This window comes from Sander vitreus, chromosome 18 (genome assembly GCF_031162955.1).
Source record: "Sander vitreus isolate 19-12246 chromosome 18, sanVit1, whole genome shotgun sequence".
NCBI lineage: Eukaryota > Metazoa > Chordata > Actinopteri > Perciformes > Percidae > Sander > Sander vitreus.
This window is the reverse complement of record NC_135872.1, coordinates 9,135,936-9,208,024: the sequence shown is the minus strand read 5'-3', so window position 1 is coordinate 9,208,024 and position 72,089 is coordinate 9,135,936. Positions and strand designations below refer to the sequence as shown.

At 38.9% G+C, this 72,089-nt stretch overlaps 1 protein-coding gene across 1 annotated transcript; it reads left to right on the top strand.

Annotated features, from left to right (window-relative positions):
- Positions 1–27,796: 27,796 nt before the first annotated feature.
- Positions 27,797–50,442, top strand: dlgap2b (discs, large (Drosophila) homolog-associated protein 2b). Its single transcript, XM_078274781.1, has 5 exons — positions 27,797–28,882; positions 37,940–38,157; positions 43,499–43,652; positions 44,905–45,124; positions 49,637–50,442. Exons 1-5 carry the CDS (start codon positions 27,797–27,799, stop codon positions 50,440–50,442), a joined length of 2,484 nt encoding a protein of 827 aa, XP_078130907.1.
- Positions 50,443–72,089: the final 21,647 nt, after the last annotated feature.

Below are 72,089 nucleotides of genomic sequence, written 5' to 3'. Positions count from 1 at the left end.
AGGATAACGTTAGCTGCTGTTGAGTATAGTGTTAACTAGCATCACGTGCAGCGGTGTTTGTGTTAGCATATATAATCAGAGAGAAGCGCAGACATATCAGTGGCACCAGATTTCGGTAGCCAGGGTTGGCAGGAAGAAGATTTTTACAAATAAATGTTCCAATTAATGATCCAGGCAGCACATTCTCGTCTCCCTCCTTCATTTAACAGTCGAATGGTGGCTAGAACGGCTCCGGGTCAAACGTCAATATGGAATGGATTAATCTGCGTTAGTTTTTTTAACGCGTTATTTTTTCTCAGATTTATTAATCGAAATGAACGCATTATTTTGACAGCCCTAGTTTATACAGGTTTAGCTGATGGGTCACACAAGGATTCTGCCTTGACGCACTGGAGGTGCAAATTAAGTGGTGAATGAAAATATGGACAGTTTGGAGGTACATTAACTTATCTGGCTACCTCGATTAGACCAGTGAGCAGTCCCTCCAGGATTCCGCGATGTCGCAACAATTCACGCAAATTCAACCAATCACGGTAAATTTGGTGCGACTTGCAATTTTGACCAATCACAACAACTTATTTACAAGCAAGCAAATTTGACCAATAACCGGAGTTTCCCACGACTTCAACCAATCCCAGCAGTCCCACGTGCCAGACTTTGTATCAGTATGTGACTCTGAGAGCCACTGACCAAGCGGGAGTGAGAACGGGTTGACGTAACACACGTACGTCGCCAAATTAATTTCCTTGTTTCTGATATGAAGACGAGACGTGTGTGACTCAAACATCTCACTGTCCTGCCAACCTGTATACATTTTATTTTTTATCAATGTACGCTGTAATGGTTTTTCACTCTAAAGTCGCTGGAAGCTGCTGCTGTTTCAATCCTGTCGGCTCTCTGCAGCGGGCGGGGCTGCTGCTCAGTTCCCCTCCGCGACTGACATACAAACACACACGGTGGATGCAGGAAAACCGGAGACGTACAAGATGAGGACAGCTACGCTCGTTATTATAAGTGCAATGATAAGTTAAAGTCCAATAAATATTTTATCAAACCGTATGAACCATATGTGTCCCAGGCCAGGCCAGGCCAGGATAGGAAATTAACTAACAATGTAAAGATCCACAAGCCACTGACACATATGTTCAAATTTGATTCATTCAATAAATTATTATTTTTGTCTTAAATCCACCAGCCATTTTCATATTATACCACAATTTGCAGCATCCTGAGCCTTTTTGGTAAGGTTACTAGGAAAACTCAGCCTAGAGTAATTTTATTCTCCCCAAAACAAGTTTCCTTTTTATTTTTAAAGAACTATACAAAACAATTGCAACTTTTTTTTGCAACTTTCACTGTCTCTCGCAACTTCATTGCAACAAAAATACAAAAGACATCGCAACTTTTATTGCAATTTTTTACAAACGCTCCCGCAAAATCAGACATTTTGGGCTGCAACAATCTAAAAAAAAGGCCGCGAAATCCTGGAGGACCGAGTGAGAATTGAGGCAGCACTGGCAGAACATCACTCCTCCTGAGTAGTCTCTACAAAAGCCTCTCCCTCCAACCCTGCTCCCACTGTCTTCCTTTGTTTGACACAAACAATAAAGTCAAGTCACATTTGCACAATAGAGGTAGGTAGAGGAGTAAGGTAGCTAATTACAGCAGAGATCCGACAGAAACAACCACTGAAGATAATATATCACCAGGAATAATAAAACTGCTTTGACAGTCGCTTTTGCTTGAATTATGTGGTCACTTAGTCATACTGGTTTTTAGCTTCCCTCCCAAATGGTAGAAATCGTGTCATGAGAGATGCTATTTGCTTTTGATCACTACCACGTGTGTGGTTTTGTATTTTCGCAGTGAGCGTACAGTACAGGCTGTATGTACAGTCTGTACATGTATGTAGGTGGCTGTGTGTGTGTTTTGATTTATTTACAGAAGTTTCACATTACACAGTGCTCAAAGGCACATTTTATACCATAGAGGCAGATACACTTCAGGATTTTTTAGGCAGCCACACATATTGCTGTATTGATACTCCAGGGCCAGGCCCACACAAACAGTTACATGTCATCCCTTTCCACTTCTCCTCCTCTCCCTTTATTCTCCTCACTGTAATGTCTAATATAGCAGAAACAATTGGTGTCACCTTAGCAAACAGCTGCAGTACATCAACAGTGATTTCATAGTGCTGTGTGTAATCCCGGTGTCCATCGCTGCTGTCTGTGAGCTTCCACTGTGTCTATTTTTCCCTTCTCGGAGGGAGAGCAGGGCTGCTCAGCTGACAGCCGAGGTCATCGCCCTTGTTTTTATCTAGGCTGGTGCTGTGACAGGCTTGTACTTTCAAAATCTTGAAGACGAGGCCTGGAAGAGTAACTTACAGCGAGAGCAAAAAGACACACACACCGCTGGGTTGTCCTTTGATGTACCGGCAATCAAATCCCAACCTTTAAATCCAAAGGAGATGCTGTTGGGTGTTTGGAGAAAATATGGAATGCTTAGTTCCTGACAAATCCTAATGCCAGGATGGAGAGCATGCATGAAATGTGGATATCAAAAGTTAAAGGTGTTGTAGGAATAAATGAAGACATGATGTACAGTGAGGTGTGTTTGATCATAAATGTCTTTGTCACCCTTTATGGTGCATTTAGCACGTTCTTATGGCTCATTAATGTGCGGCTCAGTGAACAGCGCAGCAGCAGCAGCATGAGGTATAATTATAAAGGCAGAACAGCATAATCTGTGAAGATGACTGATTTAGACATATGTGTCCTCTTGCTGGATATATTTGGTATTTGCAAGATGTAAAATTTACAGTTCATGTAATTGCTCTAATACGCTTTGAGTTGTATTTATTTCTTTCACTCTCCTCTTAATTTATGGGTTCTTCGTTCTCCTCTGAGAATAAGTGCAAAGTTGTAAGTGAGTCCTACCTTGCAAACCGTCTTGCACTGACATATCTAGTGTTGCCTAGCAACCACTTAGCATTTTTGTGAAAGATACTCTCATTCCCGTATCTTTAAAAAAAGGCATGGTGAAGGCTAAGTTTCTTGAACTCCTACTGTGGGTGTTTGAAAACTGAATACATATATTCTCACCAAACACCAGGAGGAGTATCACAGTCCTATTCTTGATCCAACTTCCCTGCCACATTTCCAAGAAGGCTGCAAACTTTTCTTCTCATTGGCTGCAGAGAAAAAGCAAAAGTACAGCAAGACATTACACACAGAGTTACATACAGTGGTGTGAAAAAGTGTTTGCCCCCTTCCTCATTTCCTGTTCCTTTGCATGTTTGTCACACTTAAGTGTTTCTGAACATCAAACCAATTTAAACAATAGTCAAGGACAACACAAGTAAACACAAAATGCAATTTGTAAATGAAGGTGTTAATTATTAAAGGTGAAAAAAATCCAAACCATCATGGCCCTGTGTGAAAAAAGTGATTGCCCCCCTAAACCTAATAACTGGTTGGGCCACCCTTAGCAGCAACAACTGCAACCAAGCGCTTGCGATAACGTGCAATGAGGCTTTTACAGCGTCCCTGGAGGAATTTTGGCCCACTCATCTTTGCAGAATTGTCCTAATTCAGTTACATTAGAGGGTTTTCGAGCATGAACGGCCTTTTTTAAGGTCATACCACAACATCTCAATAGGATTCAGGTCAGGACTTTGGCTAGGCCACTCCAAAGTCTTCATTTAGTTTTTTCTTCAGCCATTCGGTGGTGGACTTGCTGGTGTGTTTAGGATCATTGTCCTGCTGCAGAACCCAAGTTCGTTTCAGCTTGAGTACACGAACAGATGGTCGGACATTCTCCTTCAGGATCTCTTGGTAGACAGCAGAATTCATAGTTCCTTTTATCACGGCAAGTCTTCCAGGTCCTGAAGCAGCAAAACAGCCCCCAGACCATCACACTACCACCACCATATTTTACAGTTGGTATAATGTTCTTTTTATGAAATGCAGTGTTCCTTCTACGCCAGATATACTTGGACACACACCTTCCAAAGAGTTCCACTTTTGTCTCATCGGTCCACAGAATGTTGTCCCAAAAGTCTTGGGGATCATCAAGATGTGTTCTGGAGAAATTGAGACAAGCTTTGATGTTCTTTTGCTCAGCAGTGGTTTTCTCCTTGGAACTCTGCCATGCAGGCCATTTTTGCCCAGTCTTTTTCCTGATGGTGGAGGCATGAACGCTGACCTTAACTGAGGCAAGTGAGGCCTGCAGTTCTTTGGACGTTGTTGTGGGGTCTTTTGTGACCTCTTGATGAGTCGTCGCTGCGCTCTTGGGGTAATTTTGGGCGGCCGGCCACTCCTGGGAAGGTTCACCACTGTTCCATGTCTTCGCCATTTGTGGATAATGGCTCTCACTGTGGTTCGCTGATTCCCAAAGCTTTGGAAATGGCTTTATAACCCTTTCCAGACTGATAGATCTCAATTACTTTCTTTCTCAATTGTTCCTGAATTTCTTTGGGTCTCGGCATGATGTGTAGCTTTTAAGGATCTTCTGGTGGACCTTACTGTGTCAAGCAGCTCCTATTTAAGTGATGCCTTGATTGTGAACAGGTGTGGCAATAATCAGGCCTGGGTGTGGCTAGAGAAATTGAACTCAGGTGTGGACAACCACAGTTATAGTATGTTTTAACAAGGGGGCAATCACTTTTTCACACAGGGCCATGATGGTTTGGATTTTTTTTCTCCTTTAATAATAAACACCTTCATTTACAAATTGCATTTTGTGTTTACTTGTGTTGTCCTTGACTTTTGTTTAAATTGGTTTGATGTTCCGAAACACTTAAGTGTGACAAACATGCAAAGGAACAGGAAATGAGGAAGGGGGCAAACACTTTTTCACACCACTGTATACACTTTTCATATGAGTTCAACAGGCTGCAATGCCTTGAGGGGGGGATTGAGAATGGAGTGTATAGTTAAATGGAATCAAATGGATGCTGTGTAAACTGAAAGGTCAGTTGCTGTCTTGGCTTGCAATGTTGTTTTTTAAAGTGCCTGTTGCAATCGCTGCAGATTAAAACAGGATTCATGTTTTATGTCTTAAGTATGCAGGAAGCACAGAGCACAAATATACTTTACTCTATGCAGTTATTACATCCAGACATTGTAGTTGTGACAAAATAAATTATGTAATAACTGCCTAAAATGACTTCAGAATTACATTTTAAATAACATTTAATGTAAATGCAAAACAATCTCACCTAGTGTTTACCTTATCCCGACAGACATTTTTGTAGTGCAATCTTCTGACATGTACACTAACTGGTTAGTGTAAACAATAATCCTGTATTTAAAAAAGCGGGTTAAACAATTCACAAATTATTGTTCTTTTAAAAGAAGTAGCATCTCTTTATTGATTTAATCTTAAATGTTATGGAAATAACAAGTAATTCAGAAATCATCACAGCAAACTGTTTTAACCCAAGTATTTAGGATACATAGTTTTATTATATTCAGCTGAATTGTTATTTGACTATTTCATATAATCATGAAAGTCAGAACCTCAAAAGTATTCTTACTATGGATAACATATGGATGCCATATTGATAACTTCATTATTTGTCATGAGGAAAATTTGCAAGAAGTCACCATCACAGCCAAATGACATGTTAATGGATTCAGAACAGCAGCTGATCAGCCTGTAACTGCAATTATCTCCACATCCCGCTTTTACTTTCATTGGCAGCCTGTCTCCATAGTGTGCTAACTGTGAGACAGCCAAATGAGAACAAATTAATAAGACTCAAACTATCCCAAATCTCTTGGAGAGAAATGTCCAGCTTGTTGAGGAAAAGCACAACAATTCAAATACAAAAATAGAGCAACTGTGTTGTGAGGCTTACCTCTGGAGGAGAATAATGAAAAACAATCCTTTAATCTGAGATTTTTGGTAGAATATCCAGCTGTGTTGAAAGATCTATTGACAGACAAGAGGAAATATATAATGTTAGCTAATATTGCTAGTTTAATTGCATTTTTGTTTTGGCTTAGGAATATGAAGCCATTATTGCAAATCATTATATATTGGTCTTGGAACATTGTGTGCAACATCCCACACACCCTCAGTTAGCAGCTTAATTGAAAGGGCATGAAAGAAAAACAAACTTGGACTAAATTAAAGGTGGTTCTATTTTTGCAATATGTGAAATTTTTTTTTATTTTTCCAGCGGCTCATTACATGTTGTTGCCTTTAAAACTCACTATTTCCAGGGGCATTGTTTATCTAATGATGTAATTATGAAGGAATAGTTGACATTGCTTTGGACTTGAACCAAGAGACCAAGGATTGCACGGCAGAGAATTAATCTGTCTTAATTATAAACCCATTAATGTTTTTTGTTTTTTTAAAGATCTTTCTATGTTTAGTTTCCTGTGCTGATGATTTTCATACTGCAGGTACTCTATTGTAGATTCTGTTTTATTTCTTGAGTTCTTTATCACGAATGCGTGATAAAAGCAAATCCACTCATCCCTACAGCAGAAGTATGTCCTTTCATGTGTGTGTGTGTGTGTGTGTGTGTGTGTGTGTGTGTGTGTGTGTGTGTGTGTGTGTGTGTGCATAAAAAAAGGGAAAGGATAAGTAGGGAGGACACGAGAGAAATCACTTAGTGATACTTGTCAGTAAATGAGTCAGTGTACAGTGGGGCAACAAAGTATTTAGTCAGCCACCAATTGTGCAAGTTCTCCCACTTAAAAAGATGAGATGTAAGATGTAATTTTCATCATAGGTACACTTCAACTATGAGAGACAAAATGAGAAAAAAAAATCCACAAAATCACATTGTAGGATTTTTAATGAATTTATTTGCAAATTCCTCAGGAAAATAAGTATTTGGTCACCTACAAACAAGCAAGATTTCTGGCTCTCACAGACCTGTAACTTCTTCTTTAAGAGGCTCCTCTGTCCTCCACTCGTTACCTGTATTGATGGCACCTGTTTGAACTTGTTATCAGTATAAAAGACACCTGTCCACAACCTCAAACAGTTACACTCCAAACTCCACTATGGCCAAGACCAAAGAGCTGTCAAAGGACACCAGACACAAAATTGTAGACCTGCACCAGGCTAGGAAGACTGAATCTGCAATAGGTAAGCAGCTTGGTGGGAAGAAATCAACTGTGGGAGCAATTATAAGAAAATGGAAGACATACAAGACCACTAATCTCCCTCGATCTGGGGCTCCACGCAAGATCTCACCCCGTGGGGTCAAAATGATCACAAGAACAGTGAGCAAAAATCCCAGAACCACACGGGGGGACCTAGTGAATGACCTGCAGAGAGCTGGGACCAAAGTAACAAAGGCTACCATCAGTAACACACTATGCCGCCAGGGACTCAAATCCTGCAGTGCCAGACGTGTCCCACTGCTTAAGCCAGTACATGTCCAGGCCCGTCTGGAGTTTGCTTGAGAGCATTTGGATGATCCAGAAGAGGATTGGGAGAATGTCATATGGTCAGATGAAACCAAAATAGAACTTTTTGGTAAAAACTCAACTCGTCGTGTTTGGAGGGGAAAGAATGCTGAGTTGCATCCAAAGAACACCATACCTACTGTGAAGCATGGGGGTGGAAACATCATGCTTTGGGGCTGTTTTTCTGCAAAGGGACCAGGACGACTGATCCGTGTAAAGGAAAGAATGAATGGGGCCATGTATCTTGAGATTTTGAGTGAAAACCTCCTTCCATCAGCAAAGGCATTGAAGATGAAACGTGGCTGCGTCTTTCAGCATGACAATGATCCCAAACACACCGCCCGGGCAACGAAGGAGTGGCTTCGTAAGAAGCATTTCAAGGTCCTGGAGTGGCCTAGCCAGTCTCCAGATCTCAACCCCATAGAATATCTTTGGAGGGAGTTGAAAGTCCGTGTTGCCCAGCGACAGCCCCAAAACATCACTGCTCTAGAGTAGATCTGCATGGAAGAATGGGCCAAAATACCAGCAACAGTGTGTGAAAACCTTGTGAAGACTTACAGAAAACGTTCCTACCTCTGTCATTGCCAACAAAGTATTGAGATGAACTTTTGTTATTGACCAAATACTTATTTTCCACCATAATTTGCAAATAAATTCATTATAAATCCTACAATGTGATTTTCTGGATTATTTTTTCTCATTTTGTCTCTCATAGTTGAAGTGTACCTATGACGAAAATTACAGGCCTCTCTCATCTTTTTAAGTGGGAGAACTTGCACAATTGGTGGCTGACTAAATACTTTTTTGCCCCACTGTATATGCAGTCTTGAAGGCAGAGAGAGGAGATTTACCCAATTTAATGAGGACTACACTGCCTTATTATTTATGCACAAGGTGTCCAGCATCCTTGAGTAATTCTGATAAATCACTTTCCCTGCGGTATAATCAATATGTGTGGCGCACACAACACTTCAGCCCTAAACAAACCCAGATAATGCCCCAGATATGGAAGCTGTGTTATTCCTCTCAAAGCCTGATATCACAGTATCAATAATGCATAAGAAGTTACAGATTGTTTGCTTATTTTTGTAATTAAGTTAGTTCTAACCTCACACTATGGCGTCAATTAATAATTAAACAGAACATGACAATCTAGCTGACTTAGGTCAGCATGTGAGACATGTCGGACAACGTAACATCAGGTGATTTTAAAACAATTTTCAGTTGTAATTGAACAAGAAAATTCCATGGCATCTGAGAAACTGTTTAAAGCTGCGCTTGACAACATTTTAATGTCAAAAGACATCTTATAAACCTGCAGTGTAAATGAAAAGGGGGACACCAACAGAACAGATGAACTGAAGAATGAGCATATGACAGTGTAAGATCTACTGCTACTACTACTACTACTCTGTTGTGTCGTTAGCAGTTTTTGGTTCTCCTTTTTTTAACATTTATAATTACACAGTTACAGGCATGACCTTTATGTGGACAGGCTACATTCTGCTTCAGATACATTTTTATAATCTATTTCTCCTGTAAAACTAGTTCCAATAAACTGTAAATTATCCTCAGGAGTCTGGACATTGACAAACCCCTTGGTATTTCTTTGATGCTTTGGTCGGCGCAAAATGGCATTCTGGCAATTTGCGGATCTCAAAAACCATGAATCAAACAAAAAAAAAAAAATCAATTTCCCTTGAATTTACCATTGCCTTTCAACTTTAACTTTGCTGGACAACAACATTGATTCCTCTTCTGTACATTGTGAGATAACATCAATCTTACAATTTTATAGCATATCACAAAAGAAGGGGTGCGAGATGGGTCTAATAAAGTCTGTGCAATACTGTATGATATCAATTCTGAAGCATGTGAGATGGTGTAGTGATTGGCTGTTGAATTATAGGGCTACAATGTACAAAGAAAAAAAAAGACAAAAAAGATGCAAGCAGAGACAGATCGTCAACCTGCTCTCGTGTTTTAAAAATGTAGCAAAACAATAAAGGTTTTGGCCAGTGCTGAGGATCTTTAGTTGTAAGGAGTTTATATTACTACTGCCCATGTGTTAGAGTGTGAGTAGGATGACATACTTTATTTGTGCATAAATAAATAACCAAATATGCACAAGTGCTTTAATTTAAAATACCATAGTGATCAAATACCTTGTTATTGGATAGCACAGTGCAGAATATCAGGGGCAGTCTAAAACAAAGAACAAAAAAAAGAAAATTGTGATCAAACAAACTGAGAGCCTAACTCCCCTCTAAAAGCTTTTTTTTATTTGTCACAATATATGTAACACAACTGGGAATAGTTTAATACTCTACAAGCTTTCTTTGTAAGCTTACTGGAAAGAGATTGCATTGAAAAAAAAAAAATCAATATTGGATGTTGTGCTACCTCCACATTATTTTTCTTTTGCACCATTTTGGACGTATCCTATACCAAATGGTTATGGTAAAAACACTAGGGATGGCCCGATTTTTGGCCCTGGCCGATTATAGAGCAGTTTTTTGGCAGTTTGCACTGTATCAGTGTTTTATTTGCATGATAAATGTTAAAGTTAATTAATTAAAAAGTGTGCTACTTTAGCTCCGCTATAGCTCTGTGTCTGTCCCTCTGCTCCGGTTTCACTCACCACTGAGTCTGATTTAATGTCCCACCCACAACACTTTTTGACTATATTTTACTGTGTATTATGTTGAAAGTTTCGAATTTATTAAATAATTGCTTAAAGCAGAGAGCTTCAACAGGGGGTCCTCAAAGTTACTGCAATAAACTATTAATTAAAATAAAAAATTTCAAAATGTTTAATGTGAATTCAACATATTAGCAAATATAAATATCCCAAAGGATTCACTGTGCCACATGTATGTTTTAACATTAAAATATGATTTATAAAATCATGACAATTATTTTAATGGCTTAGTATTCTACGCACTAAAAAAGGTATGTATAAAGGCTTTAGGCCTGCCTACACGTCATTGTAGGCCCAGTTTCTTAAGCAACTTAATTTTATACAATTTATGTAGTTGGGGGTCCCTGCTTCGTCTCTCTTTCAGTTAAGGGGTCCTTGGTTTAAAAAACGTTGAAGACACCTGGTTTAAAGCATTTAAACAAAGTTTTGTGTTGGAGTTTGTAACATTAAAAAATCTTAATTATGACTTAAAGATTTTCATTTTCACTTTAAATGCATATCGGTTCCAAATATCGGTTATCAGTTTCATTAACTACTAATAATCAGAATCGTTATCGGCCTTGAAAAACCAGTATCAGTCGATCCCTAAAAAACACACACAAATTGAATTTAAAAAGAAAAGGGAATTCACATTTTGGTCCACTCTAAGGCTTTCATAAGAATCTGTGACATCATTGGGCAGAAAGACTACCAGTATATACCCTTTTGATTAATTAGAAGTAACTGAACCTAATGAGCATAGGAGCTCAAGGCTTCCTTCCTGGCTGTAGGGTTCTTGGGAAAATTGGGTGCAAACCAGCACCATACAAGGAAGACGGGCAAAATCCTTCACATTTTGGCAGATATCAGCACTCTGGAGTCCTGCAGTATCTAAGCAGTCTTTTACAGGGTAATCGTTTTTTTTCGTTCGTTTTTTTAATAAGTCTCGTGTTACTCTGTGTAACTAATGCCCTATCTGAACAGCACCAATATAAACCTGGGACCTGAGGGATTTGTGACCATACAGTATATAGATTATTTGCAGTTTAAATCAATTGTACATCTAATTTGTGAATCATATTCTTAGTAATAGCGGTCATGATTTGGCATATTTGGCATGCAATTTCTTCATTTTTATGTACGTCATGTAAAACGGAGGCAGTAGTGTATTCTATTGTTGAGTGCATTTTTAAGTACCAGCTTCAATTTGCAGTTTGATTAACCAAAAAGTGACAGATGGTGTAATTGTGACCTCTCCAGGACATCTGTGATTTTTGCTAATTTCATTAGCTGATGTGAATGCCTTTAAGGGCTGCAACTAACAATGATTTTCATTATTGATTAATCTGATGATTATTTTCCTAATTCCCTGATATATCAGATATATCAATATATAATTTTTCCAGAGCCTACAGTGACATATTGAACATATTTATTTTATCTGACCAACAGTCCACAACCCAAAGATACTTACTTAGATGTACTATCATACGAAAACAAAGAAAATCAGCAAATACACACTCTTGAAAAGCTGGAACCAGAGACTTAAATAAGTATGAGTATTTCTGTCAAATGTTAAATTAATTAACCAATGAATCATTTCAGCTCTAGTGCCTTTGTCTAAACACAGAAGTTGAGAGATAATTCATCAGTTACATGAATACTATTTTCAAGTGAATATAGGCTTCAGACAATCATTTGAGATCTTTGAGAGCATGATAAAGTACTCTATAGTTACATTATGGTCCATTTCCCATACTCTTTTGTAGGCAGACAGTAGACATTAATGTGTACCGTGCAATTGTCTAATGCAGTAAACCTCACAAGGGACCTCTCAGAGTTGTTAACAGCTGTCTGCTCCTTCAAGTGGAATGGACAACACTGAAGATTTAAAGAAACCACGTTGACAGTCACACAGGTGTTGCTGTAGTCAAAGGAAAAAAAGTCCAAAGGGGAGTTCCAGTATTTTCTCTCAGCACTGTCAGGTTGAGAATTCAGCGACAAAAGAAATTTCACTTACATAACCAGAGAGATTGGCACTGGGGTTTGCAACTTGTAGTCATAATTAAAGTTCTTCTAAACCCTCATTGACCCTCATTAATTACTAAACAGGGTGTAATTAATCTGCAGTAAAATCTTCTAGAAATATTGTCAAGTGTGAGGAGACTTCAGGCTGAAACTTGAGACTAGACGAGAGATTTTGTGACTCAGACATATTTGAGTTGCAGGTTGAGCATGATTTTCTTTTTTAGGATTGGACTTTTATGTTTAGGTTGGTCTTACACAGACATATGGATTGGTTTGTCAACTGGGTTTCCCGACAGTTCATAACCAAATATTTGTAACAAAATACTGATTGAAAGATTCTTTTTGAAGTAACAAACTAGTCTGAAAAGTGGAATAGGAACCTCAAATAGCATGAGCAAAGACAGTTGCCATGGTCGAACTGTAAAAAAACGAAACTAAATCAAACTTATGTCACAATACTGCTTGATTGACATGTGACACCACATCAAAAATCACTCAGCATCATAGATGGACTTGAACTCAGATACCTCTTTGAAATGTGCTCTGGACTGTAGCCTGTATTTGTATTTAGATCCCAGGTAAATTCAATCAATGCGTGAGCTCTGCCTCATACAGAGAATGCATATTTAGACCTCAGCCTGTCTTAAGATAACTGTCAATCAATAAATGAGATTCTCTACTGGCAGGTTGTGCACAATCATGGTAAGGACTGCTGAAACTGACAGTAGCAAAGACATTTGGCTTGCTGGGCTTACGTTATAATGTAATGTTACCGTAAGGTTAGTCTGGCTTTACCAGACCTTCCTCTACAGCGCTGCGGAGGAGGGTCTGGCTAGTACACACAGCATTCTGGGATGGGAGAAAAATGTGCTCTGGTTTATTGGCATTTCTTTAAACCAATCACAATCGCCTTGGGCGACGCTAAGTGCCGGACAGAGCCACGGGGCCACTGCAAAATAGCCTCAGGAAGGAACTTATTTTGGGGGAACATGTACGTTCAAAGGTGTTTTAGTCGTGCAAAAGAAGACTGAGATTGGACAGATAGTCTAGCTAGCTGTCTGGATTTACCCTGAGGAGCAGTAAACCATAGTCCTCATAAATTTGACCGGAGTTTAAAATTCCAACACAAAGAAAGCGAAAGTAACAGACATCCGGCCGAAAAGAGTGTCATCTGGTGGAATTTCTGGCACCAACGGAGCAATCCCGGAAGTGGAACATTGTGGATACAGACTACCTTAAGGTTAATAAGGAAGTGTACTGTAAAAAAAAACAAGAAGTATTTCGACTGAGCTCATATTTCAACCCCAAAGTAAATGTGAAACAATGAATTTACAAATCAATGAATGTATATGTGAATGATTTAACAGATTAAATTAAAATTAATAGACAACGACAACACAGAACAGTAATTGTCTTGCTGCTTGGCACCGTAAGGGCTCTGATACTGGGAGATGAAAGTTGTAGGATCTTGGTTATGTATGGCCTGAGATTTAGGTTGTGATGAACAATGACTAAAGAGAAACATGGCTGTAATGTTGGTCTGTGACATCATCTATGGGTTACTGAAGGGACTTGTTGGGGTTTACCTCTTGCTGTAATCTTTTCAGCTATTGGAGTGAGTAAACGTGGCCCTGTGGCAACAAGGGGGGAGCTGAAGTGGAACAATCAAACCCTGTCGAAACCTGAGAGACTCGTCAATCAACAGACAAACCCCCAAACATGGCTAACATAAACATACCTACCAAAAAGATTCTGTGTATATTATATAATATATATTATGAAAATAACCCTAACCCCTACACACTACCCTTTAAGACGCACATACAAAATTTACCAAGTAGCTATTAAGTCCTTAAATTCTGGTTTAAAATCAATATTGAGTTATTATTTGTGGATACATTTCTCATTGACTTCTATACAGTTTGGATCTTGCAGCGAATCAAAGAACTGAGTCCAAAGGCTACACGCTGATACATGTTTCTAAGAGCAGATGGTGCCTCCGCTAGGTCTATAGTCTGTGATCCAGGTGAGTTTATACATGGATGTTCAGGTGTTGGCTTCCCCACCTCTTTTGTCAAGGCAATACAAACCAATCAAATGTTAAGTGTGTCTGTTGAAGTGTTTATGTGTTAATGTCTGTGCACGTGTGTGTGTGTGTGTGTGTGTGTGTGTGTGTTTGACTTCATGTACATCAAGGAAAGAACGTCCACATCACAGCAAAGCATGAGTAATAAATCCGAGGACCTGGTGGTCGCAGGTTCCCCTCTGTGGGCTCTCTGACAGACTGTCAGTGCTGTTCTGTGAGTCAAATTCAGATTCAGATTGTGCTCAATGTGTTCGGTTCTGTGAAATCCTCATTCCGATTGCTAGAATAAGAAAAACGGAAATATAGAACAAATACATTTAAGTGGGAAATTATGACTCACCTGTCACCTTATTGACAGCTTTTTACACCTTATTTTGTAAGTGGTTAAACATTTTAATAAAGACAGATACAAATATTCAATGTATTCCCATGCACAAGCTGAATGTTTTTAAATTGGACACACTAGCATTAACTGATTTTGATGAATTATAACAGCATTAAAGAATCTTCATGTAAGCCAGATCTCGCATGAAATTATTTTGGTTACAGGATTTGTTTTCATCACTACTCTCTTTTAAAGCTTTTGAGAGCTGGATCCAGTCTGCCATGTTGTCACCAGACACTTGCGTTGACATGTATAGCAATCAGAATCAAGGAACAGATCCGTTTCAACAGAGTTAATTCATATTTACTGTGACAGACGTGTCAAACATTAATACATGACCTACTCCTTTTTTTACACTCTAACTTAACTTTCTCTTGTGTGTTAGCGAACCAAATCTACAAAAATAGAAAGTTTTCCCAACAATGAAATTAAGGATTTGAAAATAAAACAACTATTCCGACACAACTAAAAACTATATTTATTCCTACACTGACAAAACTGTTGCCTAATGTTATGCATCATGATATCTGATAGTCAGGTTTTACAGATGAAAATTAGCCTGGCTTCTTGACAGATTTGACTGTTGATTAGTTGGCATGCTCCCTGACAAACTCTTAAATGAAACGAAAAGAAATACTATACACAGTTTGTCATGTTAACAAATCAAAGTTCTTTTTTTTGTCATTCTGTTTAGCTTCACAAAGCAGCCTTTCATTCCTGTGTCACGAAATAGATGGTTGCCACAGCAACAAGCCTTTATCCTACTATCTCTTGAGTGTTAGACAAATGGTGTGACCTGGCCTCTCAGCAACACCCTGCTGCGATATCAATGGCCTGACTGTAATTCACACTAACAAGAAGTACTAAAGTATCTTAACTAAATTAAGCCTGATTATTAGTGTGAGGGCACACATTACACACCTTTGTTTTTATTTGTGATAGCTGTGAAGGAACACACTACCACAACAAAGTATGTAAGCTATGTATGTATGTAGGCTTTCCTTTTCGGAACCGATTATGAATTTCAGTAGCCTCTTTTTATATCGTTTACCTTAACAAGCATTGCTGGATGGGGCAATCCTGCCATTTAGGTTTGCTGCCAAGTATCATCCTCTTTATATATCTTATTGTAAGACTCCTCTCATGGTAGTTTCTCTCTTCCTCTTTTTGAGCATCATGCAGGATCTTTTCATCTTTTAATTCAGCACAGCCATCAGGATGATTGCCTGTCCTCTTCATGTGCTTCACATTTGGTTAGCCATCATTAAAGCTCAACTTTTCACACTGGCTGCTTGACAATCTGGTGCAGGCTGCACAGGTATTGGGGAAGGAGTTGTTCCCCACCCCACCCTACATCCTTCCCCTGTCTCTCTCTTCCTCTCTCTCTCTCTTGTCTCTCTCTGCTGCAGTAGGCTCAAGACAGATGTAGCGGTACATGACAAAACAGCCTAATTAAAAGAGTGGTGCACCTTTGAATTCCCACACGTGGAAACCCTCTCCAGAACCGTGACAGAACATGTTTGCAGCAAGGAAAGAAGAAAAACATGTTTTCAATTTGCATCATCCATGTTTATCCTGAAAGTGCTAGGCTTTTACTTCTACCTAGAAAGCTTAGCAAAAGAGCATGTACAAATAGGCCATTAAAATGTGCGGTTTCAATGGCACACATTGGAAATCCTAATGAGCTACACGGCTGAATGCATTTCCAAGGTGAAGATGATTTAGAGATGGATCAAAAAAATGGCAAATTGTTAGACCTGCACATCAAGAGAGGTTGTAGTGTTTTATTGACATGAAGATGAATATATACTGCTTATTTGTGGGCAGCTTGAAAAACAAAAAAAATTATTAAATTAGTTAATTGGATTTAAACAGCTGCTAGATATACCGTACACCTTAGTCTTTGCCACTGAAATAAGGTATGAGTGTGGCTGAAACGATTAGTCAATTCATTAGTCAATCAACAGAAAATTAATTTGCAACTATTTTAAAATTCAATTTAATTATTGAAGTCATTTGTCAGTGAAATATTTGATCGTCCATCTTCTTTGTCCTGTTTGAAGATGTCCCCTCTGGCTTTGTAATATTGAGATATGCATATTTTCTTTTACAGACCAAAATGGTTAATCAACGATGAGTTTAGTAGTATTGTTAATGCAAGTAGTAAATAGTTGCAGCCCCACATGAGTGTGCCATTAATAAAAATGTTTTATTTACAATACTTGGTATAGCTAATTCTTAAAATTGCTTGATGTGACACGTCCCATCTGGAGCCGTTCTGCTGTGGCTATTTTGTCTCACTCTAGGAAGCATTTTGCTTAATTTTAATGTTGACGCCAAAAGTCAGCAGCTCAAAAAGCTTTAAATAGCTGGAACAGTTTTCCTTACGGCAAAATTCAGACGGACAAATATTAAATTATCTGGAGGACAACCCAACAACCTAATAATATATTCAGTGTTTATATTTAAGGATTGGCTGTCTGCAGTTAGAAGAAAACACCAAATTGTAGTTTACACATAGTATCATCGACTATTACGCTCACAGCACTAATAACTGAGATGTTGTAAGGAAGCACTTCATGCAATGCTGCAATGGAACTTACATTTAAACACCCGCCAAGTGTATTATGCCAAGTACTGTAGGCATTAGCTACTAATGCCTGAGTCCAAATATAGTGAAGTAGTTGCATTGAAACAACCACTAAGCAGCTGCTTCGCAAGGTATATATAAACTTAACTACAGAAATACAATTTTACCAAAGACTATCTAACAATGGACAGTGAAATAACTAATACTTGTTTACCTATCACTTTGTGTCTCTGTGCCTTCTGTGTGGGAAGACTGGATGACTTTACTTAAGCATGCTGTAAATTGCCAATCGTTGTCAGTGATGATGTTGCTGCTGGAATAATTGTGAGAGGGTTACAGGGATTGTTTCACTTTTGTACTTAAGTGCAGCTATAAAGGCCAATTTGTGACACACAGTAGTGATTTCTTTGTGCAGAGGTACTCGCCGCAGGCCAGGGCAAGCTGCACCACGCTGATGCCTTTCCACATACTGTATATCACTTAAACAGATGCTTCTTAGTCAAGGTGTATTCATGAGATATATTGCAAGAGCATTACTTTTTTATTGCTGTAATGAAGTCCGACAAAGTATTTGGTCAAAGCAGGCATTCTTAATTAAACATCTGTTAAAACACGATGAGGATGAAGGCCTGGCTTGTGCTCAAATACTGCAGTTGTTGCAGATATGAGGTGCAGATATCAGGATATTTTTTAGGAAGAAACTTATTTTTAATTCCGTTTCCTCATAATAAAGACATCATTAAATAGCATGATACATTTAGGATGAGCTTTATGCATTTCCTTTTTGTACTTTTCTCTCTCTCTGTGCATCAGAAGATGTTACACCATCTTTATGTAATAATGTAATGTAATAACTGGAGATTAATGGCACGATGTATTGCATTATCATGAAAACAATATTACAGTCAGCCTTACCAAATTATATTAGTCAATAGTATTAATTACAGGTTTCTGCACATTTAGAAATACATTAATTTATATAGTATTACATTTATACTAATTATTACCTTACATAATGTTTGTTTGTATCTTGCTGTAAGTTATAACTGTACATTATATAAAATTGTGTTTCAATTAATTTAGAAACAACAATAATGGCAGACTACCAATGTTAAATATTTGTAGCCATTGTTTGCCATCAGTTCACACCGCAAGTCTTAATGCTTATTTCGGATTTCTTGCTCAGATCCGATTTTTTGTTTGGCTATTCACATTACCTTTTAAAATGTGGCCTATATCAGATTCCAGTGTGAACTGTTTGTGGTTTCGAACCGACCCACATGCGCAAAAGAATCAGACGCAGCACGCTGTTGCACTAAAGTTAGGGAGGTTATGGAGGAAGTAAGCATTTTCGCTTTTATTTCAAAATGTTTGTGTAATGGCAGCCGTAACATTAATGAGCAGGTGCTGAGGAAGAGAAGAATGAAGAGAGCCAAATTGGCTATTTTGGCCTTTTGCGGGGTTATGGCTGCAAATTCACTACAGAGGTCTGTGTGGATGCAGAGACGAAGCCAGGAGTGGTGGGACTGCGTTGTGAATAGCTTCACAGAGACGCAGTTTATTCAAAACTTTCGGATGTCATGGGCAACTTTTGATTATCTCTGTCAGCGCCTCTCCTCAAGACTCCTACGGCAGGACACTCAATTTAGGCGACCCATCTCCGTGCAGAAACGTGTCGGAGTTGGGCCGTATTGGCTGGCAACAGGGGCAGGTTACCACCCACTGGCTAACCTGTTTGGCGTTGCCAAGTCCTCTGTGTGCGCTATTGACGGAAAAGTCGCATCAAATCCGCCTTGGTTGTTCACACTGCAGCCGCATTGAAAAAAAATCAGACCTGGGTGTGATTCAGGACCACATATGGAAGTGGTCTAAATCTGATTTGAAAAAATCTGATCTGGGCAAGATTTGAGTGTTCACACTACTTCTGAAGAAGTCTGACCTGGTCACTTGACCCCAAAAATATCTGATTTGGGCCACTTTTGCCTGCAGTCTGAACGTAGCCTTTGTTCAGCATTAGCAACACTTTTACATGTGTGCGGATAAATCTGTTATGTTAGATACAATAAGTAATAAGTGAGTAATAACGATTAAGAACGGATGTTTTTGCTATGAATTATCTGATAAATTATCTTGAGGATGTTATTTTTAAACAGTGATTCATGCTCTACAGTTTAGCTGCCTGTTGCTCTGTTCTTCCCTGTGGCATTAGCTAGCTGTGCATTGGTGTGGAGGAGGAAGGCCTCATTTATTCCAAGTTATGCAACCATTTTGGGAAATGCTGGCCAGGCGCTGATTGTAGCATAGCAGCAGAGCTTTAACTTAACAGCCAGCAGCACACTGGTTTCCCAGAGAGCCGAGCAAGCAGTGAGGCTTTGCCCTATCTCTTTTTTTCGCTTCCGCACTAGCCCTAATCTCTCCCCCCTTAGTGTGTGGCATCTTTGTCAGGGGGGAAAAAATGTTTTACAGGCTACATCAGGTGCTGACTGAAGCACATTTAAGTAGAGAGGATGTATGTATGTTGATCATGCACCACAATAGCTGTTCCATAAGATGTGATACAGGAAATCTCTCATCAATGTTTCATGGACTTGCAATGTGAGGTCTTAAACAGCCAAGAGGGAGTAGTTCCATCTATAAAACCTACTGTCATATTGAAGGAATAGAAAAATCAACCATGACAACTAAATGCATTTTCACTCAGTGTCAGCATTGATTGTCACCTTCATAAAAAGGTTTTGAAAATATTTCACTTTTGCATACGGTGTATGAACCTAAAGTTTTTTTTTCACACCATGGCTGCATGTAATCTTCTGAACTGTAAATGTAATCTTCTGAAATGTTCCCCTCACCCTAAAATGGAAACAAGCTTGCTTTTCTCAAAAGCCTTTCAGGAGCTTAAAAAGAAGTTTGAATCTCCCCCCTCTGAACTCCATCAATCTCTCCTACTCCACATGTCTCTCTTTTTTCTCCTTCACTTCTGATATTAGCTCTCCTCTCATACTGTAAGAGTACAATGTCAGTTGATGCACATGTGCTCAAAGATGTGCTATTGTGTATTTTCTTTTAACCTATTTATATTCAAGCACAACTGCTCTTTTCCACAAATGGCCTGCTTTGCATTCACACACTCACACCTGGAAGCTGCCAAATACAACAATCTGTAGGCCTCTGTAGGAAAAGTTTGGGGTTAAATGGTTGCTCAAAGGCAGACCATGTGGTGGTGATGACAGAGTGTTGCTCTTTCAACTCCCAGCCCTACTTATTCTTCCATGGTTTAAACTGCCGCTACTGCAGATTTATAATCACTACAGAAATGTGTTAAAAACTGACTGAAACGCAGAGATGGCAAAAGTACTCACTTCCCGTACTCAAGTAGAAGTACAGATACTTGTGTTAAAAAAATTACTAATTAATTATTAAAGTACTGATTTAACTTCTTTACTCAAGTAAAAGTAAGAAAGTAAAGGCTTGGAAATTTACTTAAAGTATAAAAGTAAAAGTAGCCTTGCGAATGACAACCAGATATGAATTCAATTGTGATTCTGTGAGAATTCAAACATGAGTCCTCTAACTTACGTCTGAGAGGTTTGAGACATTAACATTAGCCCAAAATAAAGTCGATTTGAGACAAGACCAAGACGTTATCGTTAACTTAAGTGGTCTCAAAAACAAGAACGGCCTTGAGTAACGTTAACATTACTACAGTACTGTTACACTAAATCAAGTCACTGAATTCGTTTTTAATATAAAGCTATACATGTATATATTGTATCAGCTAGTATTAGATTATTTTCAAATAAACTGAACGCTCGCTAACCTTAATGTTACTTGGGCTACTTAAGTAAATGCTAGCGAACCAAGGCATCGTCATTGCTAGCAGGAGAATAAATGTAACTGACCATTAACGTAAACTTAATACAGTTACTGAAACAAACAACAAATAGCTTTTGATAACAACAAAAAGATGCAGTTACCTCTATGTGTTTTTTCAAATTTGATGGCGAATTCTTGAAAGCCAGCAGTTCGTGGTGTTTCGGTCGGCACAATTTACAGCACATTATAACAACGTATACTCCCATCCAATTAGATTGAATTCGGTTTTGATGACGAGAAAAATAATAATGGTAACTCCACTGAAATTATTTGAAACTAAAGTAACAAGCCAATTTTGTAAAATGTAAGGAGTAGAAAGTACCGATATTCGTGTGTTAAAAATCTAAGGAGTAAAAGTAAAAAGTTGGCACAAAAATAAATAGTAAAGTAAAAATATCTGAAAAATCTACTTAAGTACAGTAACAAAGTATTTGTACTTTGTTACTTCCCATCTCTGCTGAAACGGGTGCTATTGTAGAATCAGAAGAACTGTGTGGCCACATGGAAGTCTGTTCAAATAAGCACTTAAAACACTTCATGGTTCACCTCAGGCGGATGAGCTGGAGGCTAAAGGTGCTCCATAGTTGCATCAGCTAGGGAGAGTAGGCGGTATTGTCCAAGATAGAGCTGAGGAACTCATCCTCCCCTCTACCCTGCCTGCAGGGCATCCAGACTCAGCCCTGTGACACAGCTAGTTACAGCTATTTGTTGAGCCTGCTGGCACTCCCTGCATTGATGTCACCTCCCCCGCACACAGAGAACAGTGCACTGGGCACTATCTGTAGAAGTTGCAGAGAAGACTGCAAAGAGTTGCTTCAACAACAAATTTCAAGCTGTAACCCAGTAACGTCTACAGTAGAACTGCCTGAACGATTACATTTAAAGGTAGAAAAAACATATTGTCTTGAGAGAAAAAGTAATGGCTGGGCACTATCTGTTGAAGTTGCAGAGCAGTCTGTTGCAAATATTGGATGACACAAGCCTCTTCGGGCAGATAGTCAGTGTGTGCTTGTGTTGTCATACTGGATCAAGTTGTTATATGATATGAACTCTCGTAGCTTGAATGCAGCACCCTCACATCCTCACTATGGATTGGTGGCAGGTGTCACAGGCTACTAAATGGAGTTTTAAAGAGGGGCTCACATGAATATTGAATTTTAACACAATGGTGAACATTTTTGTTCTACAATGCAGAGACATAAAACTACAGAGAGTTGACAGCTCAACTCAGACTCATTCACCTCAGGGATGAAATAGCTCCCAGAGGATAAAGTTATACAAAAATGTTGCCAGAATGTTCTCAGGTAAAAGACATCAATCAATTTGCCAAGCCTGGACAAAGCCTGAAGATCTTGAAATGTTGCTCTGCATTTATTGGGAGCTATTAGTACAGCATATGGATCTTTTGTCTGGTTTGTGTCTTTAGTTTGAGTTTATTAATAAGCACCGTAAAAGTACTTTGGATGTGCTAATCTTCTATATTTAGCTTCACAGGTTGCCCTTTTCATTGACCGTGTGAAAACACACAGAGACAAGCTTGCCATAACAATAGTACACATATACAACCAAACCCCATATATTGTTGATTGTTGGTGAAAGAAACCCCAATGTTTTACATTTTTTGTTAGCCCTGATATTACCTATGTTGTTTCAAAATTGGGTTCATGAGACAAAGTTGTCACAAAATCAATGCTTTCATTTTAATATTACCAAATATATGTGATACTAAATATAAGACATAAAGTTTCATTTTAGCAACAGTAACCCTGGAGTAGCTGGATATATCTGTGGACTTCAGGAGGGGTAATGCTAAAGTGATCGTAGATAATTACACTGCTGCCATAATCTACATCTGCTTAATGATTGTTTCATCAAATGAAATTTTTTTTAGCATCTTCTGGGTAGTTTATTTGCTTCCTTCTGTCTCTCTCTGGAAAATGATTTATGTCAAATTAACTCTACTCAAAATGAATTGGTTGATAGCTAAAGAGACCAATCTGGGTTGAAAGATTAGTCTCTAAACAGCTGATTATGGGGTAATCAAACCACCTCAAGAGAGTTATGTAATCAGAATGCTGGGGTGATTGTAGAGGGAAAATGCAGATGAGGCTGACAGTGATACAGACACTACATAGTGGGAGCAAATGTTTTGTGTCTTCTACTTCATTATTTCACAATATTCATGTTGCCATGTAGCGGTAAATGATTGCTGGATTTGTCTATTTCCGACTAATATAAACCCCCTGTTTATATCAGTAACGCCCCCGTAACGTGAGCGTCGTTACAATATAGTTCAGGCTAAGAGAGAGAATGGTGTGGAAAAGATTCTGATGCAACTATTGGCTTTTTGCAGAGCAGAACCGCCTGAATGATTACATTTAGAGGTAGAAAAAAATATTGTCTTGAGAGAAAAAGTAATGGCTCTCAGACAGGTATTAAATATTAAGACCTTCCTCTAACTGGAAAACCAGATTTAAAGCTGATGTCTTTAATGTCTTACTGAAATGTGAATCATCAAAATTGCACAGCTTAATTCATCCAGATAATGCAAAATGCTATACATAAAATGTTTGGTAGTCCACTTTGTACTGGGTTCCTTCCTCACTGTATAGGTGAAACTGCATTTGAACTTTGAACAATATGTTGATGTATGCTCAGCTGATCTGGTGAATGCAGCCTACAATTAATATTGTATGTTTCCACAATCATACCGACACGTGTGTTTGGAAGTACATGTTTGGATTACATTACACTGTAGATAACAGAGCATGGCATGTGTATGCATGCACACACACACACACTCTCTCTCTGTGCATTCATTGCTATTGTTAGCTTTAATTTGACACATTTTGTTGCCTCAGCAACCGTCGATGTCATCTATTATAATGCAGTGAATTTGAGTGAGAGGGGACCTAGAGAGACAACAGAGAGCTGTGATGGTGGAAATGATATTATGAGAGGAACGCAGAAGGATTGTACTATATTCACTGTATAGTGATTATTGCAATTAAACTCGACAACACTACATCTCCTGCTTCCTATAGTCACACACAGTGTTTTAATATTGACCCAAAAATGTACAACTTCGGTTAATATTAAAGACAGAAATAAAATGTGAAAATGAATCACACAGGTGGCTGATTACACCCTCTAATGAATAGTGGGTTTCAATGTATTCTACTGTAGTTAAACCAAACCTTGAAGCAAGGCAAGGACATAAATCAAATTTAAACAATAATTACATCTACTCAGGGATGTTGTAAAAACCTGCAGCACAACAAATCCCACTGAGGGAGGATTTTAAGGGTTAGTAAAGTGTTTCCCAACTTGTATTCATTTTAAAAGGCAGGTAATGTAAGTCTGGGTATCCGTGGGTGAGAGACATTTTAATTCTGAAATCCATAGTAGAAGACAAATTATAGTGATAAATTAAATGTGCAATTAGATCTGGGTGGGTTATGTGTCTGCAAGCTTGTGCTTAAATTCATCATTCATTTAAATTCTAATACTGCACAATTTGTAATGGTGCACCAAACAGCAGAGAGCAGCCCATATGACAAATCAAGCTCAAGTGTCTGTATCACATTACATACTGTATGTGTCTTTTCTCTCCTTTTTTAAGACTGGGATCCACCCCAAACAACCTTGAAAATCCTATTACAGTTCCTAGGTTGTCAGCAGTGGTTGCCATGACAACTGTGCATTTTATTTCTGGCTCCTTTGAAATGGTGTGTGAGATCAGAGATCCCAAATGTTATGTAAGACGATGTGCACTGTTCCAGACTGGGGTTTCCTGCTGCAGAGAATTTAAAGTAATTAATTACAGGGGAATGACAGATACTCAAGGCACTTTGTCTCCCCGTTTACCTTACAGCTCTTAACACATACTGGTAAGATGTAGACTGTAATTGTTATGCAGAAAGCTAAGCAGGATGACAGATGATTTTAATAGTGCTGCTCATTTTGACACATTTTGCTGAAAACTGATGTCTGTCTTCTTGAATCTCCATAGGACACAGAAGAACAAAAATAATGATCAAGATTTGTGTGTCAGTCAGAGACGGGTAAAGAATGGAGAATAATAATAAATATTGGTAGTGCCTTTGACATTGGTAAATTTATAATAAACAGGGCTGAGGAATAATGAACAAATGGGATTGCAGGACAAACTGTGGCATCAAGATAGGATTTAAATAAGTAGCTAACAACTTATTGGATAAGGGCATTTTATTATTATTCTTTACACTTCACTACACAATTTCAGTATCATGTAATTTAGAAGAAACTGGAGGAGGGAGGAAATTGTAAACCTCCCCGTTTTTAAGCCACTACCAAGAGACGGGTTTGTGTGGTTAATGTCACAAATACAATATATGGAGTTCTAACTTCAATAAATCTGGAAATGTAAAACAAAGACAGATTTTGGACATTTTGCTTGAACGATAAATTGATAGAGCTTACTCATTCATTAACAGTTTCTAAGTTTCATTATCACTGAGGTATCACCAGCTGCAGAACTGATCTTATTGACTCACAGTATCTCTCAGTTCCTAATTATAAAACTCCTTTGTTGCATGCAGACAATGTGCCCTCAAAGCTTTGTAACTACAAGTGCTGGTCTGTTGTTCATTTACCACAGATTATAGTGCCCACATTATTAATCAGAGAAGTGTACTCCCATTCTGTAGAACTATACAGTCTCCATGTTTAGAGGCAATACAATCAGAAATGATGCTATCATAATATGGTGAGTGGAATGAATGAAAGGGAATTGTCTTGATATTAGTACAGGCATTTGACATATATGTTTTTTATTTTATTTTATGTTCTTTATCCTTTGTCATTTAACATCAAGTACAATAAATGTTGGATCTCATAAATTACTGTATGCTTTTACTATGTGCATATTGTTCCAGCATTGCTATATTAAGGTAATATAGAAAAACTCATTGGAGCTTGAGGAGTATTCATCATTAAGCACCTTCCAGAGCAAAAGAATATAGGCGGTTAGGCTGAACTTTTTAACCCCTCATATAAAAGCTACTAAATTCTCTAATCTTAAAGTCTCTTTGATGTAGTACAAAATGTGTTGCTCTTTGTGATCACCGCCCAGTGATGTGCATGGCTCTTCTCAAAATAATTAGGCATACAGCTAATAACTGGTTCACCACTGCAGGGCTTGTGAAATAATACTTTTATCACAGATTTCAGAGGAGTTAGCTCAATTTGTTGAGAGAATCAGCTCCTAACTGCTTACAAAAATGCTGTGGGATAGGTTTAGGAACCTGGGGCCAGATGTATAAACAATACTGTACATAAGCACAAAAGAAATACATACAGTACACCATTTCCTATATACAAACTGATATTTATAAATGAAGAATGTGGGGTAAGAATGTGTGAACCTCACGCATACTTACATACAGACCAGGCATACAGTTATCAAGAGATGCAAGTAAAATGATGAGGTTGTTGCCAATAATGTTTGCCAATTTCTCTGACTGTTATTATTTTTGCAGTCTACACAACGTTCTGTAAAATGTCAAAGGCGCAATTATAAAATACATTTTAAATCATCTAGGAGTGATTAATAAAAAAATTATATTTACATTCAAGCCAATATTTCCCTGTTGTCAATGATATTTTTAATTTTAAAGTCTGTGTCCATATGAGCTCTTCAAATTAATCATTTTTCTGATTTTTAATAATTATAAGATATTGCGCGATGATGGTTGACAGGTACATGTGATGAATTGGTGGTGTGGTGCTATAAATAGCCACAGCCCTGCGTAATGGTTGTGCATACTAACAGCTGTTCTGGTGCTGTTGGAGAACCTTGCAGAAACAACAGAATCAATGAAATTGCACTGCTTCTTTGCCCTTCTTGTCATTGATAGGTCTAATGAGTGGTGGAGCGGGCACAAGTATCAAAATGCAAACAGATGTTTAAGGACGTTTATACATCCATTTATGGCTAACTGTGGGAGTGGAAACAAGGCTTTTGCACATTTACCCAGTTCCACAATGACTGAGATTTAGAAAAGAGTTTTATGCAACCTGCCCCTGGTCATTTTTACCTTATGACTTTTTCTGGTAGCAAAACACTAGTAAAAAGCATTTTGATGCAGCCTTGCTTCTGTATATCTGGTTGAAACAGGATGTTAAGCAAATTTCTTCCAGCCTCCTGTAGAAGAAGAGAAAGGATTTCTACCTGACTTACTGTAAAAGAGAAATATATCTCTTGAGAAACATATCTGTACCTCTATACTATATTTAAAGCTGTACAGTGATTATTGAAATGTTTGTGTCTTTTATACTACAGGTTAATCCACATTTCTGACTTTATTAGAGAGATTAACAACTTACATTCACTTCAACACTCTGTAACTAAGAATTGTCATTCTTAGTTATAAATAGTTATACTTCCATGTGTACTGTAATACTGTAACAACTTCTCACTAAACATGGTTTCTCTATTGCAAGAATGTTCACTCGCATTATACTGTAGGTCCCTTGGTGCATACTGTGATGGAAACAGCATAAAGTGGGAGGATGAAATATTTACGTAGAGCAATCAGAGCAAGTCTCTCTCCAACTTGCTTGTATCTTATTTCTTTCTTTTCTTCTTTCTTTCCCCTTCTCTGAAACAGACCAGACATTTTCACCTTGGTCCCCATCTCGAAAGTTCAATGAAGGCAGACGCCTCCCTCCAGCCAGGAACATGAAGGGCTTATCGGGCAGCCGTTCCCAGCACCAGATCCCTTTACCCTATGGCTTGGACTATGACCCCCACGTTCATGACCTCCACGCTCACCATGGCTCTGACTCCCGCCACTCGTCCTACCTGCTCAGCCCCACAGAAAGCTGCCCCATGGACTTCCACCACCGCTACTCGCCGCGCAGTTCCATCCACTCTGACTGCATGATGATGTCCCCTGTCATGATGCCCCCAGTTGCTGTGTCTGAACACATCTCCAGCAGCACATTCCCCAGAATGCACTACAGCTCACAGTATTGTGACCCAGCCACAAGGGACGACTGCGCTGCCATCACAGCCTCTGCCACCTCCCCAGCTGTTGCTGCTGCGGCGGCGGCAGCCGCCGCCTCTTCCCATCTCGTCGGCACCAAGAGCAACCGCCTTCCTGCTAACCTACTAGACCAGTTTGAGAAACAAGTGCCACTACACCGCGATGGCTTCCACACATTACAGTACCAGCGCACTTCCACCACCACTGAGCAACGCAGCGAGAGTCCTGGCCGCATCAGACACCTTGTTCATTCTGTCCAGAAGCTCTTCACCAAGTCCCACTCCCTGGAGGGATCATCCAAGATGAATGGCACAAAAGGTGATATGATAGGAGGCGGAGGTTATCACCATCATGGTCACCACTCCACCAAACATGGTAGCAAGAGGAGCAAGAGCAAAGAGCGCAAGCACCGCTCTGGCGGCTGGTGGAGCTCCGACGACAACCTGGATAGTGATAGCACCTACCGCACACCCAGTGTCATGTCGCGGCACCATGGGGAACATGTCAGCCACTGCTACCCAGATTCCATGCACAGCCACCACTTTGGAGACCTGTCACTCAAGACCTCTAAGAGTAACAATGATGTCAAGTGCTCGGCCTGCGAGAGCATGGCCATGGTGCCTGAGGGAAAATTCACGAAGAGGAGCTCCTGGTCGACACTGACAGTCAGCCAGGCCAAGGAGGCCTATAGGAAGTCATCGCTTAATCTAGAGAAACCCATGATGCACTCGATGCACTCCGACCTCAAGCCTTCATCGCGGACATGTCACTACCTGCAGGTAAGTGGTGCTTTACTACTTTATGTTTTAAATGGACAGAAATCGAACAAAATAGAAAAGACAGAAGAAAGAATAATAAAATATGAATATATTAAAAGATGGCTTAAGGTTCTTTATGTTGTACTTTATGTGGATCGTAGCCTTCTGTTTGGAGCTACTGGAATAAGTGTTTATCTGCTACAGCTGGTATATGTCACTATATAACACTGGTTATATATTCCAAATTAAATTTTGGTAATTTAATTAAGTTTGCTATTATTTTGGAGCGCCTGTTTGTGTCTGTCACCTGTCAATGATACTTACTATTAATTGTGATGTCACTGAGCTTAAGTGTTCATGCTGTTCATGATGAATGGTTTAATTTATGGCAATTTAAGCAGTATAAGAAATTAAGGTGGACTTTGGAACTTTAATTTTACACATTCCACTTACTATATATACTCAATTGTCAAAGCAACCTTAACATAGAGTAATGGTACTGCTCTTTGTTCAAAAGTTTAAATATGTAGCCTTCATCCAAGTCATTCACTAGGATTCTTGTCATTGTTACTTTTCTATCTCTTAATTTTTATTTTACCTTTATTTTTACAGGCAAGTCATTAAAAACAGGTTCTTATTTACAACGGCGGCCTGACAAGTGGCATAGCCACTTAGGGAAAGGGAAGGAGGGCTAGATAAAAAAAATACATTAGAAATACATACAGTTTAGAAATTACATAAAATACAATTTGAAATACTACATAGAAAACAATAAACACTTATAACACTTATAACGAGATAAGTGCAAAGGTACATTGCTGAGTAAAAGAGGGAGAAACATTCAAATATTTAGCTGGAAAAATGATTATGTAGAGAAGAAACTGCATATGTCCGTGAACAAGGATGATATGACGGTTTTGAAGGATGAAATGGAAATTAGTTTATCCAGTTTGAGAATATTTTGCAGAGCCTTCCAGTCGTGAGCGGCAGCAGATTGAAAAGATGCAAGACCAAAGGCAGAGCTGGTTTAAGCAAGGGTTAACAAGGCTAAAGTAATAGGTCGAAAGGGCAGTAAATGCATAGAAGCCCTGAACGTCCCCAAATATATCAAACAATCATTGAGATCAATATCCATTCATCTCCAAAGAGGACCTTCTGAGTAAAATGCAGTGATTGATGTATTGATTAGAAATCCTGATAGGGAGGCCTTTTGGATTCAACCTTTCTTTTTGTTACTCTCCTGAGGGCAATTACAGTGTCCAGTGTGAGAAACCAATATGTTTAACCAGGACTCCCTTTTGTGTAGTCACCTCAGGGAGCTATTGTCAATTAAGATGTAGAGATCAATTGAGTGAATCAATGTCATAGTGGAAGACTCTGAGAATAAAGGGCTAACTGAGCTAGACTGCAATGTAGAAAACACACAGATTTGGTGTCTTAAAAAAAATATACTGTTCAGTCGAAGCTGATAACGGTGTTACTGATTACACTGCAAACACACCACAGCTGTGTCAAGTAATAATCAAGTAATCGGTGTATTCCTAAACTCTGTGTAATACCGGTAACACCAACTACTGCTGCAATACAGTTTTTCAGGTCTCTGCCTTTACTATCCCACTGACACATTAAGAGTTTCAACTAGTTTAGCCACAGGTACTGGCTTCAAAAACACATTCAAAAGCCAAGTGCTTCAGGTTATGGCTATCTTTGATTCAATATCTTTTCATTTTTAATATTCAGCCCTTAGAAAATGCTCTCATCCAGAGTTACTCATGGTCAGTGCAGCATAAGCTTAAATTCAAATGTCAAATAGCTTCACATGAAGGTGATTTAAGATCTACAAATAACAGCAACATGGTAACAGGGATTTCTGTGCCTTCTGTAATGTGAATTAAAATAAAAAAGGGGCATCATCAGGCCTTAATAACACATTTAGGGGTTAGCTGTGCTTTGGAACTCTGCACCTTCCAAGAAGACTTTTCTATAAGGAGAAGTTGGCATGGTCTCCCCTCTCAGCCCACTAAGAAATAGTCTACTGCTTGTAATAGGGATAACATGAGCAGAAGTGATTGGCCATTATTAAAGCTTGCCCCAACTCCCCCTGAAGATAATGTATGCCTTCTACTAACATTGCATTCATCCTGCTCTGGCCCTTTTTTCACATTGTGCCTATCCTCACCCAATCACCTAAAATGCAAAAAAAAATTCTGAAAAAAAATGACAAGTGAGTTATATGCATGCACTGTAATCAAATTTTAACTGTGGGCCCTAATTTTACTAGTGACAGCGAATCATGCTGCTCTCATATAAATGCATGATGCATTTCTGTCCATGCTTGGAAAGGGAGGTGAGGTTAGCTTAGCCCAGTGCATGCACTTTGATGCTATGTGGAGTGCACAATTACACACAGAGACACAAACTGCAGTTGTTTGTGTGCCATGGGGATGGAAAGATTCTGTCAATACAGAGGCTCTCTCACTGGCATTTGACAAGCTTATGTGTCAGCAGGCAGAGACCCTGCAGCTGCCACATGGGCACATTCTGAGTGTGTCCACACTGAGAGCCTATTCAGTGGAATACGTGAGGGGAGATCTGTACACAGGCGTTGTGGTCAACGCTCTGTGTGCTCTTCGGATTTTATCTGTTTGATGTTTCTCGGTCCTTTAGGTCTGAGTTCACTTGTGATGAGGACAGGTCTGCGTTGGGCAAGTTGTTGACATAATCTTGTTTCAGCAAGTGTCTAGTCTTCAGGCTAGCCTCCGAAGCCAACAACCGCTGTTGTACGGTGAAGCTTACGTCAAACAAAGTTACTATTACACATTTTCAGCTGTAAAGCCTAACTCGTAAGCTCTAAACTAGGCTCAATGCAGAGATATTGTACATTGTGACAATTTCCTATAGTGATTTTACAAATTACTTCTTGGACTATTCTCTTGACAAACTGATCATTTACTTGTATAGGCCTGCTATCAATCACTTTAAGTCTAAGAAGCCAACTTGAGGAAACCTTTATCTATCTTTTTTCTATTTTTGCAACTGTATTGCTTTCTTTCAAATTCTAAGATTGACTTTTACTAATTATGAGATGTATTTTATCGCTAACTTGGCTGAGCTTCTTCTGTGTAAAAGAAATACTTTTACAGGATTTAGCTGGGTAAAGTGTAAATAAAAAATGGTTTGGACTGGTCCCAAGATCCTGGAGCATGTTTTGAAGGTGAGAAACGGTATTAAGTATGCAGTAAAGGCAAACGGTACAAGGTTTCTGCAGTATCATAAATCATATAGCCTCAATCAATCATATCGTGTCACCCTTTCATGTCTGAAATGTAGCTAGTACAGTGCTTTCCCTTTATTGTAATAATCAAATCTCTAAGGCGATGGCAGGGAATTTAAAAACATTATCTGGGGAGGAACTTTGTTTCCTCTTGATGTCTCTATTAGTATCTACTTAACATCCCTAAATGTTAAGCCGGTGTCCTCCCTATGACATATAGTGGCCATTGCAACAGAGTTTAGTACTATATGCCAACAGATAAACCAACAGATCACTTACCTATAAATACATATCCACAGGTTAAATTACAGAGACAGATTTGGATAATAATCTGCACTCCTTTCAAAGGGTGTTTAACTTCCTGCACTTGCTTACTGCAGTTACAATAAGTAGGTGACTAAGCTTTAAGAACCGTACTTACAGAATTAAGCAGACTGCATTTAGTCACAAATCACATCTTATCATTTCAACGACCATCAACTAACCAGCATACTGTGGGAAGAAATTCCAAGACTCATTCACTTACAAACTAGAAATTGTTCTGCCAGTTCTTAAAGGTCAGTGTTTTTTTTTTGTGCTGGGAAGTGACAAGATGCTTTATCCCAAGGTTATTTTTGTACAAAGTATTCTCAGTGTTTAGTGGTAACTAATGATGGTGTAAAGCAGCTTGCCTGTTTGGCTGCCTCAGTGGCACAGCTGAATATGTTCCTTCAGGTGTATCATCAAATGAGCACAGATATAAGGTAATGCTAATGAGCTAGTGTGATGCCTCCATGAGTGATGGCTGCCTTGTTAACCACAGCTCCAGACGATCAATGCCTGTGCATTAGGAGGAAAATTATTCTTTTACTTTATTGCGGTCTTTAAGCCTGATTAATTTACTTTCCAGACAATTGCTGCATTTTATTCCATTCATGTGGGAGAGGATAAATGTATGCATAACAGATTAGTATGCGTGATAGTTTTACTGATAGGTCTTTAAAGGAAGACAGAAGCAGGTCAGCCAATTTCCATGTTACCTTCCCAGGTTAGGCAGGGTTGGAAAGTACAACCTTTTTTTAGGCAGATGACTCACAAAGATGATGCCTAACACCACAACTTTAGCAAACTAAATGATCATCATTCATTGCCCTACTCTGCTGTTGTATACTGGCAACATGGCAGTGAGCCATGCTGCCCAAAAGTGTATTTGTTTTGAGTTCAAAGGAGAGTTCCGGTCGCATATGGTCTAAATTAGGCCTGCACGATATTGGAAAAACAACTTACATTGCGATATTTTTTTTCCCTGCGATATATATTGCGATATGAAAAAAAGACACATTTTTACAAGAGGACATAAATAGCCCTATTCAGAAATACTAAATCATTCTCAACTGCTGGGGTGATTTTGTAGAGGAGTGCATCTACAAAGAAAAGAAAAAAGAAAAAGGAAATTTTCTTATGTGAACCAGTCTTTGTTGAACTTTAATGCTTTACAAAAAACAAAGCAAGTAAGCGCTGTGACTACTCTTCTGAAGTGATTTTGGAGAGGGAAATTAGGAAGAAATACACTGGTCGACTGACATGACACCATTGTATTCATATAATATCAATCCAGGCTAAAGTGAATGATATTAATAATGCATGCATGTTGCTTCCTCTAAATTTTAGGTTGTGGTCGACTAGCGGGGCCTGCTTTGGGTTATTTGATAAATTTATTAAAATTGATCATGATTGGTGGTTTGCTGTGCATGCAGAGCCTGCATGTCACACTCTTCAACAAACTGTGTATCCAAGAGCACTTAAATCAGAGTAAATTACGTTATATCAGAAACAGACTGTTGTTGTAGATTAGTGTTACGTTTCCCGCGTCACAGCTCCGAACCATAACGTTAGTTGGGACAGACACCTTGTTTCTTTAGGCTAACTATGTTAGCTTTAGCCTGGCTGGTAGCAGCTTTCTGCGGTGAGAAATGGCCAGGGATATGTCGTGATTACGTTGCATTACTCAGGTGATTTAGTTTGTCTTTGCAGCGAACATAAAACACTGACTACTGTAGCGTCACTACCCATGGAAAAGCATGTGCATCACTGTGTCAGCGGCAGCTGCCGCTTACAGTACTTTTTTACACACGGGAGAGCCCATAGACAGTATATAAGAATGGACCAACAGATCTCGTTGCTCTGGACGGAGACCAGTGAAGGCCATTAGAAGCACCTTTCCGATGAGCGCTGAGCGTTACTGCGCAGCTTCCAACTGAGAGAGACGACGTAAATGTGACGTGAGCAACCTGTCTGAAAGTTGGAAGTCTTCTGGTAGCTGTGCCAAGAGAAATCTCAATCATTCCCAATCTTGCAGAGACGGAGAGTGTAGGTATATGTAAGGAGATAACATGGACACAGGCTAATTATTGCTAACTAAAATGCTAGATAACATTAGTAATTAAACTTAAACAGCTAATGTGAGACGAAACTGCCTGCGCGCTTCTCCTGTACTATACGGTAATTCCTCTACTATGCCACAGTAAGTCGCGTGGTTATGACACAATCGTTAGCCTATTTTTACAAAAACGTATACTACGGAGCCATAACGTGATGTACAAGGTAATGGAGCCTTTTATACATTGTCGTGTTTCTTTAGAAATAAACAATGGACAAATAAAGTCTTTAAACGCTTCAAATCTAAAGTTATTCGCTGTCAAAGTGACGTCAAAATGAATGGCAATCAATGGAATGCTAACGTCGGGTGATCGCTTTGTAGCATCAAAATGGCGCCATAGGAGGTTCGAGCTCTGAAGCGAGGCTTACCCCCTTGGGAGAGCCTCACTTCCCATAACAACCCCTCTAAATGCTTCAGAACCCTATTCATCTTAACTACAAAAACATTTGGGGAAAACATCTGAGTAAAATATACTAGATTAATGATGGTGGAGAGCAATTGGTGCTATCATCTCTCTACATTTTACCATTTGCCGCCTCCCATAGAGCAAAGAAATGTTCATAATTTTAATGTTAAGTGCCTTATGCTGTCTAGTCTTTCACCTGTCTGCCCTGCTGAAGCGGACCGTCAAGTCAGAGAGGAATTTGGATGTTATGGAAAGAGATGGCCGACAAGACGGATAGCAAGAACAGATGTGATGGAGAAAGCATTCCTCTACCTCTAGGTGGAAAAAAAGCCATATCAGCCACTTTGCTTTCTGTGAGAACAGGTCAGCGACTGTGGCAGAGAAACAGCTAAGCTATATGATTGGGAAAAGTGAGTAACTTGAGTGAGTAACAGAGCATTAGGGACAGTCCTGCGCCTAGGGCTGTTATTCCAAGAGCTAAGGCAGCCCTGTCCACTGGGACAACTGCTACAGCTGCACTACATACTGACAGTGTTGTACTTAGATCAATATTGTGCCAGAGCATGTAGTGTGTGACACATTGCCATCGTAAATCACCATCTTCAGGAACACAAAATCTCATTGTGTGTGCGAGGGGCTATGATTCAGATCCCATGAATAATTTGACTTGTCATATTAATCACAGTTCAATCTCAGTAAAAATCAGGGGAGCCAAAATGTAAACAGTATATTGAGTATATTAAAATATTGAGGGTAAATGCTTTTTAAGAGTCAGTTGTATTCTACCTTGATTTCTATCACATCAAAATGTAATTAAAACCTAATGATTTGTAGTACATGAGCACAGTACACAGTGTACAGTAATTAGTACACAATCACTATGTTAATCATGATGCTGTAATGTTAAGAACAGTCACTGTTATACACTTATTAGAATATAAACACAAAAAAGCTATTCATGCTACATGATGCCATGGCTGTGATTATATACATATTTGAATGTTTATGATTTCTGTATTTTTGGTTACTTTCAGGTATGTCAAAACATATGCTGTGCTCCTTCTAGAAATGTGCTGATGAAACTCACACGGTACTTCACATACATTTCCCGTTAAACCACAAACATGGACTCTAATAAAATGAATGAATGGAAAGCTAGGTTGTGGATATTATTAAAGTTATATAGTTGTCGAATTGCTGACATACCACAATTGCTTAAACTGGCAAAACGTGATATTAATTAGAATTTATTTAAAAATGATATGACTTGGACAAATACTACAAATCCTTTAAATTATGGATCTAACAGTGCATCCCCCAACTGTAAGGTGTTTGTATAGTCTAAACATATAAAGAAAGAGAAAGAAGAGGTTGTTTTTCAGACCATTAAAGTAAATGCAGTTAACTTAAAAAAACCTGTAAACGTATTGGTGTTACTTTTAATCCAGTGCTTTAATTTGCACAGTCTACACATCTTGACAATTGTCAAAGAAACCTGAACATCTGAGGGAAAACCCATGTACACATAACATAACATACTTATACTAAATAAGCCTGCCTGCTAAGGTCCTGCTTATAACCGACAGTACCATCCCTCACAGGATGCAGTGCCCCTTGTTATTATCACCCACTAGTCGAAATAATACAGATGGGATGGAGCTTTCACTTACACTCCCCCGCACACTTCCAGCCACCATCAGGCTTATAAACAGTGGTTACGCAGTTTTTGTGTTTATTCCAGACAAACCAGTGTTGCTGCTGTCAGAAGTGTAAAACCCACGACTCTCAGTAGAGGATTTTAACGGGAAAATGACAAATAAAATAAAAGGAGCTTCAATGAACCAGGACAAGCTTGATATAATGTAACATGAAAACATTGCACATTGTAACTTAAATGTTTACCAGCAATTATTTTACTTACTCTTTCCTCCTTAAGAGATTTAAATTTGTTTCAGAATGCATTGCGTTTTAATTGAACATTCAGAATTTGGACACTTGAATAAAATGGCAGAATGCGAATGTACAATGTAGCAAATTAGTAATGATTTCAGACAGCATAAAGAGAGACTGCATCTGAAAGTCTCAGCACCATAAAGAGAAACACATGGAGAGAGCACAGTGAAGCAGCTTCTTTGTGCAGAAATGACAAGAATAACGACAGGCAAACAACTTCAGAATTTCAGTTCAGTTTCATTATTCCTGGCATATGCAAGGCAAATGTGCCTGTTTAAATAAAACAAAGAGAAACTAAAACAAATAATTCTTTTTAATTTTTTTTAGAAAGTAAAACAAAAAAGTCCAAGTGCAATTGCTTTGAATAATAATAACAAATAATAAATTCAACAATTTCCACCAATAATGCATTACTGAAAAAAAAACACAATATAAATAAAGTAACATGTTACTTTGTGATGCTTTATTTACACTTGAGGTGCACACACAAGTAGTGGCTCTTGTTGACATCAGCTACTCCTTGAGTTGTCAAGTTCAATAGTTGCTTTGGTTAAAACCAATTTCACCAACAGTAGTTCATGCTTTTCACAAGAATGATGCCTATTCATGATTTTGAATATGATAGATTCTTGGCTTAAAGAAACCCACTGGATCTGAATCCCAAAGAGGAGTAGGGTTAAGCATTGAGCTTGTTTAATTCGAGAGCCCAGGCTCAGGGGGGAATGAAATAGAGGTGGAGCTTGAAACCAGGGATGTGAATCAGCTTAATTTTCTGTTTAGGGAAAAACCAGCCAGCGCTTATCCGGCTACTTGTCTGATACTGTTCTCACACTCATTTGGCTAATTGGGCCCTATTGTACTTGCAATTAATATCTCTGATGTAGCTCCCTGTACAAGCCTTAAATTTGGTCTCTGAGCAGGACAACCTACTGTTACATCTGTACTCCATTATGGATTAACAAGTGTGTGTGTATATGTGTATACATGTGTTTATAGTATTCAATACACGTGTGTTATCTCCCACAGGTGCCCCAGGATGAGTGGGTTGGATACCCAGGCGAGAAGGATGAGGAGATCCCGTGTCGGCGGATGCGCAGCAGTAGCTATGTCAAAGCTATGGGAGAGGTGGATGATGAAAGTGGTGACTCTGACACCAGCCCTAAGACCTCCCCACAGAAGGCCATTCCGTCTGATGCTCTGGTCCTCAAATCAGCCATGCAGAGACCCCATTTAGACTCCCAAAGGTAGGCCTGGCTGCCTCGCTTAATATGTCCATGCCAACGCTTTGTGTTGATTTAATTTTGTTCCAATTCTTTTTCATGAAACCATTAAATGATTGGATGATGATCAGAGGATATAGTGAAAATAAGGTAAAAGGATGCAAAAGGATTGCATTTTTTTTCAACTTTTTAGAAATTTACCTTATGAAACTGTCATTTACCTATTCTTTAAAATACACTAATATACAAATGAATAGCTTAAAAATTGGTGGTTGCTTTGGGGTAAACAAAATCAACAGCTTTTTGTTGGAATTATGAATTATAACATGCAAGGGCTTAAGTTTTGATGCAGTGTGTGTCTTGAGTGAGTCTGAGGAGTAAGGAGTTGGACTGTTGGCTCCAGTGACTGACAAAGATAGTGGTAAATGGCACATAGACTGTACTATGAGGTCAGTACAAATGGTAAGGGTAAAGTTATGTTAATGTGTTGTACATTTACCCATGCACACAAACACACACTCTGGTGGCAAACCTGACATGCAGGGCATTGGCGCAGTTGCTGGCCGTGGTAAGCTTTACTACAGTCGAAAACTTGTAAGTAACATCACTAGTGCTACATCCATATTTTCCCAAGCCCTTGATCAGTGAGCAACTAGTCTTGCATTGCCAGACCTATTTCCACAGCACTGTGGAATAAGGGCTAGCTCAACCACGCATACATTCTAGGATAGGAGAAAAAAATCTTTGGGTTGTTTGAATTTCTTTAAACCAATCACAATGGTCTTGGGTGGCGCTAATCTCCGGACGCAGTGACGGTGGCTCTGCAAAATGGTCTCGGGAAAGAACTTGTTTTGATGGAACATTTGCACCCCACAAAAGAAAACGCCACATAAAATATGAAATGAAGTTAACTGTTTGCACAATACAGTAAAGTGAGCTATTTAAATTACCTGGATACATGGTTAAACATAATATGCTCCTAACAGTATATCGCCATGTGTACTTCGTCAATAGCAATCCCCGCCAGTCTGTCCCCAAACGTCTCAGCGCATGAGCCACCCGCAAGGTGTTAGGCAATTATCCTGGAAATGTACTTCCGTTGATCCATACTAGCGAGCATCGATAGTGCATGTCAGTACTGCAAATAAGACCTTTCTTTCAGCATTGTATGCAAACTACTCCACACACTTCTATAGCTGTAGTATGTTAATGAATAATTCATAATGTTCGGGGAATGAAGTTTCATGCACAACTGATTTGCACTTCGACTACACGCCGCTGTGTCTCTGAAACAAAAACTGTGGTAAAAAGATAAATCTGAACCATCTAACAATGACTCACTTTGTCAGCATGCTGTCCAAGTAAAACTGCTGTTTGCTGATTCTGCTCTGCTGTCCCTGAGAGATTTGAAAAAGTATTAAATTATTTGGTGATTTCAAGTGAAGCGGCTTGGCAACAAAATGAGAGGATGGGTTTTGGTTATCGTTTCTTAGGTAATTTTATGCATGCCTGGATTAACTGTATTAAGACGCTATTTAGAGCTGGGCTGTACCTACTTCTTGGCTTGTTTTATAACCACATCACTAACTTGCTCGAGCATGATTGGATAAGTATTCGACCGACAACTGTTTTATGAGTTTAGGTAAAGTAGTGCTCTGCTGAATGCTGCAGTATCAAATGGGTTTCGTGTTTGTGACCTTTTTCATCTGCTAGTTCCAATATTTGCCCAACATCTTACACAGGCAATGCTCCTCATTTTACCAGTGTTGTTGACAAGTCTGTAGCAAAACTGTCCCATTTATACAATGTCAGACTTAAGAGAACAGGTACATTTAGTGCCTGGGCTTACTGGATGGGGGAATTGTTGTCATACAGAAGGGCATATATTAAAGTTACTGTCTATTGTGTTAAAGAATACTGAATGATGAGAAACGTAAGGTAGGAGAGATGTGTTTGATCAGTAACACAGCAAAGTGTTAAGTATATTTCTCATTCCCAGAAATGTTTTGTTTTGTTTCGCATTAAAAACATAAAATGGAAATAAACTTATTTGTATTACATTAGTTTTAGCTAGCTGTACTAATACAATAGCCTTGCAATGAATCCTACTTTCATGAAGATTACAATGTTACATTGTCAGTTTAGAGGTGTTGATTCAACTTAATGGTCATTTTGGAGTTTGTTGTGCCGGCAATGTATTGTTAACTGTATTGTGTTATACTGAGAGGTCTTTGTGGTATTTACTCTACACTCTGATATAATTGTGGTGGGAAGTATGTATCAGCACTTACAATCTGTTAATCTGTAATTATACATGTAGAAATTATGTGTTGCAAAAGTCTCTGCACTGGTCAAGCAGAATGTGAAACATTCCGGATTGATTAATCAGAAGCCTTAAATACAGAAAACAACTTGTGGTGCACAGTAACTTAACACCAAGCTGAAAGGCAGTGGGTTGCTGTTTCATGTCTAACTGGATTGTGGAGTTCACCTGTACTTCACTGCAGCAAGGTGAAAAGTTAAACCACTGGAGGTCAGTAAAGATTTTCAAGGGGGGTTGCATTACTCTTAAATAATTTCCTACTCATCTCTTTGTGGCGACATGCATCTGTTGCCTAGTAAACCAGCAGAAACCACCAAATATTCCATTAAGTGAATTTGTGACCCAGAGGATGCTGTTGCTTCACATTCCCACTAATTCCGATTCTCTACTGGGCACGTCTGTGCTGCGTTCCGGCTGCGCCGCCGTTTTGTTCCGTCCTCCGCCACGCGCCATACTACACCGGGCGCGTCTCAGAAGCAGAGCGTCTTGCTGCCCGACTCGCAGATTATATTGACTCTACAAGTACTTTACAGAACAATCGCGGGTCTATTAAGCTAGTATCTACCTTTCACTCTAAGCACCCCTGCAGTTAAACTCCATGCCTTCTCTTTTCTTGTGTTGTCTAGTGTTGGGAGTAACGGCGTTTAAGTATAAAGGCGTTACTAACGGCGTTATTTTTTCGGTAACGGAGTAATCTAATTAATTACTTTTCCCATCGTTGCAACGCCATTATCGTTACTGAGAATGTAAAGTGGCGTGTTACTACAATTTGGTTGAATGAAGCGCGAGGTGTCAGGCTTTGGCTACACAGCAGCTGCCTGGAGAGAGCAGGGGTGGGGATGATGACACCGTTGCAAATGTGACGATGATTGGCTGGGTGGGCGGATGCCCTGCTCATGCTGTCTCACTGCCAGTGTTGCCAACTTAGCGACTTTGTCGCTAGATTTAGCGACTTTTCAGACCCCCTTAACGACTTTTTTTCAAAAAAGCGACTAGCGACAAATCTGGCGACTTTCTGTAGAAAAGTCGTCAGTATTGTCCAGCGAGCACGCAAGGTATTTCTCTCCTGTAGCCGCCAAAACAGTCTTCTGTTCTGTGACTGAGGAGCAGCCTCTCCCCTCTCTCCTCATGTGCAGCAGCACTGCGCACAGTGTGCAGGTAGTTAGAAGGGGAGGGGGACAGGGTGTGCGGGGGCCGGTGTAGGTAGGAGAGACAGCGGGACGCGACGGGAGAAAGACGCCGCTGAGCTGGACTGGACCTGGGCAAGCCAGCCTTCTTTGAGAATTCTTTATCGATCTTTTTCCCTCCCTTTGTAGAATTTCTTTTTACTTCAAAGATAGGCTACCTAAGTAATAAATATAAGGTAAAATAAATTCCTGTATTGAATTTGTGATTATTTGGCTAAAGAGTTCTATTTCTTTCCATCTACCTTGCTGACACAACCACTAAGCTTTATACAAATGATTGCGTAATGACGTCAAAAATATGCAAATGAGCGTATGACGTCATCTAGCGACTTTTAGCGACTTTTGGAGCTGGTGCTAGCAACTTTCACTGGAAAAGAGTGAGCAACACTGCTCACTGCACACTCTGACTACCACTAAACACAAGACAGCGACAATGGCGACGAGCCAGGGAAATTCAAAGGTAGCGTTCTCGAACTAGAAGTACTGGCACTACTTCTCGCTCATTGAAATTAAAGGCAAGAATGTTTATGTAACATGCACGCTATGCCCAGGAAAAGACTTTATCCACGTCTGCCTCAAGCAACTCAAATCTTATGAAGCACCTCACATCAACACATGCTAACACGACACTTGATGCTGCTGCTAACCCAACCCCAAGCCCAAATGCAGCTAGCGTGAGCTCCAGCGAAGGAGACGGAGCCACTCTGTTAAAACAAGCAACGCTCGATTTTTCTGTATATAGTGTTTTTATTCTTCAATCAGTTAAACATCTTTGACGTTAAAGATGTTATAGAACGTGAAAAATAACGTCACAGTTACTTTGCTGAGTAACTAATTACTTTTACAATGTGGTAACTGAGTTTCTAATTCAATTACTTTTTGGGAGAAGTAATTTGTAACTGTAACTAATTACTTTTTTAAAGTAAGATGACCAACACTGGTGTTGTCCTGATAAAAAACATCTGTGATGTGGTATTATTTTTTCAACCTCCAAGATGAATCTCTCATCGTCCGTGGTGTTGTACAGGAGACATAAACAATATTTGGGACCATGTTTTGGTAAATTGACTGCATAGTCTCACTGTTTCACTGCCTGCCTGGCTGTCCGAATGGCCCTGACGCGTATATTTAGTGGAGGGGAGCAGACAGCCGCTTCACGCACGCTTCTGGGACACGGCGTGGCGCAGCTGGTGGAATATCAAACATTGACTTGAATGGCCGTGACTGCTCGCGGGGCACGCCACGCGCCTGGTGGGAATTAGGGGTAAGCCTATTGTTGCTCAGCTTGTTTTTACTCAGCTTATTGTTCTATGTGACTTTCAGAAAAAGCCAAATTCTGTGAACTTGGGGAGGCGTCATGCATCTGTCATCCCTACTGACACTATTTTTGTTACCATCATCTCAGCAGGGTTCTGATCACTTCAGCTTTTGTCCACAAACAAATCAGCCTTCTTGTTTTTTAGCCTCTGGTGGAGAATATAATAATCTCTCATTATTGCAGCTCCTAGCTCTCATTGTTTCTCTAATAAAAATGAGAGACATTCTCTCTATAGTTTTGGGATAGAATCATAGGACACTTGAAACTAAACTAGAAGTTAACAACGCAAGTCAATAAAAATAGGTCAATGTTGATCTTAGCAGTTCAGATACTGTCGCAGAGGAGATAAGTTATTCAAGTGGCTGATAATCATTTTGGATAGAAATACTTGATCATGAACTATACCAAACAGAAGTCACATAATGCCCATAGATGCTTGCCAGTAGATTTGTTAAGTACATTATCATCTAGTGATGTTCCATGTGTGGCTTTTGAACTGTGCAATCGTATCTATCCCTACCCCCTGTCCTTGTTCAGCCAGGGCTACCACTTGCAAACCACAAGAGATATGCGACCCCACCCTAGTGTCACGCTGGACCCTGCCACCTTTCACCCCCCGCCCTTCCGCTCACGCAACCAGAGCTACATGCGTGCCGTCAGCACCCTCAGTCAGGCTAGCTGCGTCAGCCAGGTGAGTCTTAAACACATACATTGCACAGAGGCAACACCTGGAGACATTAGAGCTTATGTTATTTTGTTTTGTATTTAGTTGCTTTGTGGAGACAATATTACAGAGACATAAAACATCCATGTGTCCATATTGGAGGTCCACAGCTGATTGACCAGTAGACATAGTCATGGCTGTCTCAACTGAAGTCAATAGGCATAACTAATTTGCTGTTTTGGACTGGGAATTGATGATTTAACTGATAGTCTAACTCTAAATTCGCTCCAGACACAGTTGTTTACAGTTTTCTTTTAAAGTGTATCTTGTTATAAAGAAACGTAAAATTGTATATAATTGAGAAACAGTCTGGCTCCTGATTTGGCACAAGGATGTCTGGAATAGACCACAAATAAACGATTCATCGCTCTCCTGCTGTTTTGGCATGGCAGCTAATTAGCTGACGATGCCAATTTAATTAACTGAGTTTATTTTTCTACTACTAATGTTTAGAATTAGAGACCAGGGCTAAAGGCAACTTCATGTCTAACATCACACACCAACCTGTTTAGCTATCTCCCTTTTTCATACCCTGCTATGAATCTATACAGTTGGATCAGTTGTGCAAGTCTGTTTTGGACCTCCATGGTGGCACAAGGCGTGGTTGCTATGAAGATGTTGACACAGCAAGAAACCCACCATAAAGAGAAGGAAAGATTTTGTCCAAAAGAAGGGTTGTACAATCAGCTTACTACTGCTGGTGAACCCAGCTCTCTTCTGTAATATAATTTAGTATGTTAAACATTATGTGGAGAGAGGACAGGAGAGGACATGACAGAATAGAGCGTAATTGAAAAGATAGCTCCTCCTCCTATGGTGACATGATTTTGTTGCATGTTCTTGACAAAAAATAATTAATCTTGTGTCAGATAAAAATAATTAAAAATATATGTAAGAGACTTGCTAGAGCTACAAGATAAAGAATCAGGACTCCAGTGTTTTCCTATTTTCCATGTAGTAACATAGTAACAAATAGTTTTGGGGTATGTGATAAAGTGAAAGTTTTATAACACAAAGTGAATATTTTTCTGATTGTTTTCTGTTGTCATCTGCCTTTTTTCATTTGATCTTGACATTTATTCAGTTTAAGGTTGGAATGAGTGGCATTTCCTTACGCTAACACTCCTTCATATTTGCTGTGCAAAGGGGAAGAATCAAAGTGAGAAAGAGAAAGGAAGAGGAAAAATTAAGGACTGCTATTCCTGTTTTTGTCTCTCAGGTGAGTGAGACTGAGATCAATGGCCAGTTTGAGTCAGTTTGCGAGTCCGTTTTTAGTGAAGTAGAATCCCAGGCCATGGAAGCCTTGGACCTGCCTGGTTCGTTCCGCACTCGAAGCCACAGTTACCTCCGTGCAATTCAGGCTGGTTATTCCCAAGATGACGACTGCTTGCCTTCAATGACATCCTCCACTGTCACTTCAACTCTCAGATCCACAACAGGTAAAACAATCCCCCCCCTAAATGAGAGAGGGCTTAGACTACATATCCTCATACATCCTATACATGGGCACAAACTTGACATACCTACATATGTACAGTGGGGAACCCTTGAGCTTCAGAGATGCCGAGCTGAATGATCCCAGTTATTTTCTTTGGAAGCTATGGTGTGTGTGTGTTTGTTTTTGCCTCTGCATACTCCCGATTGTTGAGATGGATTTGCTTGTGTGTTACTTTGCACGATTCATGCATCATTAGTCAAGCCAAGCTTCTGGTTGGTCACTTGTGGTGTTGCCAAGCTGTAGACTAGGAAAAGGGTGGGAGGGTCGCATAAACACTGAGATGGCAACACATGCTCACGGTACACAATATTACAACACAGCACAGCCACATTACATGGCATGCCTAAGAGGAACAGGCCCTACCCTAAGCATGTTAAACTGTGGTGTTATATATGTGTTGTGCGAAGCGTGTGAGTTACTTAGGGAGGGATGAAGGCCGAAACGGGCCAGGGGTAGGCTTTGTAACTGACCTGGTCATTGACCTCATAAAATTAAAAAAACTAATCTTGTAACCAATTAAGGTAAGTCAACAACCTCTAGAGATTAGAACAGGTGCACACACACACATGCTGGTTGCACAAAGGAACCGGTTACCGATGGTATATTCAAGTTTGAGAAGTACATACTTGATTGCAAATACTTTTTGTATTTGCAGTATTGTTGTATTGTGTTGCATGAAACTCAAGCTTTTGAGCAGCGGTCTCAGTCAAAATAAATCAATTGTGTGTAAAGTTTATTACAGGACTTCCTAAAGTTTCTTAATCACTGTTATCTTCAACTGCAGGTTTCCAATTAAGCAAACTTAATAATTTCATTGTTCATATTTACATTTTTAACTACAATTACAATTTGATAGTGGAACCAGACTCAACATGTTCTCAAAACAGCACATTTTGTTTATGGACTCGCATATTTATTTGTCCTACATGCTGCTTTTTTATTACAACATGCAAGGATTTCAAGGTTTTGTGTGACACAGTGCAAACAATATAAATGTATATGAAATTAGAATTTCAGGTTCTTTGTGCAAGCAGAGTCTTTGCAGTAACTCCCTCACTAAGTGCATTTGGTGTTTACCTGCAAGAGTAAAGCTATGAACCCTATTGAAACATTTTTCTTTAATTACGTGAATTTTTAAATATTATGACCTGGATTTTTATTGTTTTTGTACACTTTTCTGTCAATTTAATATTTGCATTTTTACTCATTTTGTGGGTTTTGTTTTCTTGTGCAATCTGGACTTTTGTTTTTGGAATCCTTTCATCGTCAATTGGGTTTCCATCGACGATTTCTTCGATGTGACAGAAGTACTGAGAATACAGGAGTGTTCTCCAATCCCACTGTCTTATTTGCTGAACTCTATTCATTTAACTCTCTGCTCCAAATCTGTCAGCTCTATGTGGACTAAAACAAGCAGTTGACTGTACATATGTTGTAAAGTTGTATTTTAAAAATTGGCATGATTCATTAATAATAATAATAATAATAATAATAATATGTCAGATAAGGTTGTAGCACCCAGAGGAAGGGTTCCCTAGATGGTGATTAATTATATACAGTACTGTCACCTCCCAGTCAAGCCATAATGTAAATTATATTTCTCCTCTGGTTTACTGTTTGCACTGTTCTGACGGAATAGTGGCCTTGAAATTAAATTAAATAACTTATCCAGGCTACCTTGGCTAAGAAAAACATTGATTCCTGGAATCATGTTTTTATATTAGTGTTCAGTACTAGTTTATAATTAAATTGTAAGCGGCTTACGAACCAAACACTGTGTGAGGCTAGTGGGCCCTTGAGTGGGGAAAGGATCCCATGGTGCTCCATAGGGCAGACGAGCAGCAAACCCCTCTCCATTTGACCATCCATCTCTTGAAGGATAACCAGGGGAAAAGAACAACTGGAGGCATCAGTGATGATTGTTGCAGGTATTTTAATGTTGACACGCATACATATATCTATGTATATGTGTGTTTTTGCACTGCCTTCTCAGTAAAAAAAATAATACATAGAGTTTATATATATTTATATAGTTGGTAGAAATATCTCAATATGCTATCCTAAGTAGCTAACACGGTTCCTAACAACTCACAAAACCTCAGACGCTTTGATTTCTTTTTAAAACCTTGATACCTCTGAATATTGATTACAGTGATGAATGTGATGCTGGCTTTTGTGAGTTGTTTACCATGTCTCTATTTTACATGTGCTTAGACCACATTGTAAGTGTAAATGTATGAGAGATATATCTCCCAAACTTTTCGGAATGTTTTCATATGGCAACCGTAAAATAGCACTAATTATTGCATTGCCACTGTCTCCAATCATTTGTGAGAGCAGCATGCGTCTGCTGTACATGTGTGGACTCTATTTTTTCTTTCCATGAAAATCTGACTTCTTTTAAAAAGGCCACATGTGGCAGTCTAACCCTTGGCATTGAGTCTGTCAGCTGTCTTTGACTGTGGGATTGCAGCCTCTCCCTGGTGCAGCCCCGGAGGGGGGAGTGACCCCTCCCCTCAACGGGTTACTTACTCCACATGGTCTAATCAGCCACCTTGGACCTGATATGTTCAATAGGGTTCATATCTGCTTCTTGACCCAGTGGGTTGTGATTCTTCTACTCCCTTTACATCTTTTCTTTTGCACAAAATAGCACAAAAATAAACATTTTGATGTTTTGAGAAAAGGGTTCTCAGAAAATGGATTCATGATTTGATAATGATTGATGTATTTCATGTTTAATTCCACTCTTTACTGTGCTGTGCAGTGAAAAGATGGAAAGAAGCCTTGAGATGACTGAGAAGGCAGTGTAAAAACATTGTGAAAAGCCTACAGTATGTGAGTTTAATGACAATCATTATTGTCTTAGTTAAGTTAAGGCACTCAAGAAGCTATTTCAAAAAAGGTGCTGTCTATTCCGTACTGGCTCTGACAGGAAGTAGTTCTATTAATTGGAGCTGACCCATTTTAAATTTCATAAAATGCTATAATTGAATACCACAGAAAGTTCATCCAACATTTTTACTGATGATAAGCAACTTTCAAAAATATGTTGTTTTTTAACAAGCATGTTCTTTAAGTATATTGTTAGCGGAATTCTTTAGTGCATAGTTGCTGCCGCCCCATGAGGAATTCTAAGTAATGACAACACTGTTGGCGCGTCCACATGATAAAAGCCTTCCGCGACCGTGCACCGCCAAACACGAAGTTGCTAGTAGCCAAGGAGGACACGGAGGATTAAAAAAACATGACAGACTCTTCAGAAGAGGTAATTATCTTCACTCAAGTTTCTGAGCGGGAAAGTCACCGGACGTCACAATCTTCTGAACATAGCCATACCAAGAAATACAGAGAGAGTTGTGTGAAGCTGATAGTCTAGTAGCAAGTCATTTGGCAATGGCTTGAATGTAACGGACATTCATTAATATCAAAAAGTTACGCACTTAAGCTTTAAAATCGTAAGTGTGTTTACATGGACGAGAGTATCCCAGTTATGAGGCTTATTCCAGTTATGATCATATTTGGGATGTGATGTTTACATGAGCTCAGAGAAATCGGGTTAATATCCCCATAGACATGATAAACTAGTATCCTGGTTACTAATAACTGCAGTTCATTTGCACAGGCCTGTGATGTTTACAAAAACAATTCAACCTACACTGTACAAACTGTATACCCCTACCCCATAAAACATTACATACATCCATGGATTAGAGCTACATTACCAAATAAAGTGTTAGGTGCTTTAAAAAACAGTATTAGTTCATGCAAGGGAGCTTGTGGATGAAGATACACAGCCTCTTTTATTACCGGAAGACAAAACTTGGTTTCTAAATCGATTTTGGTGCCGCCACTGTTTGTGTTTCTGTTGTCACTTGGCTGAAGCCGTGCCTGCGCAGGTAGTCGACATCGCTCAATAACCGGTATAAGGTGTATAGGGCTGCACATTATATTGTTTTTTTTTATTGTCATCGCAATATTAACTGGAGCAATAAACACATTGCAAAAGGCTGCGACATGTTTATTTATTGCAAGTAATATCGTTAGTGATCGCATATCTTCCTCATAACGTGCAGCCCTAGTGTATATATGCAAAACTTACTAAATGCACCCATTGATTTAAAAAAAACATAGTTTCTTTTCACATTTGTGATTTTATGAAACAAATCTGTTACCTCTTGGTTTTGTACAACTCTGGTGCAGACGTAGTCACATTTGAACAGCACACCAGTCAATGGTGGGTGCACATCCCTGATTAAATGCTTAAATCTTTAGAATCAAACGTGTAATGATTAGGTCTGATCTTGTATGTCTTTGAAATTACTTTTCACTCACATACTGTATGTTTTCCATAGATATGTGTTTTTGTTCTAGTTGAGAATCCAAATCACACTCCAGCTGTTCCTTTCACTTTGAATGTCCTTCTGTTTGCATATTTACATTTTTCTTCCAGAGGGATATGATGTTTTGGATGGTACCTCTTTACTAAATGACGACATGATAGAGGATGATGACGGTGCTAGCTCTTCTGCCTATGTGGAGCTGGAGAGGCTGGAGAGAGAGACTGCTGCTCGTAGCCATCACAGTACTAGCTCCACCGTAACAGCCATCTCTGTCCCACCGGCATCCCCACCTTCATACAGGGTCCCTTCTGCCTCACCCATAGCCTCTGAGCCGCCGGTCCCTCAGGCCATTCAGGCCTTTAAAGAGTCTGCTAACATGGTTGCTGCCTTTAACCTGCAGTGGAAGGATGAAATCTCAGCAATGCGCTATGAACTGGCAGAGCTGCGTAGAGACGTCTGTGGGGAATTGAAGACTTTCAACAGTAACTTCTTCAACTTTACTCAGTGCTACAACATGTGGACTTTGTGTCGGGAGCCTTGCAGTGACAGCACCACACAAACAGATGACAGAGTGTCCATAGGAATTCAAGCAGGCTCAAGTTGGTCCATTCGACAGAATACAGAGGACAAGTCAGTGATGTGCCAACCAGAGCCAGCCCCCTTCAGCATTATGGATTTGATGGACCCACCCCGAATTGAGATTATAGAGGGAACCCCAGAGAGCACGCCAGAGGGGTCAGGCAGCCCTGCCAGCCCACTTCCAATAGAGGATTTCCCATGGGAGATCAATAAAAAGCAGGCTCAAAAGCAGCCAGACATAGGTGGCCACACAGGTGGTCACAGAAGCGCCAGTTTAGAACTGTGGAGCAGGAAGTACACCAGTGGGCCCATGTCATATCTGTCTATGTCATTCTAATCATTCCCATTCTACGCAAACTGTAAAATGAGATGAGGAAGCCAGTATAAAAACATGACATTTACCAAGAAAGGCAGGGCAGAGCTATTGTTAGATGTCCCTTTACTCTATGCAGACACAGTGTCTGTCATATCTTGAACAGGTTACAATGTTGTTCAAGCAATCTTTTAACAAGTGTCTTGGTTAGCCATGGAATAAAAGAAAACCAAGTGTCTTGGTTAGCCATGGAATAAAAGAGAATTACTTTGTTTTACACCAGAATAAGGTGACATAAGAATGTGAGAGAGAATGTGGCTGATGTTAAGATCCTCAAGTGCCAACAAGTGCAGCATCATCTTCCCTCCGCTGTCTTAAATACCCAACCTTCAGAGAACACGTCAATTTAAGTAAATATGATCGGAAATCTGAGGGTCATGTAATGATAAAACTCAATAATCAGCCATTGTGAGGTGAGGCATAAGTTGGTCTGTTTCTGCAAATGAATTGTTCATTCCAGTTTCTCTTCCTGTAGAAACATTATCTTAAGCACCTGAATATACTGAAAAAATACTGTGAATAACTTTATAAACCCTAGTTTTTTAATAAATGCATTAAAGATGATACATTAATGAATATATTAATATATAATTTACTTTTTTGTTATTTTTAGTTATTCTAATCAAAGCATTGCTTTTACATGGCCTTCATCCATTTTGTAGCCAGTTCCAGTTGAAATGGGCATTTAGAAAATATCCAACTTACAAAGGTTTTCTCAATGGCAAACTGGGGTACCACACAACATAAAAAAGTTAACTATAATAATTTGATAAAAAAAAGTAGATAGAGCTGACAATAACTTCTAAAGAAATTTTTGAAAGCCTAATCCTTTGGAATACTGTATGGATTACACTGTCTCAAGGCTTTGTGGACTTGGTCCCTGGCTAAAATTGTTTACGATGAATCACTTATGAGTCACTTTAAAGTCTAACAGCATGTAGAGGGGAAACAGTAAGGGAGATTCACAAGTATGAATGTATTGGCTTTAGTTCATTCTTGCACAAACTGCATTCATGTTCAAACTCTGTATATGTATATACATGTACCATTTTGTATATAGAGAAGCTTATATTCAATACTTGTACTGTTTGCAGTTATTAACATACTCATTTCTGACAGCATTGAGAGGGGCTATACAGTAGTAGTTATTGTAAACAGCACTTTTTACAGTCTTCGAGGTCTGTCTTCATTTATTTTATCATGTTCATCATCCAGCTGTTTGTGCACCTTATAAGGAAGTTGGTAGTTCATACCAGTGTTTCGCCTATTGTTTTTCGTGCAGTGGTGACTGGAGGTTCTTTAATGTTTAGTTAAGTATCTTACCTAGCCATTAATTTTATTTCAGAGGAAAGGGTCAAACAAATACTGAATTGGATTTGTTTTTGTAAACTTTAAGATATTTGGACTAAATTCTATATTATTCACCTTTTTTAAATGCCACATTTCTCTTTTTCATGCTGGGGGGTTCATCACTGCGGAAAGATAACAGAGAAACATTGGTCCCTTTAAGTAGACAATCAGAGCCACTGTGGGCCTCTACCTCTCCGACATGTCCCCAGAGGTGCAGTATATTACCACTGAATGTACTAACACCGCCTCACTAGTGATGGCTTAGCTGGGCTCCTTTCAAACCTTAATGGGTGGGAGCCCTCGATCAACTGCTATATTTGGCCAATTGCTCATTTTGTCTGTTACTCATAAAATAGTTGCTCATTAGCCACTGGCATTCCCCGCAACCACTCACACGCTCCATTGTCCCATTGTACCAACATGGCGTACCAAAGTTACTGTAATACTGAGGCCACGGAACTGAGGCCAACAACAAACATCTCCAAGCTTGACAGCACTTATCTTTGGACGATCACTGCAGCACAGGACCATGGGAAGCCTGTATGTACCAGACCCCTGACTGAAATGTGAACCTTTTAAAAAGGACTTTTAATAAAGGAGAGGGGTTATCTCTCACTTTATAAAGAGAGTGGATCTTCTTCCCCCTTTGCATGACCAAAAGACAATACTTGCAGAAAAAGTGGCATTTTGAAAAAAGATATTTACATAAAAGGTTGTACTAGAGGTAAGATCAAAATTAAAGTTGAAGCCACAGAAGAGAAAAAGGCAGACATTTTCTTACAAGTTATTGCAGTAGCTCCGCCCCACACACCTGTTACAGTAACTCATTAAACCTGAGCTTGAATGCCTAGCTAAATTATTCATTTGCCTTGATAATCTAATATATGTGTTACATAGGAACACTATATTAAGGCATGTTTTGCTGGTATTTTCTGGCAGCAACTCCATAACTCAGAACTTGAGGTTTTGGTACAACGAATAATAGGTAAGGAATAAGCTCAAATGTATTGTTGCCATTCTCCACTATTTGCAATACAGAATAAGAATTTTAAAAACCTTATCACCTATTTATTGTTGTTATAAACCCAAACAAACCCAATGAGTTTTTCATAACATACCGGCCAAAGGCTGGGTTAGCATAAATCATAAATGATTTCAGTTGAAGGCATATGACTGTGAAAACATTTAGCCTAAAGCCATTTTAATATATGATATATATATATATATATATGGAAATAAAATTGGAAAGGCTTGTATTCATATTTTTGCATTTTGAATGATTAAGAGGGGATTTCAGTGACATTCCTTACTTACATCTTTTCCCATTGTTTGGGGAACGCAAACTAATTTAAAGGTGCTGAAAACTGGCCAATCATGATGTCTCCAATCTACATTCATTCATTCTATGCAAGTTATTTGTTCTTTGTTATATTTTTACATCATCTACATATTTGCAGTTATAGATATTAGGTGTTTATGTCAAAATGTAATCAAATGTCAATGTCATCAATGAAAATGATGTTTTCAGAAAATATTGGTGGCTCTTTTTTTTTTTTATATTTATTTTGTTATTTTTGCATGAGCCAGGGGCCACACACTAAAAGGTTGTTTGAGTGTTTCCTAGGGTTGGGTATCGTTTGGGTTTTATCCGATACCGGTGCTAAAATGATACTTTTAAAACAGTGCTGGTGCCTAACCGGTGCCTGAACCGACTTTTTTTTTTAAAAGAGCACAAAACCACTGTCAGCAACATTAAAGAATGGCTTGTTTATTGCTAAGGCCATATGGTCAACAAAAGAACCACTTGGATGGATTCAGATGGCAGAAGGGTACTTTACAACAAAAGCTTAAATTTTTTGAGGTGCAGTTGAATGCACCATTAGCAATTGCAATTGCAGTGTTGCCAATTTGGCAACTTTCTTGCTAGATTTGGATCTATTACATTGTAATTCATTTCCATGCATGCTGCTCTGCGTAATCACAGTACACCGTTCTTCTGCCAACAGCACGGGGTCTCTCTCCCTCTCCCCTTCGGCCATAAGCAGCAGGCAGTTAGCCAACACAGCCACTAAGCTTTATGCAAATGATACACAATGACGTCACTGTTATGCAAATGAGAGTGACATCATCTGGCGACTTTTAGAGACTTTTGGAGCTAGTGCTAGCTACTTTCATTGAAAAATAATTGCTAACACTGCATCTCCGACTGCGGTTGTGGCCATGTGTCTCAGAAAGTGCAGCTAGGCTTACAGTGTCTTTAGCTGCAGATTGTTGCACATTCCGATGCTGGAATCCTTTCGAGTGTAATACATCCACACTTTGGACCGTTTAGCTTTAAGCAGTTTAACCATGTGTAAGCCAGCTACCAGCTAATGGTAAGCTAACGTTACCTGCTAAGTTATATGTAATGTTAACTAGTGACAAATGCAGTAATACTTCTGTTGCCTGTAATGACCACCAGACGGAAGCGCAGGCATTTAAGTAGCGGTCTGGTAGACACTTTAATATATCCATATTGGCACCCGGTTTCGGTACCCAACACTAGTGTATCCTGGCAGACAGTTATTTCATTCACATTTCTCCAATTTTAGCTTATATGTATACTAGAATCAAAGAGTTTGTTGGTGACATTCTTGAGATTTCTGCTAAGTGGTAGCATCCGTGTGTTTTGTGACATCATAAAGAAAAGAAATTAACAATCATATTTGTATCACACATTGTCAATTTATTTACGGACTACAGCAAAATTGGAAAACAATGCTGTACAAATGCTTAACATTCTTCTAAATTTATATCCAATTGAACTGTAAACTGGTGATTGATTGATCCCAGGGAACTCACCCATCCTATAAATAAGTTCAATCTAGTGTTTCATTATCATTTCATCATTTAGTCCAAAGAAATTACCCTTTCCTAAAACAAGTTGAAATGTAGCAAAATACAGAAATTGATCTAAGTATTATTTTAAAAATATATACATGAAAGTTGTACATTTAACAAAGACTGAAGAGGAAATAGACAAAGGGTATTTCAATTATTTTTTAACCATATTTTGCGTAATGAAATATATCATTATATATTGAATTGTCTATCTTATATGTTACAGTATGTAGTCAATTGCCCCATGAGTTTTTGTTTACATTTTGTTGTCACCCAGAGATCTGATGCAACAACTATGCCAACTCTGTGACGTCCAGCTATTAGGACAAAGGTTTTTGGATGGAATCTGATCTCACCTGAACCTGTAACACTGCTTGAATATAAATCCTTTTCTACCCCTATGTTCTCTTCCTGCATTTATTCAAGGTTTCTTGGAGAAAACATGCTACTCTGTTTTGCATCAATCATGTTGCAATTTTCAGGGATCTCAGACTGTATTGTTAGTGAATCAGAATTTGTCAAAGTTATAAAGCACCTTTTGAAAACTATACTTTAGCCTGCATTTGTTAGCTTATGCTTGTTTTGTTAAAAGTATGTGATACATTTTTTTTGCTTATTGCGGTGTTTCTTGTGAATTTTCATTTACAACTTTTATTGGCCTTATGTATTTTTCATATATTGATATAAAACAATGGATTAAAATGTTTATGATGTTCATGTTTATGGTAATTTAAATGGCAAAATGGGGGTCATAGCTTTACAATGGCATCCAAAGATGAAACTGACATAAATAGTATATTTTGTGTCCGTAGTGAGCAGTCTACACACTGTAACACACAAATACTGTACACAGCATGGGCCAGACACAGTGTATTTTACTTTGACCCTGTCAATATACATTGCTTTTCTACTAAGCTATCACCTTTTTGTTTTATTTTATTTTTTCCCCCATTTTAGGCGCCCGTAGCTTAGCAAGGGGGCGTAGAGAGTACGGTAGGTCTGGTAGGGAACCGCTTTATTCTATCTTTTTTTATATGTTGTTAATAGTTTTTCATACATTTTGTCTGACTCATTAACATTTTCCACTAAAATAAGATATATCATAAGTTCAAAATTCTGTCACACTCACTAAGTATGTATAATACATTTAAATGTTTTCATCTGTTTCCACATTGAATCAAGTGGAATTTTTAAGAGTATGTACTAGTACTAGATAATGATTTCAACAAATCAAAAGAACAAAACAAACATCTGTTGTTTACTTTCCCACACGTTGGCCTTGTGTTAGCACACTGGCATTTATTGTACAATATCTACTGACAACTGTGCACATCTGGAACATACTTTAACTGAGATGTGGATGAAGCCTTTTACAAAATCCATGAAATTATTTATTTGGTTTCTTTTTATTTGTTATGATTTATAATACTTTTGTTCAAATTCATTGGTATTAGTAGTGATTCACCCACTTGCTTTAACCATTGTATACATTTTCTTTGAGCGAACAGGGGAATAAAATCAGCACACAGTAGTGTGTCTTTATTTTAAATATCCTGGCAAGGCAGGTTATGACCAACATAACTGCTTTGTTCTACAAACCAGCACAAATCAATGCTGCTTTGAGATGATATCATCAAATCAGGTTTTCATACTTAAATTGTGGACAAGCCACAGTTGTTTAAGTATAAAAAGACCTTTTCAGATCTGTATTCAAGTCAATTACTTTCAGTAGTTGTGATTTTGACATTGATGGCATAAATTCAGCTTGTTTTAGGGGAATGATAGATATCAATACTCAAACTTAACTTTAAGGGTGGTGGGTGAATGATTTCATATTCAAAACTTTCACATGGTTGCAGATTACGAACTCTGGTATACTGAAGTAATTGAAACGTGGAAGATTTCATGCAGTCTAAAAGTAAACCTACATACAGTATAATTGTAGTCAGAAATATTGGGTAGGTACAGTTTCATATGTGGCATTTGTTATTGGTTCCAGCTCGTCTTTGAATTATGATTCTATCTAAAAAGGTCTGTTCATAATGAAATGTTTATATTTGGTGGGAAAGTTTATATTCAGCTGCCATTGCTGTACTATAGCAAACCCACTTTAATGGCCCCACTAGCAGCAGAGCCTGTGAATGGTGATATCTAATGATCTGTCAGTTGTTTTATCTGTCCAACACTTTTGTTTAAAGCAACTTATTAAAGAAGCTATTAAAGATTGGTTGAAAGTCAGATCCCCAAAGGATGAATCCTTAAGTTTTTGGTGAACCCATGACCTTTTCTATAGTGCCACCATCATGCCAAAGCTTCCATGTGTACACATGGAATGGGCAGATTTGCTTAAAATTTTCAGAGCAAATGCACACTTCCCAATTTAATTAACTGTTTACATTTTTGACAGAACGCTATTCTAGTGCCATTTTCAGACCAAAAATATAATCTTTGCACACACATCCTTCAAGAGGGTGAATTCTTCAATTTTAACAACTCTTTGGATTTGCTTGTACATGTACATTGTACATTCAAGACAATCATCTTTTTAACCCAACTATAGGTAAGGCTCTAACAATAGCAATATGGTCAATATGTTATTTGTTTTGTCCAACACTTGTGATTATAGGGTACAATAACCTTCACAGCTTCTAGGGGCTGCTATCGGGCGTTTTAAGTTACTTTAACTGTGAAGGCTGGAGAAGGTTAACTTTTTTGTGGATTTATTTGGGACGCTATCCACTACCTCATCACTGGGGCAAAGGCAGTTAAAAGAGAATTTGTTGAAATTATACTTTCGGGCCATTGATTTGTATTGGTTTGTTGCGATATATCATACATAAAAGGTTAATCCACCTTGCATCCATGGGGGCATCACCACTGTATGTATATATGTATGTGGCTATGAAAAACATGCTTGTTTTAATTGAATTAATCTTGAAAAAAGGCCTACAAAACTTATGTTTTAAATTGTGTAAATCCAGCAGAATCAGCTGGAATTCCTGAACTACACACCCTCAAGTCCTACTAGTTGTCCTATGTCAAATCATCCATCCATTCATCCATTTATAGATCCATCCACTCATCCAACTTTGCTAACCACCAGTGCCATACTCAAGCTCAATCCTAGGCCCGACAAATTTTCACAATGGTTGAGTCAGGTATAGTAACATTGATAGAAAGAAATTATAAATTCCCTTTAGTCAATTCTTTTTTTTTTGCAAAGCCCAGTGTTTTTTTTAGCTAAACAGTAATTTATTTTGCCTGTGGCAATATGTGTCTTTTATGCCATACTAAAGAAATACCATTTAGGTAAGCAAGAAAAGTCAATTTTAGACTATTTCAGTACACAAGTAAGATTTAATGCAGTTTTTCACTAAATAAACATGTTTACTTATGCAATGTAAGATATACAGTAATCACCAAATTAATATGTTTTCTCAGTTATTTTCACATTAGGGATGTTTTGATGTGCCTAGCAATAAACAAGCTACACTAGCTTCATGAAAAAACATTTATGCAATTATGTAAAATAAAAGCAGTGCTTGTTGGTCCATATATAGTATACACTCCCTGCTCAGACAACCAGTAGAACAAATTGTTAAAGAGAGAGCTAATTCTCATACTGCAACTAGATAAAGCTGTAGGCAGTGGTTTTTAGGCTTTAAACTAGAGATGGCCCGATACCATTTTTTGCTTCCCAATACCTGAACTTGCGTATCGGCCAATACCGAGTAGCGATCCAATACCAGTGTGTCATATATTTTATTAGGTTTTAACAACTGTATTCTACTGTATGTGTGTGATATTATTTCTATTTTTGTTGTCAGTCTGGCTCAGGTTAAACTCTTTGTGAAACATGAACAAACAAACTTTTATTCTGCAGTTTGACAGTCAGTTTTAACGGAAAAAGAACATAAGTAAACTACTTTAACGTAGATTTTCTTTAGGGCTTTATTATGTGGTATCGGATCGGTGCATAAACTCCAGTACTTCCCGATACCGTTACCAGCGTTTTAGGCAGTATTGGAGCTGATACAGATACTGGTATCATTATCGGAACATCTCTACTTTAAACACAATGATTTTTGCAATATAATTACTCAGATAAAAGAAATAAATATGTTTTTTCTGAGCCCTTGCTAAATGGAGTGAAGGTAGATAGTTACTCAGTCTCCATGCTTAATACAGCATGGAGTCAAACAAAAGTGTTATATTAAGACCGGAGAGGCTTCACATTCACTTTGTTACATCTTCAGCCCCCATGCTCATGTATGCAGCTCGTCAGTCATTGCATGCACATCATTAAGCCACAATCCACCCTGACCTAAGTAAGAACAGCATCTCACCAGCCTCTTTGCCAGTCTGAGTCCACAACTATGGCAAGAACGGCCTCTGGCACGAATGGAGGGAGTCGGACGGGAAGGAGACGCAGTCAGAACTTTTGCAACGATTTTTCTGAAATTTAAGTCTTGACCACAAAGGAACAAAAGGTTTGAGGGGCCTTGTTGAAAAAGCACGAGAGAGAAGGTCTGTTTCATTTCTCTGCACCAAAACGTTTATGAAATGATATTAGGTCACACTTTACATAAAGTCCATTCAAGTACCATAGTTTTAATAGTACCTACATAATCAATCTGGAATCTCAGCTGCACTTATCGTGTTCACATGGCAAAGTGTGAACACAGTAAGTGATCACTTAATTTTCCAGTAATTAGTATTATAATTATATTTTAAGTGCAGCAGTGTACTTGCACTTCCTGTAAAGTATGGCTTAAGCTCATGTAACCAAATACAAAGGGATTGAAATGCAGTAAACTGGCTTTAAAGCGTAACTCTCGCCAAAATGCAACCTAGGGTCTTTTGGTGAATGTACCCAAGTCAAACTTTCGTTTAAAAGCATAATTAGGACGGAAACGCCACTTTTAAGATTTACCGTATTCTCGTTTTCGGTCAAATGGCCTTTTGAATGGGAGAGCTAGGGGCACTACTATGATAGCATTAAAATCACTATTTTTAAAACACTAAGAAGGCTCGACACAACATGAAACTTTACTCGAAGTATCACCAGGGGCTCTACACATGAACTCGAGCCTTGAGAACATTGTTTGTGTGCACAGAGTTTACTAAAAAGAAAGGTTTTAACAACTCACTGTAGCTGTTGTTCTTCCGGTCGCCGTCCATCTAGCCAGTCAAAAATAGTCAATCTCCAAATGCAACGTAACAGGGAGGAGAGTAAAGATGGAAAGCTCCTAAAGCTTAGTTCCATATAAATGCACGGATAATTTGTTGTTTTTTCGTTAGTGAAAAACAATATTGACCTTGTAGTTGAAAAAGGAGCCACATATAAGAATGACATTTCCTCCTATGGAGTCCATTCATTCGCATTCGGAGATCGACACTTTTTGACTGACGATGGCGGATAGCGTAAACAACAACTGCCAACGTGAGCCGTTCAAAACCTTCTTTTTAGTAAACTCTGTGCACACAAACAATGTTCTCAATGCTCAAGTTCATGTGTAGAGCCCCTGGTGATACTTCGAGCAAAGTTTCATGTTGTGTCGAGCCTTCTTAGTGTTTCAAAAATAGTGATTTTGATGCGATCATAGTAGTGCCCCTAGCTCTCCCATTCAAAAGGCCATTTGACCGAAAACGAGAATACGATAAATCTTAAAAGTGGCTTTTCCGTCCTAATTATGCTTTCAAACGAAAGTTTGACTCGGGTACATTCACAAAAAGACCCTAGGTTGCATTTTGGCGCGAGTTATGCTTTAAATACTGTATAAGCGGGGTGGTCATACCCATTCAGGATACGATTTGAAAAATGGGAATGTAAAAAGTGGAACTCCACATGCTGCAGTACAGCATGCCACTTTTAAATACACTATATTTTGTTGCATCACCAGAGGAAGTAAAAACATAAATAAAAAAAAGTTAGAAAAATAGACTGATAGACTGTCTGGCTTTTCCGTTTAAAAACATCTGTCTATCTTTGTCTGGATCTCTGCACACATTTTGTCTGATTTTCTTTGTTTCCCTACTGTCTAGACCTCATTTCTGTTAGATTTACAAAAATTCCACTTGACAGGGACTGAAATGTTTCTATTCGAGCTCATATTTGTGGTATTTTACTACAGTTGTGGAGTGGCTAATTCAGTAGTTGATTATAATGATTGTCTGTCTGTCTGTCTCTTTTTGCTAAGTCTTTGCCTGCACATGACATTAGTTATGGCCTTATCCAAAGATTGCAATACTCTGTGCCTCTCTTTTAGGAGACACACTGTACCGCTAATGAACCAAGTTTAATACTTAGATATTTAATATATGTTTAAGATCCAAAAATTACAGAGAAAAGGTTTTAATTATCTCGCCATTTAAAACCATTAATTGGAAAATATAAATTGGTTTTATTAAGTTCTGAATTTTAAAATTTGACTTCATTTTTATATTTATGTTTTAATGATGTCTGCTCTGTGTCTTATATGTAAAATAAGATAAAGCATAGCTGTCTGTTTTCCGATTCAGATGATGCATGTTATCTTATGCCTGATAAGTAAGGATTGATCTTTAGATAATGATACATGGTCAACATATTAGGGAAATGCAGATGGGCAAAAAACAACCTTGGCAGATATTGATTATTCAAAGGATTTAACCTAAAGACAATATAGCTGATTTTCAATTTGGTCCATTTTGGATCATCTTTTGCCTCTTACTTAATTTAATTGTGATTCTATTGTTAGTGTTATAATTCAATAAGACGTTTTTCGACAACATTGGCAGCTACAACAGAGGCAAAAGCGAACAAGTATAAACTAAAGTCTAGACAAATACATATTCAAATGTCCCTGGCAATACGTTTTGTTATGAGGCACTTAAATAAGGTTGAGGCACCTCCTGGAGGAATTGCTGCCTATGTGCATTGTCCATCAAGTTGCAAGTTTTGTCAGTGCCATTAGAATGTCTGCATTTTGAGAAAGAAACACAGCAAATGCTGGATAATGAATGTTACCCAGAAATCAGCACTTCTACTTATTTGTTATCGTGATGAAGCAGTTTGAGTTTGTTACAGTAGGACTGTAAATGTAGCTCATTCATATGAAATCATTATAGGCCAAATGCACTTTTCCCCAAGTGCATTCAGCTGCTCTGCACATTCAACATTTAGGAAAAAACATTGATGTGTCCCATTTCTAACACTGTATATTGAGCACATCTGTGTTTCTCGCTCTCCCTGCTGGTTACTGACGGACTTAACAACTGAACAGGCAAAAAGAAAACATTCTGTAAATATTTTTCAATGACCTTTTGGAGTTAGTTGTGGTAGGTATAGAAAGATGATTTACTGTAGGTGTGCATTAGTATGTTCGATACCTGCATTTGTCCTTTCTAACTGGGGTTTGCTCCTTGCAGGGATTCAGTTTCGTCTCCCTACTTCCTGCAGTGTGGACCGAGCTCAGCCACCTCCAGGTACCAGTCCGTCTCCATCTCTTCTCTTTTTCTCCATACTAGCCCTTATCTTTGCAAACTACATTTCAGTTGCAGTCATACATCCGTGGGTGTATTAAGGGGGTCCGGCTACTTTTGCGAACGATAAGAAAGGAAGAAAGAAAGACAATATCTTCCTGGTAAATGGTTGGGTTACACATAACTTTAACAGACTAACACGTAAGGCCTCTTAACACAGAGGCTTTTGTTTGACGTTTTCGTACATTATGTTATGAAAATTCCCCTCTGTAGGCTTGAAAAGTGGCTCTGAAAAGCTTGCCCTACAAACACAGTATGTCCCTCGTTATTTGTAGAGGCATTACAATGGCAGTTGTAGCAAACCATAGGCGGTCGTCAGCTTCATTTGCAGTTTCTCATGGCCGCGCAGCAACTGCCCTGACAACTGCCTACCTGCAGGAGCGTTCCCAAAAAAAGCACACGTTTTTAAAAGCGTTTCCTGCTGTTCACGTGGGTGGCAACCGCTTCATACCCCTACAGCTGTGATCAAAACCGCTTCCCTCTGCCTTCCCCTCGTTGACTGAAATGACTGAAGGCAGCGAGTTACTACGCAGCGGTGTGAAAAAAGCTGTTTAAAATGGATGCCTACGATAGCTAACCTTAAAAATAGTGCTGTAACACTCACGATTCGGAATGCATGTGAACCACAGATACATTGCAAAGTTTAACCATAATAATAGTGTGAAATACATTTTTACTGTCGCTGTTCTTCACTTAAAGTAGGCTGATAAATCTCTATGGAGGGTTGGCGTGAAAAGATACAGGCAACGCAATTCTGTTCACGTGAATGTGGCCTGTTAAAATCAGTTGTATGTTCACGTGAACGGAGCATGTTAAAAGCAGTTGACAGAGACAGCCATGGCTACTGGAGGAGCAGAATAATTTAAAAAAGCTGTGACACCGGCAACAGAGCTCCGTCATATCAGCGGCAGTTGGTAGTTGAGTTACCCGAGAATAGGGGGCTTTGAGTTGGGTACAGGGCACCGCGAGCTGCCATAAGTTATGGCCGACATTACGGTTAAGTTTAGGCGACAAACAGTGAGCGTAATGCAGCAAAATCAAGTTTAGGCACCAAAACGACTATAGTTAAGTTTAGAGGAAGGAACATGGTTTGGATTAAAACACTCTCAAGGAACAAGCATTTCCGGGATGAAAGTCCTTTCCCGGAAGTTTCCCGGGAAAGCGAACTCCGCTCTCGGCTTGAACACACTGTGTTTTATGACAGTTATTTAAGTAATAAATGGAAAGCATTTAAAAAAAATATATATTGTCCACCTTTTTTTGTGCACCCCTACTTCAAAAGGTGTAGCGAAACGTCCATACAACATTTCAAACTATGTCAGCAACATTCCTCTGTCCATGCCTAAAAGCTTGGTTTATTTTAAACACTGATATATTCTCCAATATTACAAAATAGGGCTATTTTTTATTGTTAAAATATGTCAATATATCAAAACGTAAAAAAATAATTGTAAAAGCCACTCCAACAGCACTTCTCTAAACTTGACATGTTCCAAACATTGATATTTCCCCAGTGTTAGGAAAAAACAGCTTCTGATTGTCGATTAACCACCGTGAATGTACTCCAGTTCTTAATGTCGCTAGCTAGCTTACCTGTTTGCGTTGTTTTTTTGTCCGCAGCTGTTGACGCATTGGCTGCTTGACGTTGGTTGGCGAGCGCTAGACGTAACGTAATAACGTGTAAATATGTGTATTTATAACATACCGTGCTGACGGACAATAAGTGGATTCAGTCAGGAGTGTTTTGAGAGGCTTATAAACACTTTACATGTCAGAATCCTCCTCAAGCTACCTTCAGATCGAGCGACTCCTCAAGCCTTCTGCTGCATTCACGTGCTCCTCGGATGTTTCCATTTCCAGAATTGGGAAGTTGTTCTTCTGACTTCGGTGTGTTCTGTTCATGAGCTAGTCGTATTGTGGGGAAAAACATGGACGCTACAAAGAAGATATGATGTATTTTATTGCTAAGAGCTGTTTCCAGTATTTATTTCCAGTTTGAAGCTATTATTAGTGATTTTGTCCCAGACATATTGCTGCACCAGTAGGCTACATTCCCTAAAACCACTAATATATTATTGGGTTAATGCTAATAAATACCTTTTCAAACTAATCTAGGTCACTCTATGTGGACAGCTACTAACGGTTAATGTTACAAACTAATACCATATTACAAATTACATACAAATGTATATGCAATATGTGTATAATACATTTTTTTTTACCATTAACCCAACATTTACTTTCGTAAGTCAGTTTTAAGATCAACTGACGTATAGATAATTATACTCATGTTGACCCCTGCATTCTCTGTTGCAAAAAGTAGTGAACAGTTAAAATACTTACGTATGACTGTCATCCGTATAATGGTAGTCTCAGTCTCAGTCAAATGCTTCTCAGCTGTGTACTTGCCCAAACCAATTTTTAAATCCAGTTCTTTCTCAAATGGACATCGTTTCCGAAACAGATCTACAAACATGGCGCCACTATTCTCTTCTTCGCTCAAGGATCTTGTCAATGTTCCAACTTTTAACAAACACAGATTTGAAGGGGGAAATTGTAAAAAAAAAGAAGGAAAAAAAAGAATGTATCTTTGATCATCGATTAATCTGCCAAGATTTCCCATCACATCCCATCACAATGTCCCAGAGCCCAATCTTCAAATGATAATGATAACCTATAAATGAGAAAAAAGCTGTAAATCATCAAATTATGATCCAAAGTATGTTAGACATTAGTGCTTGATATACGTAGATGATAAATAGTAAATAGCCGTCAATAAATTTCCTAACAGTTAATTGATTAGTTTGATTATTATTTAAGCAACAGCCTGCTGCTTCTCAAGTGTTCTAATATGATAAGCCTTGTGTCACGCACAGTATTGAGTCACTGTGAGAGTTGATGAAGTTAGAAAAGGCAATAGAAAGTAATTGGATAGTCAGTGAGAATGAATTGTAGATAGATTAGTTCATTTGAGTCTTGGTCAAGAAGCATGTCCCTGCTTCTGAGCTGCAGTGTGGCAGAAACCAGGGTCTTCACTGATAACTTGTAATACTACAAACACCTTTTAAGCAGAGCAGCAACACTATTTTATAGCATGACATTCATGTACATTTAGTCTTGGCTGCACCTCCAGTGTGTGGGTCTGTTTACTGAACTGCCCAGTGCAGCAGTGCTAAACCAAACAATCCAATACAAACACAGCCATGTAGGCACAACTGACTACACAAAGGACAGGATGCTACCCTAGACTATATTAGCCAAACTTTCAACTAAAGCCGTAGTATTTCAAAAGAAAACCTGCTGTACAGTAGCCCTGTAAATTTACTTTGTTGACGTAAACAATTTTTGCCTTTGCCATCTTCTCAGTGGGTGATTTTCCTTTTTATTGAGACTCTAATGTCAGTGCCAACATTAGATTTTCTTCTTCTTCTATATTTGAATTCCCTTTGTGATTTTTTTTTATGTCAATGTAGTAGACATTGAACTTTGATCTTAAGGATCTGATGCTATTTACCACAATGTTTTAAGGTTTAATGTTGTTCCTCCCCGGCTGTTAATGAGCCACACCACCTTCAAGACAGTAATTGGAAATATCGCAACTTAATTTTACAGTATCTTGTATGGACCCAGACATGTAAACCCTATACCTAGCACCTGTTGTTCTTATAGTGTTAAAGTGAATTCTCTTTGGGGCAAATGCGAATTTGCACTACACCATAGCACTTGAATCAGTTATTACTTCAGGAGGTGCTGAGATTTCTGACTCTGTGGTTGAAATAAATATGAATTAGATTCTTATTGGAAGATTGAGACACTCCTCAGTCTGTGCCCGACGCTTATGTAGTACAATATAAGACATAGGACATATGCCCAGCATCAACAGTTTTATAATACTACATATGATTACTATTATTACTGCTCTTTTACTGTGAATGCAGCATTGTAGCTAGATAACGTGCATAGCTTCACTTTTAACTACTTTAGAAAATGTTTAAATCTATAACACTGTAGTGAAAATGAAGTAGAAGTATAAAAAGGCATACAATGGTGGTACTTAAGTATGAGTACTGTACCTAAAAATTTGTACTTAAGTATGGTAGTTGAGTGAATGTACCAAGCTACTTTTAGGACTTTTAGCAGCTTAAGTGTGAGCTCCAGGTATTATAAACTATTCTTTTTTGTCTTTGTGAAGCACTTTGGTGCAAACTTGTTTGCTTTTAAAGTGCTATATAAATGAAATAAACTTGAAACTTGAAACTTAAAAGGAGATAAACTAAATATAAGGATGCTAATACACAGATGACATAGGCACATGAAGACACTCACAAATCAATGAAATCTTAATCCACTGACCAAATCCAGTACTGATATTGGAATCCAGGTAGATATTCACAGGAAGTAGATACAGTCTATAGGAGGACATCTGGTGTCCAGTGAATGTTATTGCAAGACGTTGTGATTTATCTTTTTCTTTTTCAGATTGAGTAGGGCCTATCTCAGCCCAAGATGAGTCAGTAAATGAAATGTCTTCACTAAACAACATTAAGCTAAGCAAATAATTGTGTAATTATGCCCAGCACATACTTGTAGGCATATAAGGCAAAACATGTGTTTGCATATTTCAATCCATTTAGGCAAGCATACATTATATTAATAAACTGCAGAAGAACTGTGTAGTACTGACTCAACTTTGACTCTGATGAATGAATTTAGAGTCCAGGGAGCACAGTCACATTCATTATTTCTGCAAAGGACGTTGTGACTGTTCAATTGTTTGTTTGTCTTAAGTCTTAGTGCACATCCCCAATATGAAGTCTAATGTTGGGGACCCTATGACCTTTCCTGTAGTGCCACCCTTACTCTAGGTCAAACTTCCAGTTTTAAAATCTCCTGCCTCATTGGTTGTTAACACACAGTATATGCTGTGCAAAGTCATGCCTTTTGTAGTTAGAGTAGGTAACATCTACAGTGCTTCATCTCAAGTATACAAAAAACTCAATTCAACACTATAATGTGGACTGTGGCTGCCAAGAGCAGCAACTCTACCATGCTTTATCAAAATATTGGAATACTTATACAGTGCTTTATATTATAAATGTTGACTGAGGACCAGGATAAATGTCTTTAATTATAAGACCAGGTTCCATAAGAAAAGCATGTTAGGTAAATGTTTTACATGTCTTTGAAAAGATGACGAGAAAGTGAGCGTTTAACTTAATGTTCATATGTTTTAGAAAAGCCATGGACATGGAAGTGAACTATTATTTTAACATCTTGATTGTTGACCTACACATGATAATCATGACAAAAATCAAATAAGTGAACTGACTTTACAGTAATGTATTTTATTGGCAAATAAATGCAAGTAAACCACAAGAAACAGATACTGGCAGTGGGGGAATGCAGAGGTTTATGCCACTCAATTTGTATCTGATACAAAGCAATTTGTAACATTTTCGAAGTCGAATGGGTAGAATGTGTAAAAATAGAATGTGTGGTGTTGCTCACTGCCTGAGTCACCGTGCTCTTTTCATTTTGGTATCCACCCACTGTGTCTTGCAGAACTGCAGCCCCTTCAAGTTGGAAGGAAGTCAAGTCTGTGACTGGATTTATCTTAACAGAGTTCCCTGTGGTCTCTTATTTCTTATTGCATTTAACTACCTGTAATCCAAAGTGGTTTGTGTGTGTGTGTGTGTGTGTGTGTGTGTGTGTGTGTGTGTGTGTGTGTGTGTGTGTGTGTGTGTGTGTGTGTGTGTGTGTGTGTGTGTGTGTGTGTGTGTGTGTGTGTGTGTGTTTGAGTAGGCAAAGCACAACAATCTGGCTGTATTAAGCTGTGTATGTACTACAATGAATATTTTACTATGGAAATTAATATAAGAATAATGAGGAAATGAATAAAAGACTCACAAGTGAATGACCAAATTAATTGACCAGAAGCAATGTAGGAGTGAATGACTAAATGCTCATTATAGGACTGTCTTGACACAGCTTAAACGTGTAAAGAAAGTTTCAGCTACAATTCTTTTCATAGTTTCATTTTCTCTGTGAATCATGCAGATTTTAGGTTAACATTTGACAAAAACTCATGAATGGGGTTCATGGATATTCACCCTCATGTAGGGAATTAACCATTAGGCTCAACATGTGAAGGAACATTGTTTGGAATTTAAAAAAAAATTGTCAGTCTGACTTGAACAAACAGATGCTATTTTCTTTAAATTAATGGAGCAAACTTACTTTATATATTGCAATCTCTTAAAAGAGAAATCTTCATTTACCATGTAAAAAAATGTATTCAAAATTATTTTCAAAAGTTGTACTGAGCAACTGTTACCAAAAAAACAAAGTCAGTGTTTTATTATAGCTTTGAAGAAGAAAACAATCCAGCAAGTGAAGTTGGTACGTTTCTTTGCTGTGAGGTCCATCTGGATGGATTACCATCAGATTCTCATTTGCACTTAACAGAGCAAATCTTTCCCATAATCCTTCATTGAACCTCCCCAATAAACACACACATATTACAAGGCTGCTGTTGCCTTTCACCTTACTGACATGTCCCTTGCTTTAAGTGCTAAAGTGCCCTAATGCTTTATCCTAGATCCATATGCTATTTATCCCATCATGCTATGGCACTCTTCTATCACACACTGTGTGATACAGGTGAACTGCAGCACTTGGTCCTTGTCAGCTTTCGGCCACATTTTTCATTCTCATGTTTTATTTTATCCTCTACCCTTGTCTTGCCTTGTCCTCGTCCTCTCATCCTGCTTGTGCTATCCAGCGGTATCATATCCTCCCAGTTACAAGAAGACTCCACCTCCTGTGCCCCCGCGCACCACCACCACCAAGCCTCTTATCTCTGTAACAGCCCAGAGCAGTACAGAGTCCACCCAAGATGCCTACCAGGAGGGCAGGCATCCACGGGGTGGGCTGTGGACCACGGATAGCCTTGGTCGTCCCATCTACAGCTCCATGGACAGCCTGGACAGCACCAAGGCGGTCACCATGGCCATGGAGTCAGCAGCAGGCAAGAGACATGCATCTTTGGGCAGCCACAGCTCGGTCCAGACATGTGACAAAGCAGTGCTGGTGTCCAAGGCTGAGGAGTACCTCAAAACCCCACGTTCCTCTATCGGGATACAGGTAACAACATAACCATTCAATTTGCTGCTCTCTTTGCAGTCACCAAACTCACTACCCAGCCTTCATGCAAATTACACCAATCCCATCTGTCTTTTTCTATCTAGGATAATTCCTTTTTTTCATTTTGATATTCAGATTGTTAATATGTATGAGAGCTGCCCTGTAAAATGCAGTCAAAGTAAAACCATCTCTCAATTTTCAATAAAAAAAACAAACTTAAATTGACCAAATACACTTTTTTTTATCAGAACACAACAGGCACATTTTTATGTACAATGGGTAGTTGTTTCAATTACATTGCAGTCATTGGATTAGGTTTCTTTAAAGAAGACTTACTCTATGTCAACATCCCCAGGCAGACTTCAAAATGTTGAATTAGCAATACAACTACACACGTGCAAATTAGCTAATCCTGTATTTATTTTTTTTTATAGTATTACAAATTCTCAAATGTACCAATCTGTGTGAAGTATTCCAGAAGGTTTTGGAGGCGTCTTGACCTTTACGAGTGTCAGGCTGTGGACAGGGCTCATTTAAAGGCAGCAGTAATGAAGAAAAAATGAGATCTCGCTTACTCTCTTTGTTCTAGCTTGTGATCTGGTTGCTAAACCTGTTAAGTTCTTCTGGAGCTTGCTGATTTGCATTGGCCTGATCATTATTAGAGCCCATAACTAAACGAGTAGCTCCACCGCAAGATAAGGATTCTGCCTGTCCAACTAACTTAGGTAGCTCCTGCATCTCTAGAAGGCAAATGTCCTCAGTTGTTAGCTCCTACTGCGGAGATGGCTGTCTGTGTGAACCACTTTTTTTTTTTTTTTTTTTTTTTTTTATGAATACCAAAATCCTGAACAAGGTTGAACTTATTCTGGTCTTCATTGACATCCATGCAACTACCCACACTGCAGTTATACATTTTGGAACTAATAACAGCAGGTGTAGGCAATCAATTAAGCTGTAGCAGGAGTTCCAAAACCTTGGAAAGCATTAAATGTACCCTCCAGATCATGTATTGTGTATCATTACAGGCTAACTTGTAGTTCACACTCACAAGTGCTGGTTTCTTACAGTTGCACTGACTTTTGGTATACCTCTCTACCCTGAAGAACGAGTGGGGAGTAGCAATTCGTACCTGACTGTCAGCCTCTTTTATGGTTCTTGTTTAGCACTTTAAAAAATCCCGTAGGTTTGAGTGGCATCAATACGGACCTACATGTGAAAATCAGCTCATCAACAGATGTTAAATATTGGATTGTGAATAAAGAGCAACGTTTTTTAATTGTTAAAAGCCCCCATCAGAACCAGCACATCCACCAATTATTTTGCTAGCTGAAAGACAAAAATGGAAACTTAGATCTTCTGTAATACAAAGTAGGTAAGAAATCTAGTCAACATATAATACATTTCTAAATATCAAGCTGTCATTTTGAATGGTAGACATGTGCGTCTGTACTGTACTGTGTGTTCATTTCAGTTGTGAATGATGATCATTTGACGGTGTTCTGTTGACTGTATTTAACAGGTGGAAACTGTAACAGACTCTGAGACTGAAAGTAAAGGCCTTCCTCAGTTCCATTCTATAGGTATCCAGGTGGAGGATCACAAACGGTATGTGGCTCAGACAGAAGAAACACATGGCCATAGTCAAAGTTTACTACATTTTCAAGCAATGTCCCTGTAACTCGTGCATTTTTAGGCATGGGAGGTTCAAGCGTTCCAACAGTGTGACCACTGCAGTACAAGCAGACATGGAGTTGGAGGGCTTTCCCTCCATGGAAGACAAGGGCCTGCAGTTTGGTGGTGGCTTCGGCCGCCACTCTGAGCCCAGCACACCAACGCAGTATGGGGCCATCCGTACGGTGCGCACACAAGGCCTGTTCAGTTACAGGGAGGACAACCGGCCTTCCAGTGGACCCCCCAGCCCACAGCCTGAAACCTGGCTGGTTGAACCCAGCCTGGAGAGCGCTGAAACAGGCAGAGTGTCCCCCCTTCGCAGGGACGGCAGCTGGTTCATGCAGCTCCTTCACAATGAAACCAAGCGGCTGGAGGGATGGTGCAAAGAGATGGAGAGAGAAGCAGAAGAGCATGACTTGACAGAGGAGAGTGAGTGTCCTGAGTGAAATTACATTCTTGTCAAAGCAGGAGCTGCTTTTGTTGTCTGAGGTCAATGCTTACATGATATGTTCTCTATGATAACATGTGAACATTCACGGTATTAGCTGTCATGTTGACTATGAAAACACAGAATCGTGATAGGTGTTTTGTGAGCAGATTGGATCCTTGTGAATGACATGTTAGCCTTTGCCAAGCTGTGCAGTGATAAAAACCAGAATATCTCTCTCACTCTGTCCCTCTCGCTCTCTATCTCTGTCTGTCTCTGTCTCTGTCTCTGTCTCTCTCTATATGTGTGTGTGTGTGTGTGTGTGTGTGTGTGTGTGTGTGTGTGTGTGTGTCTGTGTGTGTGTGTGTGTGTGTGTGTGTGTGTGTGTGTGTGTGTGTTTGTGTCCACCAGTCCTAGGAAAAATCCGGAGTGCCGTGGGAAGTGCTCAGCTACTAATGTCTCAAAAGTTTCAGCAGTTTTACTGGCTATGTCAGCAGAATCTGGTGAGTAGTATGTGTTTGTGAACTAGAACACTGTATCGACCTACATGCTGTTAATATGTTACATAGAAAAACACAAACGATCAGGGGTAAACGTGTTGATAGGCCTCTCTTTC

Excerpts from the sequence above, each read along its gene's own strand:
- dlgap2b (XM_078274781.1), top strand. The coding sequence starts at position 27,797 with ATGAAGGGCTTATCGGGCAGCCGTTCCCAGCACCAGATCCCTTTACCC. Across the intron at positions 28,883-37,939 it reads GGACATGTCACTACCTGCAG|GTGCCCCAGGATGAGTGGGT; the intron begins GTAAGTGGTGCT and ends TATCTCCCACAG. Across the intron at positions 38,158-43,498 it reads CCCCATTTAGACTCCCAAAG|CCAGGGCTACCACTTGCAAA; the intron begins GTAGGCCTGGCT and ends GTCCTTGTTCAG.